General features: G+C 42.9%; 2 protein-coding genes across 2 annotated transcripts in view; one reads left to right on the top strand and one right to left on the bottom strand.

Annotated features, from left to right (window-relative positions):
* Positions 1 to 745: 745 nt before the first annotated feature.
* On the bottom strand, positions 746 to 49,310 carry slco2b1 (solute carrier organic anion transporter family, member 2B1). The gene is made up of 15 exons (XM_085798790.1): positions 49,240 to 49,310; positions 42,897 to 43,027; positions 41,384 to 41,521; positions 40,801 to 40,963; positions 39,438 to 39,662; positions 36,732 to 36,830; positions 28,943 to 29,073; positions 17,329 to 17,422; positions 16,965 to 17,129; positions 16,673 to 16,883; positions 16,088 to 16,232; positions 14,840 to 15,000; positions 11,753 to 11,817; positions 10,067 to 10,187; positions 746 to 1,636 (listed from the first exon to the last, which is right to left on the bottom strand). Exons 2-15 carry the CDS (start codon positions 42,981 to 42,983, stop codon positions 1,441 to 1,443), a joined length of 2,001 nt encoding a protein of 666 aa, XP_085654916.1. The 5' UTR covers positions 42,984 to 43,027; positions 49,240 to 49,310; the 3' UTR covers positions 746 to 1,440.
* A 10,832-nt stretch (positions 49,311 to 60,142) lies between these two features.
* The window catches only part of or70b1 (olfactory receptor, family 70, subfamily B, member 1), a 954-nt gene continuing 148 nt past the window's right edge, over positions 60,143 to 60,948 (top strand). Inside the window, exon 1 of the mRNA XM_085796933.1 lies at positions 60,143 to 60,948. This exon is cut by the window's right edge and continues 148 nt beyond it. Within this exon, the coding sequence (XP_085653059.1) occupies positions 60,155 to 60,948 (794 nt within the window). The 5' untranslated portion in view covers positions 60,143 to 60,154.

Raw genomic sequence — 60,948 nt, 5'->3', positions numbered from 1 at the left:
AACTGTCGCAGACGCGTAGTTCTTCAGAACTTCATTTCATTTTCAGTATCATTCCCTGAAATTCAGCTGTGAACTAACAGAATGTCCTAACAAAACTTTTGAGACCTGTCCCTTCCTGTAAAATGAAGTATCACTGGGACTTTCAACGTGACATTCTGAGAAAAGAACAAATCCAGGTTGTAAAGATCATCTTTGATCAGAGTTTTATTCAGACTTATAAAAAATATTTTTGTCTGAGAGACCCTCACAATTAGAAATTAAAAACACTCATCAAAACAGCAACTGGCTCAAGATACAACAGAGCTGGAAGCACAGAGGCTCCTTGCCCTTATACCACAGACTGAATACGTTACTGAGCACCTCTCAGCACACAAACAGAATATCATATATAAACTATATACACAATATGCTGTTACTGTATACTGTGTGTGTGTTTGTGTGTGTATGTATACACACACTGTATATACTCCACCCAACAGCTGTGAGAGTCAAAAAAATTAAACTTGAATATATTTAAGTGAAAAAACAAACAAAAACCCTTGTTTAAACAACCAACGTATAAAAATCATCTCTGGAAAGTGTCTTTATACAATTAAAAAATATATAATTGTGATTTTCACAGAAAAGTTTTGTTTCCAAAATTCAATCGTTAAAAAGTCTCACCACAGCAGAGAAAGTGTCACAGTTTAAGAGTCAAGTTCACAGACACTCGCACATTGTTTTTATACCTCACAGATGATTGCAGCTTAAAACCTTCAAGCAGCAGCAAGTGTAACACTGCTAACATGGCTGCTAATGTGGCTAACATGGCTGCTAAGTAGAGCTAACAAAAGTTGCTAACATCACTGCTAAATATTATTGTGGCTGCTTGCATAGCTGCTATCTGACCAACAGGGCTACTATGGCTTTTTATATGGCTAGTTAGGCTACTAATATTTTTTTTGCTGCAAAGCGGCTGCAAGTACAGTTGCTAATATTGTGTTGCTAATAAGCCTATTTACATGACTGCTAACACTGCAGCTAATGTCACTACTAACATGTTTGCCAGTAGGTTATTATTGATAACATGGCTGCTAACGTTGCTAAGAAAGAGCAGAGTAACTGAGGTCACTTCAGTACCCTGAGGATGGCGGGACATTCACAGTCAGCTCGGAGCAGCATCCAGTGGTTGTCAGAGGAATTGCAGCTTATTAAACCTCAGCAGCTTATCTAGCTGGGGACGGTTATATGGGCTCAACTTATAAAACAGTTTCTACGTCACAGGAAACGTTAACTGAGTGTGCCAAGTATCTGTATGTACAAAAATAGAATTTAAAAGCTTGTTAGCCTTGGCTGACCTGGCCTTTAGTGAGGCTCAGGATAATTGGTCCTTGCCGTTCACTTGTAGCGCAGTAGAGTCCACGAAAACATCTTCACTCCCGCGTACTCTCCTTGTCCTCTTCAGGTCTTGATGCCTTTCAGTTCTTTCTCTTTAGATGAACTATTCTCTGCTGTTTTCTGGCCGTTCACCAGCTCGTAGCCTCCTTTACTGCCTGGCTCAGGCATCTGGCACCCTGCTCTTCTACGAAGCACCACAATGGTCAGTATGAAGCAGAGCAGGCCTCCGCACACGAAGACCACCTGCAGACCCAGAAACCTGCAACAACAAAGCACACAGGGAATCAAGGACTCATCCAAGTCCACCCTCAAATCCACCAGAGAACCAGAACTCAGAGATCTACAATAATTCAGCAGGATTCTCACACACTGATCACACTCCTGCCTGATTGGCTGAGTAAGGGGTGAATTAATAAAAACATCACAATGTTGAAAACAATGCTACCATTTATTAGAATGACTGACCATGGTCTTCCCTAACTTATCTATCTAGACCATACGTAGACTGTAAAAAGAATGGACGTAGCACCCGTGACGTCACCCATTGGTTTGGGGGAATCTGTTTTGTGCCGCTACTACGGGGGTTTGAACCGCGCCATGTTGGATTCTACTTGCCATATTTGGAGCGGTGCGGCCGTTGGCCGGCCGAGGGCCCGCCCACTGGCCTCGTAGCAGCGGTCTCCGGACCTGTCACTCAACGGTTCTGCGCCCTAATTGGCCAGAACTTTAAACCTAATAACAGTAAAATGGTAGAGTTTTAAAAAAATTCACCCCCCTCAGAGTGTGTGCGGGGGTAGAAACTATCGGTTGAGACCAAAAAAATAAAATGTACCAGGCTGTAAATATGTTTTTTTAAGCTGTAAAATCGGCTATTTTAACATGGGGCTCAATTGGAGTTGCTCCCTTCTGGAGCCAGCCCCCAGCGACAGCCGAGGGGATTGCAGTTTTTTGAACGCGGAAGTGAGCTTCACTTCTCAGACCGACAACTGCCCCCTTGATCTAGACACACTCAGTGGTCTTCAACCGGGGGTCTGCGACCCCTAGTGGACCCATGGAGGTACTGCAGGGCTGGGTCTCGAAATGTTTGGTTGATTAGAACATTTTTTTTATAATTTCTTTTGGTTTCAACATTCATATTTAAAATAAAAACGTCCATTTCAATAGCATGTCTGCTGGTGATCATGCAGCTGACACATTGTTGATATTGGGCTTGGTATCAGTTAACAAGGTGTGTTTATAAATGGCAGTGGCACGGACCCCTACTCACTGTACCTGGAGATAAACGTGCGTATTGTTTGAACAGCTTAGTATTAAATGCCCAATAACATGGTTAGTTTAAACATGGTACTATACTGTATATAGCAGTTGAAGATCCCTGATAAAATGTTTTTAGGATCAGATCAGGGCCAACCAGGTGGAGGTGTAACCATTTTAGCTAAGGAAAGTTTCTCTGTGACTGTTGTTAGCGCTGTATCTGTCCAAAAGAATTTGAAAAATCTTGCCTCAAGTGTCTCCTTGGGGAACAGTGCTAACTGTGAAAAACATCGTCCTCCCTCAGCACTGTCAACTGCCATTTCTGATCAAGCTCATCTGATGTCATCTCATCTTTCCTCAGAAATAATATTACTGTGTATTGACCTAAACACAACTCTCTGCTCCAACAAAGCCTGATCCAACTAACCTTATTGGACCTCATCTTAACCAACAGCAAACATCATTTTAAATCCTCTGGGGTTCTCCCACTTGATTTAAGTGACCACTGCCCGATTGCTTGTATCAGAAATGTTTAGCAAGAAAAATCAAAACCTTATTTTATTGTTAAAAGAACTTTTAAGCAGCTTGTGGATCATGAATTTTTATACAACTTGTCTCTTAGTGATATATTTTCCATTAACTGCTATCTCTGACCCTAACATAGCTTTAAATGAATCCAAAAACATGCCTGGAGTGCTGCATGGGTATTGATTGTCTGTTTTGTCTCTACCTCTGGTGCTCTTCAGTATGAGGATCCAAATTGTAGGTGGTTTATTTTGTCAAAACTTTGTTTACTGTTACTGATAAACATGCACCCTTAAAGAAACCGAAAGCAAAGAACAAAACTAATCCTCGGTTCTCTCCTGAAATAGCTGTAATGTTGTGTAATAGGAACATTGCCTGAAACAAGATTCTCTGGACTGAGCAGTATTTGGCCGTATTTTCATCATTTCCGAAAACCCCACAGATCTGTCACAACTCTGTCTTAATAAACACTTTCTTACCGCATGTCATAACTTCTAGAGCTTAGGTCCAAGTGTCCCATCAGTAACCCCAACGTTATGTCAACAAACACTGGACTCCTTTAGGCTGGATCTCCTTGGATTTCCTTTAGGCTCTTTACTACAGTTGAGGTGTTCAATGCTCTCTGTAATTTACATCCTAGGAAGTCTGTTGGGGCTGACAGTTTGAACCCTACAACTTCTAGCACTTGCTGTTCCTGTTATATGATTGTTGATGTGCTTAATCTGACTCTTTGGATGAGTATTTCCAATTTATGCAAACAGTTTATGTAAATCCTCTACACAAAGGTGGTCCTCCATATGAACTGAATCATTATCAGCCAATTTCACAATTACCTGACATGGCAGCCATTGCTACCAATATGTAGCTAATGTGGCTGTAGTGACATTACTAAAGGCCTACAGTGGGTACTAGTTTCATTTGGACGTTTCCCTCACGTAACGCGTGATTCACGCGTTGCGTGAAATTGTAGGTCACACTGTAGCCACTAGGTGGAAGCATCGTACTGAGATGCAGCTCAAAAGATTTTGGGGTAATTCCACGTTTGACCACAACGTAGCTGCAATGGAGAGTGGCGCTGTTCATAGGCCATAGGTAGTTCATTTGCAGCTGTGGTCGAGAGAGCTAGAGAGTGGATGGAGAGAGGGACCGCTACGCCGGTCAATCAGATCAATGTTGTTGTTTTTAGGCCGGTGCATATTCTCATTTGCCCAGGTCATAGTATTTCAAAGGAGGTTAAATCGAAAGCAACTGGACTTAGTTATTGGTCTAGGAAGACGTTTCACCTCTCATCCAAGAGGCTTCATCAGTTCATGTACGCATCTGACCAGGCTGGGACTGGTCCAACTATCTGGTGTGGAGACTCACTATTTAACCTCTTGTGTGGGCGTTCACAAGGGTGATGATGTCACTGGTTCCCATTTGTGCTCCAAGTGCCAACGACAGTCGTTTAAATGACTGCCTTTGATGGAAGGTTGGTTTCGACTTCGTTAGTGCCCTATTGTGTTATAACGACAGTCGTTGGAGCCACTTGCCACTTGTGAACAGTGGTTGTTCTTTGAGGCTAGATTGTTGAATCTCCTGGGAAGGGATGAAAGGGCAGCATTGTAAATTGGAGATAGGTGGTGTCTCACAGGAGAGCAAACTCCTCAGGACTGGACTCTGCTGTCCATTTACATCTCAAGGAGAAAGCCCACTCCTTTGAGGACAGCAATGTCCAAATCCTAGACAGAGAGGACAGATGGTTTGAAAGAGGAGTCAAAGAAGCTATTTTTGTAAAAGTAGAGAAACCATCCCTCAACAGGGGAGGTGGCCTGAGACACCACCTATCTCCAATTTACAATGCTGCCCTTTCATCCCTTCCCAGGAGATTCAACAATCTAGCCTCAAAGAACAACCACTGTTCACAAGTGGCAAGTGGCTCCAACGACTGTCGTTATAACACAATAGGGCACTAACGAAGTCGAAACCAACCTTCCATCAAAGGCAGTCATTTAAACGACTGTCGTTGGCACTTGGAGCACAAATGGGAACCAGTGACATCATCACCCTTGTGAACGCCCACACAAGAGGTTAAATAGTGAGTCTCCACACCAGATAGTTGGACCAGTCCCAGCCTGGTCAGATGCGTACATGAACTGATGAAGCCTCTTGGATGAGAGGTGAAACGTCTTCCTAGACCAATAACTAAGTCCAGTTGCTTTCGATTTAACCTCCTTTGAAAGTTGTTGTTTTTATTGTTTCACAGTGGTTACAGTAGCCTACGTTCAACAGGATCAGTGGTTCTCAGCCTTTTGGGGGTCCCCTGCATATCTTTGATCTCTCCTGTAGCCTGGCTGGGTGGCTCCAAGTTTGAGGAGCGCCGGGTCGATTGATACACTTTTCATTAAACGTCTTTTTCAAAGATGATGTTATGTACACAAACATTTGTATCATGTGATCAACAACTCACATGTGTATTCTCTTAGTTACAAGTGTAATTTAACACATATTGGATGATCGCGATGATAACTTTGAACATAAGTTGACATTTGTCTCAAACGCCCCACCTATGCGGGTCGTTAGAGACACAGAGGAGGGACGGTTGAAACAGCATGTTTTAAACAGAAACTACTGACATTACTCTCGTTTTTATGCAGCATATCAGACAACATACTAGTGTACTCGTCATTGCCAAAATGTCACATAATTTCTCACAATATAAATAGGTCACATAAATATTTTTGTCCCGTGCGTAATTGGATCCGCATTTCGATTAAACTCGCCTTTCTTCTTTTGTACGAGTTGTTGGACGACTGCATTTTCATTTTCATTTTCATTTCATTTCATTTTCCCCTCACTTTGCTGAATATCTGTTGATTCATGTCATAAACACGTTTTGTTCATTAAAAATATCTGGTGTTTATTAAAAATATGTTGTTCATTCAAATCGGTTGTTGTTCATTGCAAAACAATAGGGTATTAATTCGGTGATTTATATACATATTTTGATCGCGCAGTGTGACCACAATCACTACGCACGGTGGCGTGAGGGACATTTGAAACAGCTGTATCAATCGTCCCTGCAGCGACTACTGACACTTCAACCTGCATCCAAACATTTAGCATAGGTGTATCTGTCGGGTGCTGTCTCTTATCCGGTACAAAGTGGGAGATGACAGAACTACTTTAATCGAGGGAAAGCTACATTGTTGCGAGTTGACTCCGGCCGGCGTGTGCACGTGCACTAAACCTGTGAATATTATCGTTTGTCCCGGACTCCCGGTCATAGTTATCTCAAGGAAATTTAAATCGAATGCAACTGGACTTGGTTATTTGTCTGGTTTCTGAAGCTTACGACTTACACAAATGAAACATTCGATTTCTGGGCATTTATAGCCTACCTCGGGCCGACAATAGCTTATTTTTTCTTCAATTATTGTTTTCATCAGTTATATTTATCATAATATGCCCAATTCGGGAGGGAGAGAGGGGGAGAGAGTGCCGCGGTCACGTTACATAATGTAACAGTTTCCAGAAAAATACAAAACAGGATATTTATTCATGTTACCATCTGTTTAGGTAGATAAAGGTCTCAGTCACATTTGAATAAAAATAATGCAATTAGGCTAAATATCATAGGATCTTTTTTTTTTTTTAAAGATAAGCCTATTTTATTTTTAGTTCCATAATTCAGAGATGATTTTCACTTAACGAAATGAAACGAAACAATGAAGCCTACAGTTTTGTCCTCCGGCTTATGAAAAGTGTGAGGAGAGGTAGCTACTGTAAGAACCGGTTTTTCAAAGATGACTGAACAGCTGTGTGAAGTTCTGTGGGGGGCAGGGCTGTAGCCTACTTGAGTGAAGTATCCACAAGCACACCTATTGATCAGAGATAAATGAAGGTGATAATGTGTCGCTGATGTTTCTAAGCTGGTCCTACAGACCGCTGCATATAAACCCCACTGTAGCATTTTCACCCAGCCTCGCTTTCAATAAAACACACACTAGCATTCTATAGCCTAATTGCAATCAGTGAAATATATGAAATCAATATAAAACACAATTTAAATATGAGAGTTGCTGTTGCTCTAGTTTAATAGCGCTGCAGCTGCATTTACCGTGCGCCCCTGTCTGTATGTGAACCTGTGTCTGTCTATGTGCGGGCAGAGATCAGAGATGGGGTTTTTTTTAATAACCATATATGGTCAGCACGTGCATAATTAAGTAGCCATGTGCTCTGTGCAGCGGCAACAAAGTAACAACAAAGACAACGGGCAGAATGATGCTTCGGCGGACCTGCCCTCGCTTTTGAGGTCGGTTGTGAGAAAAATGCCTACTGTCCAGACAACTGTGTTTTTTTTAAAGCACCCCTGCATTACACAAACACACACATACGGTATATATAGCCGCACATATAGGCTATAGCCTATCAGTGATCATAATAATGATGATAAGAGAAAATGCATTGTTCACTAAAACTGCACGTTGGCATCCCAGACTGAAATAAAACCTTTGCTTACAGTGATCTGCTCTACTAAGTGAACTATACCTTTCTTGCGTTACTAATGTTATTGTGTCTCGAGTGTTTCAGAGTCGGCCGGCTGTAAACCAGCTGACCCCGACTGACTTTTTTTTTGCGGTCACATCAGCACGGCTGCATCTTCGGTCGCGGCTGCTGTGGCATTAGCCCATATTGCCCTATGGCCAGTCCGTCCCTGTCACTGGTTGTTTGTGTTGTCTGTCAAAACATGGATGAATGAAACCTATATCCACACCTCTTGTAGCCTATTTCTATCGAGGGAAAGTTATTTCAGGATATCCTGTTTTATCGCCCAGCCCGAAAGTGACATAGACTATTGCCCGTTCATTCATGAGAAATCATCCAGCTACACTCTCAGTCAAACAAGGTGGGGAATGAACACTACTGTACAGTAGTTGGCTCATTTTAAAAACACACCGGCAGCATCACCCACTGAGTTAATTAACTGCTGTGTGGAAAACCACGCTGTGGTCCGTAATCGCGGTGCAGATGGGTGTGTTTGGAGCTGACAAGAGGATCGATAAAAGAGAGTGAGACGTATAGCTGCCGTCGTTACATTTTTCTCATTGAAAAACTATACTGTATTATTATTATTATTATTATATTGCATTCCCCATTCGTGTTCACTGCTCCGTGCTGCTGTCTTATAGAGGCGATCTGCTGCTCACAGATGCCACCTGGCGGTTCTTTGGGCACATTGCAGCTTCTGGTGAAAACACAATTACTCCTCCACAAAAAATCCGCGTGAGCCTCCCGTGACTCACGCGTGAATCTCGCGTGAAACCGTCCAAATGAAACTAGTACCCACTGTATGTGAAGTTTGGTCTGCTGAGAGTAGGGCTGTCAGAACGAACTTCGCTATTTGAACACAATTTGAATGTTAGTCAAAATGAGAACATTCCCAGGTGGAAACTGATGTCCGAACGTGTGCCTTCCATAACGAGGCAAATTAACGTAGTGCGTCGCGACGTTTGGAGTAGTAAACATGTTGATAAAACAAACAATTTTGTTGTTGTTGTGCACAAGGTAAAGCTGCAGCTTAAAATATACGAGCTGATTTTTTAAATTGCCCGTTCATTCGGCTGCCACGGTGCGCGTATGTGTCCCCACACTACACGCACACCTTTTTTTGGTATCGATCTGCAGACCACTTGTGTGCCGATCACTGGTCTACTGTGATCTGTTGCACCATTACTCTGGGTCGTAAACCCTGCAGCCCCCGCGAGGCGAGCCTTTTTTTTTTTTTTACCATAACATATGGTTCACGTCAAGATAACTTCTGTATTTTTGTTATTCAAACTTCCACAGTCCATAGTTCTCTTTGTTTGACACTTCAAGAGACTTTTGGTTGGCTCATGGACAGCTCCTATGCAGGATCATTCTGCTGTGTCGTCGCCGCTGCCATCACCCCCCCCCCCATTATAATGAGCTAAAAAAAAAAAACACACAAAGAATTTGAATGTTATTGGAATATTTAACATGAGAGGGATTAGAAATTCGAACGTGATTTGGGGGGAAGATTGACAGCCCTAGTTGAGTGTAGTCAAACACAACTGACTCATGTTTCCCTCTGCACTGCAAAAACTCAAATATCTTACCAAGAATATTTGTCTTATTTCTAGTCAGAAATCAGTCAGTTTTTCTTCCTTATTACAAGCGCAAAAAACTTGCTTTCACTGGCAGATTTTTCTACTTATTTCAAGTGGAAATTTGTTTGAAACAAGTGGAAATTAGTTATTTTTAGGTGATGAGTCTTATTTTAAATGGAGAGAGATTAGTTTTGACTAGAAATTAGACATTTTGACAAGAAATAAGACAAATATTCTTTTTTTTTTGTATTTTGAGTTTTTGCAGTGTGGATTTAAAGGCTAATTCAGATGTTCAGATAAATTAATTCAGCTGGTTTCACAAGAGCTTTTTTTTTTATTAAATATATTTTTTGGGCTTTTTATTGCCTGTAATTGATAGCACAGTGGCACAGTGGAGAGAGAGACAGGAAACTGGGAGGCAGAGGGGGGGGGATGACATGCAGGAAAGGGCTGCCCGATGCGGGTCTCAAACCGGGGCCACCTGCAGTGAGGACTGCAGCCTCAACATGGGGCGGCAGCTCTACCAAGTGAGCTAAACGTCGCCCTGTCACAAGAGCTTTGATGAGCACCTGCTTCGACATGTTGAGGTGCAACGTACTCCCGTCTGTCAGAGCTCAGGTGTCACTGCTGGGACGCTGGCCCTTTGACAGGCTCCATCTCTCGTTCATTTCACCAGAGGATATGTTTTCACTTGGCCTGTTTGTTCTGTGACACCACGCTTCACAAACACCCGCACTTCAGACAATCTGACATCTCATTTCTACTGATCAGCCACTTTTTTACCACACAGTCCACCTCACCTCTGTCTGAATTGGTCCAGGTTGTAGTAGAGGCAGGACGTCTTCTCACCGCACTTTCTGCCCCACAGGATGCAGGTGCTGTCAATGACGCTGCCGTACAACACCGGGCCAGGCATGAACGCTGCACACACACACACACAAACAAACAGGTGACATGGAGGACAGGGAGAGAAAGAAGAGGGTCACATTCTGCTGAGCAGGATGTTTGATGGAGACAATCATATTAATAAAATAATGTCTTGTTTCTGCTATTAGAGAGACATGCCCCGGGGTGTAAATCACAAGTTACATCACAACAGATATTATATCAATCCAATGGACAACCATTTGACATCTGTCCATATTAGAAAGACTGAAATGATATGGTTTTGATCTAATTCAGGGATCAGTGATCAATATGAGACATTAACACAAACACTTCTATTCAGATCAAACCACAAATAGCAACTAAGTATCATTTCATACGCTGTCGCGCACACTGAGTAATTTTGGGGCTTCTAGGGTGGTGGGGTAGGGTGGGGTGGGGTGGGGGGTAGGAGAGGGTGAGGGGGCAGCAACTGCAGCAGGAGAAGTAGGAGAGCAGGCATCACTCTGCAGAGTAGGACTATTTTAGTTTTTCTTTTTTTATTGTACAATGAAAAAACATGACATTTTCAGTCTTACATGTTTTTGAAGTCAAAACTAAAACAGGTAAATCACTGTTTTTCTTGAGAGACTCTCTTTCACAAAAATGCATTTTTCTCAGCTTTCTAGAAAAAAGTGGTCTTTTTGGTGCAACCAGGCTCTATTCAACTTAAGATATATCAAGAATGGAACAAGGTACAAACAAATGGTTTGTCCATAGTTAAATAGAGAGTCTCCTCTTTCCTTTGAGCTATTTGGTGTTTTCAGAGTCATAATACAAAATATTTGTTGGGTCTTGAAATATTACTCAAAATGCCCCGAAAAGCTGGCACATGGCACTGACCATTGTATAAAAGGGCTGGCACTCAATGAGTTAAGTTCCTGTTTGTTTACATCAAGGCAGAATTTTGGTGTGAACCTTTCCCTTATTCAGGATCTCAGACTAAATACTGAGAGTGAAATATGAGACTGCAGCTGTGATACTCATTACTCTTTTGGACTAGTGCTTTAATTTGTGTGGGAAAAGCTGATTACAAGTCATGACAGGTGATGAGTCGGCATCTGACCTAATCGCTAGCGTGTGAGTGTTTAATCACAGCATGCAACTTACTTGTTGATGCATCTTCTATAAAATTTTAAATAATTCACCTTTAATTTACCTCTAGTTCAATTTTAGTGGTTTAGTTTGTAGTTTATTCTTTTCTTTTTTGCTTGCATTTCGTTTGTGTGTGGAAACAGACGGGAAAAGCCAGGGGACTTTCAAAATAAAGGTGCGCCCAATGAATGACAATATGTAACAATTTGTGATTGATGTTTTCATTTTGGATCGATGCTATTGACTTGCTGGTATCGTATCGTTATGCCCCTCGACATGCCAGGATGCTCCGGTCATGAGGGTTCATCCTCTGGGGAACACGATACTCGGTCCTTTAACTTCACTCTGTCACAGCAAGACTCAACATGACTGATTGAACATTGTTGCTAATAGAGTTGCTGATAAACTTTGCAAACGTGGTTGCTACCATGTTTCTTAATTCGGTTGCTAACATGGTTGTGACTCACCAAGGACTCTGAACAGCATGTACTGAACCCCCACAGCAAAAGACTTGTCCTCTGTGGGCACCGTCCTGCAGCACAAAAAGACACACGTCATGATGATGATGACAGTGGGTTCAGTTTGCATGTCGTGCACTCAGATACTCCCGGTGTGTGTGTGCGCGCATGTGTGTGTGTTTTGTGAGATGACATGGCATGCAACACGTTGAAAAAGAACAGAGGTAAGATACACACAAGAACAACAGGTTATTACTGACCTCAATAACACGCACGCACACCTTATAATTTCTCCTACAGCAATTTAGGTCAAAGCACCTCGTCATTGAGTCACACACATTCACTTTCTTATTCACACCTGGTGTTACCTCTGACGTCATTATTCAGGAATCACAGACGTTACAAATAGGGTGAAGCTGCAGTATCCTAGCCGAGGCTGCAGTTTCAGGACCGTTCCATTTTCCTCACAGCGCCACCTACGTTTAGAAGGACTAGGGAGGATTAGATAAAAGTTTATCTTTTTCGTAAAGTCTGCTGAGTATGACACTTTTACGATAGTTTGCCGCAACTGCGTTAGCTTGTTAGCATGCTAACTTAAATGGATGCTACCAACATGGGGAAAAGTTATTGGGAAAAAAAACTTATATAGCCAGTGGGTTTATTCTATTACTTAGAGAAACATCAAAACATCACAAATGATTGGATGATGATTGACAGGCTTCTCAGTGTCTGTATAACACATTCACTGACACCAAGGAAAACGGAGCTGTGAATGGTTTTAGCGATCATTTTCAACACAGATAACATCGTAACACATTAACCTATGTCAAGATGTCAGTCCGTTATAATAAGTTAGTACCAAATACTAGTACGTCAGGTGCTCAGGTGTGTGTGACAGGAGTGGAGAAGACCGCTGAGGCCAGGCTGGGCCTGTAACTATACTCTAATTACTATTTTAGTAATTATAAAGTGTTACATTACTCAATAACTAAAAAAAAGGGCAATCAAATTACAGTAATGCATTACTAAGGCGTTACTGCCTAACACTGAAATAAGAAAGTAGTTGGGTTCAGCAAAGAATAAAAATAAACTGCCAGGAAACTGCATCCTCCGCTCAGTAGGTGGCACTGTGACGAGAATCGAACGGTCCTGAAACTGCAGCCTCCGGTGCTGCAGCTTTCCACTATTGGATGTTACACAGAACAACCATCATGTTGTCACCCATCGCCATATCAACCAAACTAAAAACATATGCATCAGTATTTTTTTTCACATAATCTGAAGGTGACTTGTTTGGAATGGAGCATCATAAAATCAGAAGCTGCAGTTCAGTTCCTTTCCTGACCACTAGAGTGAGTCCAACAGTGGGTCAGTAGTGAGAGAGAGAGAGAGTGTGTGTGTGTGTGTGTGCAGTATGGAGTGTGGGAGGGAGGGGTTTTTACTTGTAATTGTTTTTTCTGTTTCTATTTTTCTATGTGTGTAAAGCACTTTGTGTTGCATTTCCATGTATGAAAGGTGCTCTATAAATAAAGATTGACTGATTGATTGATTGAGTCTTATAGACTCCCATCTGAAACTTAACAGCAGATATAAACATGTTCACAGCCTGGTACAGAAACAGTTTATGTTCCTGCTGCCAATGTTCTGCTACCTCAGATGTTTGAACACCCCATATCTTTTAATGTCTACACTGTTAATAGATATGCAGGGCTTGGGACTGACAGTTAGTCTCTCAGAGGGACAAGTGAAACTAAAAACAAAATGAAGAAAGAGTGCTCCTACTCCAGCCAGAATAAACTTATGTAACTGTTCCACTTATGAATACCCATCCTCCAGTTTGCACTTAGTTGTAATGTTTAGCAGCTGTGAACAACAGCACATTAAAAACCACAACAGCTCACCATCTCCATGGAAACAGTCAATTGTGGCAGCTGGATTTTCTGAGAGCTGGGGCCCTCCATTAAGCTACAACATCACACAGATCGGTTGACTTCAGGTACAGATTGACACACAGAGAGCTGTGGAGCAGCTTCCTGATGACATCATCAGCATCAGGAGATTAAACCAGCTCTTGTCTTTAGTTAGTCTAACGATGGGCTTTCCTTTGTAACTCTTTGGACAGTGAAGGAGCTGCTTTCTTGCTGCACATGTTGGAATCCTCACCCCTCACTAACCATGTTTCCATCCACAATCGAATTATCTGAAGATTGACAAAAATATTAATGCAAATAAAGCCGGTTCAAGTGCGTTTCCTTCTCAGACCTTTAAATTGAATAAAAAGCCGTGTGTAATGACGTCATGTGCTGTTTTGTGATCATATCAAATTGTTTTCTTGCAATTTAAGGTGTTTCCATTCATTTTTGTACTACATCGCAAAATAGAAGAATATCAGCATCTTTAACCGATTATCCGAGGTCGGGCTGCGGACAGGCCAAGTGTGACCAGCTGCTGGAGTCATTGCCTCGAAACCACTGAGCTATATACTGTACACGTCGGCCAAGTTAAGTTGGTAAATAGGCAAGTTGCTACAGGCCTGTATGTGTGTTATTCCCCCCTCTCACACTCTCTCCCCCTCACTCTCTCTCTCCAGCCGTCCTTTCAAAATAAAAGGATAAAAAGCCCCGAGAAAAACAGACTTGTGAGCTGGTGGTGGTGAGAAATGTAGCAGTGGTGGCGGCCACCAAATTGTCTATGCAGGAAAAACCATTGTGCTTTAAGATAAATTAGATAACTGTCTCTGCAACAACATCATCAAACTTGAATGAATTATTTGAATTTAAAAATCGATTATGTGAGATAATAACTGCATCGATTCAGAGTCGTCCAATAAAGAATCTCGATGCATCTTTGAAACGATTGTTGGGCAAACTGACCATTGTGACTACTCAGACACACCTGGATTAATCAGACACACCTGGATTAATCAGTTTGTCCAATAATGTAAGACAGGAAATAAAGGAGCTGGCTAAAGTTCAGGAAGTAGTGGAGCTGTGCATAGAGCCTATTCTCCCAAGCAGGTCCAGCTGTCAGATAAATGTACTTGAATATTTCCCCCGTGAAATGTGGAGCAGCTTGAGGTGTCTCTGGGTTTTATACCTGAGGATCATCATGTAGGACGGCGTCTGGGAGAAGGAGGCCACGAAGCTGGTGAGACCCAGCAGGACCACGAAGGGGCGGAGCAGGTGGGAACATCCACTGCCACAGGTCCCGGGGGAGGCCGAGCCGCCGCCAGCCACACACCGACACTCAGTGTAGTTCTGCAGAGACAGACACCGTCAGGACACAGCTGGAGGACACAGCCCCTACTGGCTGGAGAATTTACTACAGTGACCAACAGGAGAGGGAGGGGTGGTAACAAGGCTGGGTGGCATTGTGAGGTACTGCATGCTTTTACAAAATATCTTCTCCTTTGAAATAACAAATTGTTACCTGTCCTGGATTTATTGTTATTACAGTTAATGTCCAATCTGTTGTGCACTTTATTGTTTATTTTTACTTTAGCATTTATTTGTACTTTAGTGTTAGGTACTGTCCTGTCTTGTGTATTGTATTTTATGCTGTCATCGTGGGACAGTGAGAAACGGCTTTTTCGATTCATCTGGATGTCTAGTACATGTGGTTGAATTGACAATAAAAATCTTAAATCTTGATCTTGAATTAATCATCATTGTTATGATTAATTGAATACCAGTAGAAACTGATGCAGCAGACAGATCCACTGAAAATCGATGTTGTAGGAGAACTCAGTGTGATTCAGTCTGAAGCGGAAGGAAAATGAAGAAATTATTTTCTACCAGGAAATAAATGTTCTGGAACTCACTGAACTGAAGTCTCAGTTTCTGGATGAGGATGTTTAAATAACTTTCCTTCATACGTCAGAGTTTCCAACTCAGTTCGGTTCCTTGTAACACTTACTGTGTCAGTGGGATACTTTCTCCAGCTGAGCCAACACACTATCACTTCTTTTGGATTTTGGTTTCGGAGTTTCAGTATTTAAGACAAAGCCCCCCTCGTTTCCTCAGCCAGGAAAAAAAGGAAACATCTGGACATTATCCCACGTTGTCCAGTCAACTCATAGTCCGGAGTTTACCCATATTTACATAACGACAAGTGAACAACTCCATTGATAATATAATATAATATAATATAATGATGAATATTTTGCAAATCAAGTTTTAATTCAATAAGGTTACACTTCTTCTTTTTAGGAATATTGATAGGAACCAAAAAATTGGGTGAAATGATTTCAATGATAAATTGAATATGACAATATGTCAGTGTTTGTGCTCTATGAGTCTGAATGCGTGACAACAGGATGTTTTGTTTTAAGGATTTGTAACTCACTATGACTTTGTGGTTGGATGTGTTCATCTGCGCGGCAGTGCAGCCGGCATGACAGGGCGTCTTGAACTCCACCCCGTCCGAACCGCACACAGGGTTAAAGTCCGCCTGAGGACACCGACAACTGGAGCTGCACGACAACTGTGCACTGTAAAAAACACACACATAGACACACATCATGAAACTTCAACACTTTGGAAGATCTGAGAATGGCTGAAAAAGAAGTTAAGTTACCTATTAATCATTTTCAGTGAGTAGAAAAAATTAGTTCCCTGACAACAATGGGATTAATTGAATTCCCCGATTCCTTTGTCACTGGTGAACTGATGAAATTATCCATGTTTAGTCCCCTTCAAACTGTTTGACACCTGTTTGGTGTCATATTCCACTCTGTTTCCTGTGCATTGCAGAACCTGATGTCCTCCTGACTTATACTCATTTCCTCATTTTTCTGCCTCCAGGTTTTGCTTGGTCAGATTTTACAACATTAGGTTCTTCACCAGCTTCCTGTCTGTAAACTGAACCTGTTTGCAAATGAAAACCTTTGGAACTGGCTCTGTCCTGAGCGGACTGCGTTTGATTTCTTGCCTTAAAGTTCTGTTTGTGTTGGTGGGCGGGAAGACCCCAGCAACTGTCTGGGTGGAACATCCGAGGAATAGCAGCGGCGTGGCACAGATCAGGCAGAGCAGGATGGCGACGCTGCACAACTTGCTGGCACCACTGACCGAAAGATTCAGTCTCCGCATCAGAACTCCACCCAGGACGGTGCCCAGCACGGCCATCGGGATGCAGACCCCTCCTGAGGGAAAGACGCAGAGGGGTCAGATGATTCCCACTGTTTGTGAGCTTAGTAACTGCAGCTATGGCCGCGTGGGCTCACCGATCATCATGGTGGAGAAGGAGACAGTCTGGCTGAATTGTCTCTCAATGAACTTGGCCATGAAGGTGGCGAGGCCGGCCAGCAGCGCCGCCAGGTTCACCTGCGCCAGGACCACCAGCAGGTAGATGGGGCTCTGCAGCGTCCGCAGGGCAATACGAGGGAAACCTGAGGGACAGCGGAAGACTGGTTAGGTGGCAGTTGACCGACGGAGGGCGAGAGGACGCTGTGATTGACTGGAGAGACACTACTCTGCAGAAATGGTCTGATGTAACGCTCTGGTAGGTGGGTAACTTTGGGTCAGGGTCACTGCCCTGCAGTCACCTCTGTTGATGCTTCAGACAAGTCAGCACAAGGAGACACTTACTTTTGAGGAACTGAAGGAGGGAAGGTTCCTGGACAGGGTCTGTCTGCTGCTGCTTGCCGTCCGGTCTGGACTCCACGTCATCGTCTGCACCGTCCTGGGCATATATGGAAACAGAACATCACAGACTGGACTCCATTCAAAACCCTTCCATCAGTCTGCTGGTTCCCTGCATGAGAAACAGCTCTATAATGAAGACACCATTGATAAACAGAGTCCTCTGGGTTATGAACTATTGTAGCTGCACTATCATTAGGGCCACGGGGCAATCACACTGAGCACCAGCCCCTACAGCTATGAAATAGCTGCAGAGACCAGTGCTCGGGGCGAACATGCGGTTTGATCTGGATCAGTGTGCTATGCCACATGTCACTATGTTGATTTGAGTAATTTTTTTTATTTTTTTTAAGTATATTTTTCGGCTTTTTGCCTTTATTTGATAGTGATGACAGTAGAGATAGACAGGAAAGGGGGAGGCAGAGAGAGGGGGAATGACATGCAGGAAAGGTCTGCCCGACGTGGGATTCGAACCGGGGACGCCTGCATTGAGGACTGTAGCCTCTACATGGGGCAGCCGCTCTACCCACTGCACCGCGCCACGCACCGCCCCTTGATTTGAGTAATTTAACCAAATAAATGCCCGTGCCTTTATTTGGTGTTTTATGGAAACTGTACTTGTTGGAAACAGGTGAGGTGAATTAGTGTTGTATGAATGAGAGAAAGGTCAGGTGGATGTGGTTTTGTGCTGTAATTGTAATTTTAACTTCTTTGTATTTTACCCAACCTCCCACCTTCTCACCAACATGCCAGACTTTTAAATGTAATTATAAATTCAACTCTTTTGTATTTCAAATACCTGAGACACTCAACCTCTCACTTCCTCATCAGTACTCAAACCCTTTGTATTTTAAAGTGTGTTGATTAGACCTCTTAATCACCCTCCAGGATGTCAGTACCGATGATATACTCAAACCCTTTTGTATTTTTAATTGTATTGATTAGAGCCCTTAATCACACTCCAGGATGTCGGTGCCGATACCTGTGAAAGGTGAAAAGACATCCTGAGTAGGGGGCTGACCCCACAGAAAACAAAAGATGTAAACACACCCAAGGGGTGGGCTTTTCCTCTAGCATAAATGTTCAGATCTCCTGATGATCAGGGTCTTTCTGCATTTCGAACCGCTCGCATGTTGATTGACCTTTTCTTTGCAAAGAAAATAAAACTCGGTCGACCGGCAAGAAGTCTCTATTTCATTCTTCACCAAAGCAGAAAAATTTCCACGACAGTGCACATAACCCTGGGCACTTTCATGCACGTGTTACTTGATGAGCGTGCACGCACATGTACCGCAAAATTTTTGCTCCTCTGCCCTCCTCAGCTCAAAGTTTGGCTAGAAAAAACCCTGGAGATGGTATGTCCGGCAGTAGCCCCCGTGGCCCTATCAAAATTTCCCAGAGCAAATTTTCTAGTTGATATTGCGAGACCTTGAGAGGGTTTGTTACTCATGCAACAAGGATTTATTTGGTCTATCACACTGAGCATGAAGACTTTTATCAATCCTTATGTCGAGTCTGATTAACCCCTGATAGGCATCAACAGATGGTGACAGAGCTGGATGCTGATGGTTGAGGCGAAGCTGGTAGATCAGTTGATCCGTGTTCCAACCACCCACACAGGAATTCAGACTCACAGACATGTTTTTTGGCAGCATGTTGTCTCACTCCCCTCAAACACGATGTTTCTTCATACCGTCTGTGTTAACAACCTACCACAGTGCTGTGTTGAAGTTATTTTCAAACAGCGGCTTTCTTTAACCTCCAGGATTTCCAGAGCAGTGTGATCAGACATGGGAAGTCCGGTGCTCTCTCTCTTATCACAGTGTTTAGTCGCACCAGCTGTTGAGGGAATGCTCAATACTTGTTCTACGTACATCTTACAGTGGCTGACAAGGACAAACAAGAACAAGACAGTTCTATTAAAACGAATGAGCTGATGGAGCGCCCTGGTGGTTCACCTGCCGAATTGTGTAGCACCTACACTCAGTCCAAACAGCCAAATACGATATTATAAAACAAATGAAAAAAGAAGCTGCAAATGGAAAAACTTGCTGCAGTGGGGGGAGCTCTACTTGGAACACCCATGGACTGTATAGAAGTTAACACGTTTATATTGCTCTTTGATAATACTGAGAAAACTATGACCAAACTTTAAAAAACTGAGGTCAAAGGTCATGGAGAGGTGCTTCAACAGAGACAAAAGCTGTGTCGCAATTCAAGGGCTAGATCCTGGATCCTTTGGAAGACGCAGCCTATGCGGCCTATGGAGGCAACTGCTTTGGAGGAGGCACATCCAACGGCCGCATCAACCGTTGATTGCGTCCAAACACAGTCAACGTCCCAACGTTAAAGGACAATTCCAGGCGAATTCAACTCAGGGGTGTATTTTCCTATCATTTTAGGTCTAAAAGAATGAATCTGAAGATTTTCAGTTTAATCGCTCCTGTTTTGCGGTAGTTGCGTCTGTCCGCGCATTGCCACGGCAGCAATGAATGGGAGTGGATGTAAGTTCCGCTGTTTAGGCTGTTTCCAGCCCTCAAAGCCGCAATTTTTTTCCACAGACAGCGTCAGATGGCTACTCAAACATGCACCGAGAAGTTTATTTACTTCAAGCAAGCCGACATGTTTGTAAAAGTCGATCTAATTCAAAGTCTCCCGGAGTCTTGCGCGAGCCCGAAGTTGCAGTGCTGGTGTATTCAGGCGCAGTAGGAGCTACCGCTTGTGTCATAAACACAGGAATATCAACTCTTTACTTGCTTGAAGTGTACATTTTTTTCCACAGACAGCGTCAGATGGCTACTCAAAGATGCGCCGAGAAGTTTTTTTTTACTTGAAGCAAGTAAAGAGTTGATATTCCTGTGTTTATGACACAAACGGTAGCTTTTCCCACTGCACCTGAACACACCGAGCACGGCAACTGGGTCTCGCGCGAGACTCCGGGAGACTTTGAATTAGATCTAGTTTTACAAACTTGTCGGCTTGCTTGAAGTAAATAAACTTCTCGGTGCATGTATGAGTAGCCATCTGACGCTGTCTGTGGAAAAAAATTGCGGCTTTGAGGGCTGGAAACAGCCTAAACAGCGGAACTTACATCCACTCCCATTCATTGCTGCCGTGGCGATGCGCGGACAGACGCAACTACCGCAAAACAGGAGCGATTAAACTGAAAATCTTCAGATTCATTCTTTTAGACCTAAAATGATAGGAAAATACACCCCTGAGTTGAATTCGCCTGGAATTGTCCTTTAAACATTTGAAAGGTGCTGCTTTTTTTACAATCCAACACCTCACCTCGGGCTATGCAGCCAGCCTCCAAGCCGGTCGCAGAGCGGGGCTACCATGGCTACAGCACGGAGTCGCCTCAACATTCCGATAGCTAGCATGCTAGGTGGCTAATAATAACCGAATCTTGTTAAATGGGAGGCCACGACGGATAGGTGCAGTGCGTCCTCCTATAACTTTCAAAGCAAGGCCAGATCTGGAGGAGCCTCCCAATTGGGATCGGACTTGTCGTGATGGTGTGACGTGATCGGCCTTCAAATGTCGCCTCTGAAGGATGCATCCGCTGAATTGGGACATCTAAAGTGATGTTATTTCTATAATCCGTGGTTGTTTGTTGTGGTTATTGTAACCATGACAACAAAATTGTGTTATGTTGGGGAAATATTAAATCAAATCATGAGTTTTCATTTAACCGAATCAAGCCATGCCAATCCATTACAGTAACCATGGTAGGTAGCCTATGCTGTTATCCATTCACTCCATGTGTTTCTTATTGTAATCATGACAACCATGGCCATAAGTGCAAGCCCAACCTAAGTGTTTTAATAACTGATTGGACTGATTATTGGTACTTTTATATCTGTATTAAGTCAAAGCTTCTGCAGATACCAGTGTCCTCCCCGATGCCTTTAGATAATCTGGCAGATCACACAGAGAGCAGAGCATGCTGGGGGGGCCTTGGTGCTGAGTTAAAACATGCACTGTGTCCTGAGCAGAGGACGAGTCAAGCACAAACAATAAGCCATCCCATCAGATGGTTTACGTTACTGACGGAGGAGGAATAAGCTTCGGCATGTGGAGGCGTTTTGGCACCGACACAAAAAAACGAATGTAACTGCATAACATGAGCTGCTCGGTGCCAGGAGGTTTCACAACACTGATATGATACGACTCCCTGGCTTCAAATAAAAACACGCACTGCAGCCAAAGTCCACATCTAAAATTAAGCTTTGCCTCAGCGATTTTTAAATCTCCTCACATTATTGTTTGAGTGGGTATTTTCATTACACCTTTGATGCTTAAATATATATTCCCGCTTGATATATTGCTTTACTCCTCTTTTTATTTTATGTATGCCATTTTTACTGTAGGACAGGCTAATCTTCAATTTGGAGTGACAAATAAAACCTTGAAGCAAGAAGATTTTGCCTTTTGTTTGAGAACTGACACTGATACAGTAATTCAGTAACAGTTATATATATACCTTTGAACGGTTTATTTTTTAATATTTTACCGTTCAAAAGCAAGCTCACTACTGTCTGTCCCATAGAAGAACATGACAGTGGCAGCCTAGTTTGGAACAAGTTGATTCTTCTCCATTTTTATAAAATTTCTGCTGTGCATGATGGGGAAAAATTGCACGGGAACCCCCCCCCAAAAAAAAAAAAAAAATCTAGTTGTAGTCTTGTAAATAGTGACCCTATAAGATTCACAGTCTTTGTAAAATCTAGTCTGAGACTAGTCTGGGACCAAAAACTCTAAACACCGGTCTTTAGATGTGAGCTGATTTGACTTTTCTAAATCTTCTGGTGTGTGCGTAGTGTTACACTGTTCCTTACACCCACCCATATCCGAACCTGAACAAATGAACTAATCTCTTGGATTGAATGCTCCCTGTTTTGGAACGACTGCTTCAAATCAGCCAGGTCTGAATACACCCTAAAAGAAGCACATCCCATGTCCTTCATGGTTGAAATAACCAGCCACTCCTAAAGTTGTTCTGTAGCTGTTTGTGCACGTGTACTGTGCAAAAGTTTTAGGCAGGTGTGGAAAAAAAGCTGAATGCTTTCAAAGATGGAAGTGTTAATTTTTTTTTTCATCAATTAACAAAATGCAGTGAATAAAGAGACGAAAATCCGGTGGGTTTTTCCAAATATCCTGGAGCTACTCAGATCCTTCTGTCTCTACATGTAATCCCAGACAGACTGGATGATGTTGAGCTCAGGGCTCCGTGGGGGTGGGGGTGGGTGGAGCGGCCACACCATCACTTCCAGGACTTCCAGGACTTGTTGTTCCTCTTTATGCTGATGATAGTTCTAAATGACCCTGGTTGAATGTTTGGGGTTGTTGTGAATAAATTTGGGTCCAATCAGACGCCTCACTGATGGTATTGCATGATGGATAAGCATTCTGACTTAAAGCAGAAGTAAGCGATCCGGCCGTTTTGGCTAACTTCCTGTCAGCCGATGGAGTTAGCAGTCCTCGCCCTCGTCCCTACGTCACCAGATGCACGCGCATCCCTTGGCTGCACACACAGAGAGGACCGCCCCTTTATGCCGTTCTCTCTCCTCATTGGATAAAGGTTGTAGGATACAAGGAAAGTTTTCTCCTCGGCTTACAGCAGAGCAGAGTGACTGACAGACCCGTGTTTCGGACCAAACACTCTATATGAGTGATTGCCGTTAGGGATGGGCATTTCGACTAATTTACTAATCGAGTAACCGAAGCTGGTACTAATCGGGTAATCGAGTACTGTAATAAAAAATAAAATGACGTCATGTCTGACGGACAGAGCGCAGCCGGTGCATAAATGCGCTCTGTCCGTCAGACAGTCCGCATTACTGACACACAGCGTCGTCACACACAATGTCAGGTGGATAATAAGAGTAGAGACTGGAGTTTAAGATGCACACACGAGGCAGATGTAGAGTTGCACGATACCCACGGTAGCCACGGTACCCCGCGGTGCCAAAACGTAACGGTTCCTACTATACTAGAAATTCTACACGACGGTACTACCGTGGATTACTAATACCGGTGCCAGTTTCCGCTACATAGCGGCCGCCTCTCCTCTCCTCTCCTCCCGGCTTCTCCCTGCATGCTACTCCCTTGTAAACAAAACCCACATGCACCCACTGCAACCTAACTACACAGCTGCTGAATGATTGGCTGTTTGCCTGTTACTGGTGATGTCCGGGGATATGATAGGCTGTTTCCGCACGCTGGGTCCGCCCGTCTGTTCTCTGATTGGCTGTTCGTGGTTCATGCCGACAAGAACGGACTCCATGAAGACAGCTGAGACAGCTCCGGCCGCTTCGATAGAAACTCGCTTCAAAACAAACAACGAGCTAAAGTTCTGTCTCGCCCAGACGCGCGCACGGCTTACAGTCACAAACACGAGACAACACATCACCACGGCTGAAGCACCGGGCGCGAGCGGCGGGTCTGCCGCGGCGCGTCGTCAGTGGCACTTAATTAATTTAGCTCTGTTTATTTTCTCATTGGCTAATATCAGGCTATATGCTCCGTGTACAGGCTGAGGAATAAAGAGTTAAAGGATGTCCAAGTATAAAGCACCTAGAAAATGCATAAAAATATAGTTTTCACAGGGAATCAGTTCCTGTTCATTGTATTCTGTCCTCTATGGTTTATTATGTTGGAGAAGAAGCATTATTGTCAAATAGATTTTTTTTAAAGACAGTGGATTTGTTTTTATCCTAAGTTGATTATTTATATTTGTTAAACATAAATTAATGTGCAAGAGACTGAATGGTTATTTATTTTCAACCATATAAATTCTAACTTCATGTATTTGTTTTTTATTGCTTATTTAAAAATATTTGTTTCAGTCTAATCCCTACTTCACCAGTATTATGTTTATCATGCACCAAACAACATTATAAGTAGCCTAATTAATAAGTATTTATAACTTGTACAAATACATTGCAGTTCATAAAAATAATAATAATAAAAAAAGGTTGCAGTATCGTGATATTACCCGGAACCGTGATACTTTGTCTGGTATAGTACCGTGGTTACTCATTTTGGTATCGTGACAACTCTAGGCAGATGTGCATCTTTATGCCGGGGAATAAATGCGCTGCATGCGCTCTGAGCGCTGAGTGCAGCGCTGAGTGCAGCGCATTTTTGCCGCGGCTGCCACGGAGGAGAAAACTTTTTTTTTCTTTTCTTTTTTAAATCATTAGCGGTGCTTATTTATTAGTCCACACTACACATGTTGGTGCCTTCGGTCCTCTCTGCCTCGCATCGTTTCAGGAAATAACAGGGAAGGTTTCAGAGTGTTTGTAAAGTGAAAGTATATTTTCTACCAGACTTGAGACCTGTCGTCTCCCTCCCTCGGCGTACGTCGCCGAGGGAGGGAGGGAGAATTATTGTAAAAGGTTTGAAAGTCCGAGGCTCGATCCAAAAACGCTTTTACACAGCAGAAAATCACGTTGCTTGATCCGAAACTGTTTAACACTACAAAATGCCGAACCAGGGCATGATAATGTAGTCTGATCCGACACTAGATTGCGCTCTGACGTGCCGTTTTTTTTAATCCTCGGGTACCCGAGTAATAAATTCATACCCGAGTAGCAGATTGCTACTCGAGTACTCGAGTACCCGGGTAACCGTGCACATCCCTAATTGCCGTCGGAAGATATAACTATTTAAGACTTATATAACACAAATATTCCGCTTACTTCTGCTTTAACAGCATTTTTTCTCGCCTGCCTAAAACTTTTGCACAGTACTGTATATCACAGAGACGTTACAGTGAGTCACTGGGCGCCGTCACCAAACGCCTTGTTTGTGGCCTGAAATTGCTTCCAAGAAATAGCCTCGCCTACCTGCAACCTGGACAACGACCTCACCACCTGGACCATAAGCTGGACGCACCCCCACAGCACAAAGAAAAAAACACATTGAGCCGTGCCCAAGTGTAAGTCTAACTGGTTGGTGTGACAGCAAGGAGGCGGGGCCTCAAAGCCACGTGGAATCTATCATTTCAGTCAACTTGTTCATCTGACTGTGTTCAAATCTTCACTACTCATTCACAAGTAGAGCAAGGCATTCATGGACATCGGGCTGTTTGACAGTGATTACATTACATGCTTTTCCCTGTTAAAATGGTTTTCTTGGGAGTTTTCCTCAGTTAATGTGAGGGTCTAAGGACAGAGAATATTGTAATGTTGTGTAAAGCCCTTTGAGACAAACTGTAAAAATGGGCTGTACTAATAAAATTGCCTTGCCTCACATGACGGAGTCGGTGTCGGAGTTAACATCAGTGTGGAGGAGGAATGTTTGTAATTTAGATCTAGATTTGTCTTGATCGGATGAAAAGGCAGGAACCAAGCCTCACTGCAGATGTGTGAATCACTCAGACTCTGGACTGCTGAGGTCCGACCTCAGTTTGCCACTGTTGCGTCGCTCAGGGAGTCGAGTTCACTTCTGTTGAGCAACAGTACAACAGGAACAACCGGATTGGTCTCATTGAACCGATGAATCTGTGTGCTGAGTTGAACTTTCTTTTTGTTCTGGGCACTGAGCCAAAACACACAGCAGCTTCCAAAGCCTGTTGACAACATGTGCAGTTTTCATGCTGTTTCTCTTCGTTAAAGTTCGTCTTTCAGTTTATTTTATCAACATTTGTTCAGGAAATTTAGCCTTTAGTTACTTATTACAGAAAAAACCTGCCTCTGTTTACATGGCCACATTGACCCATTATGTTGGTGGTAATTTGGTTGACTTTAAATTTAAGAATTGACTCGTAAATCCCAATACTTGAGTAAATGTTTGCACGACTCATGGTTAAAGATTAAGAAAATACGATGTGAATCCTTCACTGTTCTCCATGTTTTCATGCTCATGTTTTCTGTGCTGCCGTACAAACACGACTGATGATCCTGCAGTAAATTAAATGAAATCTTTGGTTAGTACAGCTAATTTTCCCTTCACAAAAATATTCTAAACCAGTTCATACAAAGGTCTGGAGCTCATTTCCTCCTTCATTAAATCATGTTGTTGTATTAAGCTAATCATCACCACATACAGGGTGTGTGCGTTTGGAGTGAGCAGTAAACACATACTGTAAACACAATCAGTGTAAAGCAAGTCTGCGGCCAGCACGTAGGTAGGACTGAACTATAAATACCCTGGACACACCCAACATCCTGGTGCTGCTACAGTTTACCAGAAGATGCCAGTTTGGCTCAAAATGAGTAATTCATCTAAATGACACAGTCTTTGATTCCGTGGTTACAACTAACCGCTAATTTCACAGTCGTCACGTTGTAGCAGTGTGTAATAGGCTACTGCAGTGCTTCTCAAAGTGTGGGGCGCGCCCCACTGGTGGGGAACGGAGACATGACAGGTGGGGCGCGACAAACGGGAGGAAATTTTCAATTTCATTCCTATCTTACTGTAAATGCTATTGACAATAAAGATAATTCACTCTAAACAAAACAGCCACACACAAACAAAGTAATAATGGATAGCTAAAATTATTAAAAAGCATTAGGAGACTGGGAGAAAAAATGTAACCTGGAACTAAAGTGCAAAACCAATGATTGACGTCGGGGTGTTAATTGCAGCGGGACAACAAGGTAGCAGCAGCAGCAGCAGCAGAGAATTTCTAATAGAGACTGGCTCTGGTAGCAGGCTGCTGGGTTCACACCGGACGCCGAAGCACCGCGAATAGCGCGGAACAGAGACCGCTTCCCTTCGGTGCTCAAGTACCGGTTGTGTAGTTCCTTTTCCAACCACTAGATGTCACCTCGGGGTGTAACGGTACACATAAGTCACGGTTCAGTACATACCTCGGTTTGTAAAAGAATAGCTGTTTTGATTTATTTTAAACTGACACCACTTGACTGCAAAACTGGTGGGGCTTGAATCCACATCCTCCGACACAAAAGCCCTATTCGCACGGGATTAGTATTACCTGGGGACCTCTGGTAATTTGTAATAATTGCGGAGGACGTCTGTGATCTTAATCCCGTGCGAAGGCGCCATGTCAGTAAAAAAGTAAGTAAAAATTCCTCCGCAAATTACCTACTATATTTCACCAAAGACCGACGTCCCGTGGTAAAACTAGTCCCGTGCGAATCTGCATCTCAGTAATTGAGGGGCATTTTTTGTTGTATCTGTGTTTTTAAGAGCCAAGTCACCACCACACACACCTTCACTGCTGCCGATAAAATAAAAACTGTCACTGAGTGCTGCATTTCGATTTGAATTCGTTAGTCTATCAAGTGCATTGTTTATCAATACGGCATGCGTGAGTGTCTGAGGCGTATCACGAAGCGAGCTCAGCCTACTCCCAGCCTATCCAGCTGAACCTATCCACAACACTGTCACTCCGGATCAGCGGTACCACGACGCTGGTTATCAACTCGGTAACTCAACCCCGGCTCGTCTTGCTGTGCATCTGTGAATGCGCACGTATAAAGGGCGGATTCAAGGCAGCAGAAAAATCACAACCAGAGCACCGCAGAGAGAAGCGAGCTGACCCGAGTTATTGAATGTTTACGTTTATTTAGAAGAAGAAGAAGTTTAATTGGTGCTGATTAAACTTGTAAATGATGCTGCTCTGGATACGATTCTTTCCTTATATTCTGACTCTTTTAAACAGTGGCCAAACAACAGAACAATTTTATTATATTAGACTATAGCCTATATTTTCCATCTTTGCAGAGCATAAGGTTTGTTCTAAATGAAATAAAAGCCTGTCCCACATAGACGCGTGTCTCTCATAATGTTTCATAAAGTGGATACCAACTCTGTCCGGAGCTTCGCTACTTTTATTTACGTATCCCCCCCCCCCCCCCGCTTGACTTGAAGTTATGCCCCCCCCCCCCCCTTGTCCAGATGCGTTCCGCGGTCCATGCAGCAGCGGATGTTACGACGTGCACAGACGTGACGTCATATCGGAGCCTTAATGTCAGTAAATTTGAGTAAAAATACAGACATCACTTATCCCGTGCGAATGCACCGCAAGAAACACAGACGTGGGGGGGTAATTTACAAATTACCAGACGTCCCCAGGTAATACTAATCCCGTGCGAATAGGGCAAAAGAACCAACTCCTAACTCACTGAGCTAATTGGCTAGCTAACTGAGACCTGGTGTGTGTCTTCTCAAATAGACTCAGGGAGTAACAAAATTATCAAAATGTCTGAAATTCTAAATCTAAACAAAAATCTGATAATACATAAATTGCATCTTGACAGCATGGAAATGTTGGTGATTTGTTTTTTAATGATAAGTATTTTGCTTCATAAGAGAAAATCTGATGTTTAAAAATACCACTCTTATATTGACTGCAGTTGTTCCCATGAGAGCAAAATTCAAAATGAATTTAAAAGAACAAATGCCTCAGAGTCCCTCTACTGTTGTGTTCTCTGACCCGGAGAGGAACAATGCGGAAGCCGTGGTAAGTCTGAGTTTTGATTTAATTTAATTGTATAGCGAATTTTAAAATTTAAATGATTGTCAAAAGGACTTGCGACCACAGAACAATTTAAAAATTAGTCCAGAGCCCCCCCCCCCTCCTCACCTCTTTTGGCATCTCTCTGGGGAAGAAGAGGTAAGGCAGTGCAGCCAGGAAGAGGAGGCAGGACGCCACCAGGAAGCCCAGCCACCACGCTCCCACCCAGCGCAGGTCTTTGTGGTCCAGCTTGATCTCATCTGGAAGAAGAGAAGAGCACCATGAAACACAAAGCACAAACAAACTTAAGCTAGCTCCTCCTGGTCGTATCCCTCCGCCACAAAGACTAGTTCCAGTTAAATCCTGATTATCCTGAGTCATAGAAAACACCAACCATCTGGAAACACGGTTACTGTGTGAGATCATCAGTAATGACGCAAGTGTTTTTTGAGGTCAAGGTGAGACTGCATCTGCTACCACTCCAGAAACGGCATCATAAATATGTTAAAGGTCAACTTCGTTTTTTTTTCAACCTGGGCCCTGTTTTCATATGTTTTTCTGTATATGTGAGTGATGGATAATACTTTTATTGAGGTCGCTGCAGTAATTAGCCGGGCAGGCAGCCTGCAGCCCAGCTAATCCTCTTCCATGGGGCAAGTGGCTCCCGTCAAAGTTCGCCCGGGCATTTTTTTCAAACTGACAGGCTCAGATAGTTACAATGAGTGTCCGACAACATACTAGAAAGGAGAAATGAACGATTATACCAATATAATACATCCATGGTCTCTACCTTTAGCACGTCTCTTCTTCTTCTGACTGGCAGTAGTCATCCCCGGTCAAAGTGGTCACAGCAGACCCTGTGGTCGGCACGGTGCAGTGCACCGACAGGAGTGTTAGCATCCATTTGTAGCACAGCTAACTGTTAGCCCTTACTTGTGAAAGCTCTGTGAAAGCTGCGCGAAGAGCAGCCCAACATTTTGTTGCTACAATTTGTAAATTCTCCGGTCGTCTCTCTTCACCTCAGTCAGGTAACAGTATTCCCCACCGGTGTTTTGCCGCGAGTTATCGCGAGATTTCAGAACGAGATTTCTGGTGTGGTGAGATTTGGACACAGATCACAGCAAACAGCGACCTCCAGCTAAAGGTAGAGACTATTACGTTCATTTCTCCTTTCTAGTATGTTGTCGGACACTCATTGTAACTATCGGAGCCTGTCAGTTTGGAAAAAAATGCCCGTTTATAGGGCGAACTTTGACGGGAGCCACTTGCCCCGTGGAAGAGCGTTAGCTGGGCTGCAGGCTGCCTGCCCGGCTCAATACTGCAGCGACCTCAATAAAAGTATTATCCATCACTCACATATAGAGAGCCTAAGCGGAAGCAGGAAGTAACGGTCACCACGGGACCTCAACTCTGAAAAACTCGCCATTCAAATGAACGGGACGGAAAATTTTATTTCGTGATCCGTTTGAATTGAGCCATGAGAAAAAAATATGTCCTCTACCTGTTTAAAACATCACGTTTCATCCCGAGAAATCAGCCGTTTGTTGTAAAGCTATTGTAGAATACAATTCAGAAGAATCTGTAAGCAGAAAGACTACAAGTCGCGTAGGTGACGTCACACACCAAATGCCGCCCTTTCCCGTGTCAGTTGGTGACGTATTTTTTGTGGGACACAGATTTGTAGTCCGTAGAGCGGTCTTTACACAAAATACATTCTTCTGTTGCCGTTTTATGATAAACGGCTGATTTCTCTTCATGAAACGTGATGTTTTAAACAGGTAGAGGACATATTTTTTTCTCATGGCGCAATTCAATCGGATCACGAAATAAAATTTTCAGTCTCATTCATTTGAATGGCGAGTTTTTCAGAGTTGAGGTCCCATGGCGCCGTTACTTCCTGCTTCCGCTTAGGCTCTCTATACAGAAAAACATATGAAAACAGGGCCCAGGTTGAAAAAAAACGAAGTTGCCCTTTAATCACACCACGGTGGTGGGGTTCATCCCCGGAGGACAGGAATGTGCATGAGCAACTGTTAGTGTAATGTAATGGGAACAACTTGGTCCTAAACACCAGCAAGACCAAGGAGTTGATCTTAAGACTTTGGGAGGAAGAAGTCGCACAATCAGCCCCGGCTCATTGTGTTGCTTAGTTTTATAAGATGTTGAGCTACTTTCTTGTTTTCTTCTTTCTCTCTTGTAGATAATCTAGATTAAAATGCTATCTTTGAATTTTCCCGGAGACATTCAAAAAATGCGTGACCTATCTAAATAATGAAAATGCATCACAAACTGGTTGAAAACACTGTTCTACTATAATAATATAATTATCAATCTTACACAGGTTCTGTCTCCATGTGGACAACGCTCTTTCCTGAACTACCTGGAATGAACAGCAGAGGCTGCAGAACAATCTCTGATAACATGACCGTATTGAATATATTGGAATATATTCTGATACCCAATGGCAAAAAGGAATTATTAGCACTATAGCAAGAGACACACAAAGAGCAACCTGTCTACATATCTGACATATCTATGTGTAATGGAGGTCTGTGGGTATATGCATGACATCAATACTATTTGTGCAGATTCTTAAACCATCTGCAAAATGTCCACAGCTGTCAGCAGCATCTGTACAATCCATCACCTCAACAAGAGCCAACTGTGAGACTGAGAGACAGAGAGAGAGACAGAGTGAGAGCAAGAGGAGAGCGAGGGAGAGAGAGAGAGAGAGAGTCAGGTGTCACTTTGTCTTTCTCTCAGCGTCGGCATGGTCCGCCTGGTCCGGTAAAATGAAACAAAGTCCAGTCACTTTGCCACCTTTTGGTGCGGGTCATGTAACTAATTGGATGTTTCACTCAGAGGACCGGCGGATCTTCTGTGTTTACACAAGCGTAGGTCTACGTACAGAGCGGGGTGAGATCAAAATAACGTAGAGCAGTGCACACTTTATATGTTGAGTTTCTATAAATAGGTGCGTCAGTGCCAGTGGATCATCATGGGCCAGATGTGGACCCGACTGAATAGAATAATAATAATTTTCTTATCGCACGATTAGAGTTTTGCGATAATGCAGCACGTAAATATATATTATATATTACATATTATGACATTTGTTTTCATGCAAGGCAGCAGAAGCAGCAATGAACACATACGCTGTTGGTGTTGTAATCTCAGTATTTGATACTGTAACTGACCGCCATGGGCCATCTGTCCTGTACCAGGCTCCTGGTGCTTCCCCACAAACTCTAACTATTCTGCTCCGGGAACTTAATGACTCGTGACCTTGAAATTCCATAACCTGAACCGGTGAGAACCTGGTTCTCCTCCTGTACCGTGACCAAGTCTCGGTTCAGGGGCTTTGGTGGGTACCAAAACAGCAGATGTGACAGATGCTCCTTAAATATCCAGTTACCAACGGCTACAGGTGGTTTGTGATGCGCTGAACCCACAGGGATCTGTCATCTGTCAAACGTGTCTGACTGCAGTGAGCTCAGAGTTGGCACGCAAAAAGGTAGTTACTGAAGAAACAAGAATGAGGAACTCAAACAACGGCTTCAAATCATTCATCTCAATCATACTATACACTGTCATCAGACCAAATTGATAAGCCATAATTTCAAATCAATCTTTTCAGCTGCTTCTCAGTTGATTCACTGAACCTACACATTCTGTTCTAGCAAGTTTCAACCAGTTTCTGTCACCTGACCTTTTTTGCTGTGACCTTTTTAAACCCTGGCACTGTATTATTATTTAATGGAATGTGTCTGAGAGAAACTGAGAGGAAAGTTTCCATCTGTCTCTAGAATCATTTGGCTTAAGAACAGTTCCTTTCAGTCATTTTATGGCTTTATCATATTAGGACAGAGAAGAGAGACAGGTGAGCAGGCAGACAGAGACTGGGGGAATGACATGCAGTAAAGACTGTTCTGGTCAGGAGTCCAACTGCTGGAGACTATACCAACATGGGATGGGCTCTAACCAGGATTGATTTTCTTCCCATACATTCCTGTAACATCTCAGAGCATTAAACCTGTTGAAGCTCAGCGTCCATGCATTCAATTTTTATGTGGGACAATGAGGGACACCCATAAGAAACGGTGCAAGGTAGGCAGGTTTCAGTAATAGGCCTACTACTTGTGTGTTATGATGGCACATAGGACCAGTGCAGGGTAGATTTTCTAAAAACAGAAGAAAAACGTAAAAAAAAAACCCTCGATTTTCGAAAAATGGCAAAAAGGGCGAGATAAAGATGCTGACTCAAGAGGCTCTGTGGTAAAAGTCCTCCAGCTTTCTTCCCAGCCATTGTATCAAGATTTCAGAAAAAAACAACACAAAAAGAAAACATTAGTCCTACAGTGTTGCAACTAGAGCTGATTAAAACAAAGAAAACTAGCACTAAACTAAATGTGGGACATGTCTCAACGTGTGACAAGGGATGAAAATGCTGTGGAGTCTCGCACCACAGTTTAGTTGGAACATTGCCTTAAAGGGATACTTCAACATTTTGGCAAATTGGCCCATTGCCATAATCCCTATAGTTTTAGGAGTAGCTTCGTTACCTTTAACTGTTGGTGCAAGCTATTTTTAGAACGGCGGAGCAGAGCGTGAGCTGGGGGGGGGGGTGCGGCCCCTTATAATGTTACCCCTTTGCCCCCCTTTCTCCTCATGTTCCTACACTAGAGAACTTGTTCTTCTTATCACCAAACGAGGCTGCTGGATGGAAAGCATAAGAAATGTCCAAATCTGTATGTTTCTTATGCTTTCCAATCATATTGCTGTTATTTCAAGCAAAAAAGAAAAAGATGCGATTAATTGAACTATGGTTCTAATTGACTTAATCATTTCTTTCGGTGTTTCGGTTTTCGGCCTTGGTTTCCTCACTCTTTGGTTTTCGGTTTCGGCTAAAAATTTTAGTTTAGTTTAGTTTATTTATTTATTTCATTCATTTATCCAGCATAAAAACAAAAAATAAAATAAAACATTGACAATACTGTAACTCTTGAATGAAAGGGGGCAGAAAGAAGCAAACTTAAATTGTCTACCCCTTGTTACGGCTAAAAATTTTCATTTCGGTGCATCCCTAGTAAACACACATGGAAACAGGATTTTGCCTGAACAAGTCTCTATAGGAAACTGAGCTCCACTGATCCTGAACGCGTCAAACAGCCAGAGCATGGGACAAACGCTCAAGATGAAATATGATGAGACCGGATTTGCTCTGTGACTCTGCTAAGTTTGTAAACATTCATCTTCAGCTGCTACAGAGATTTCACAATCCATCTACTGTTGATGTGGGAGACATTCAATAATAATAAAACAACCACCAAAAAGATGGCATTCAAAAGCACTGAGTCACTGTTACTGGCTTTGAGAATGTTACTATAGAGCCACAACCTTAACAGAACTGGCACCATTTATGCAATGAGTGTGTTTAAATTCACACTGATAAAACAATTATAAGAATAATACGTTACATGATTCTGTTAGTCATCAGAACTCTTTCCTCAAAACCTCAGGTCTTCTGTTCTTTTCAAAAAACTTCAGTGGTGAAGGGAAAGGTGGAAAGGTTCCATACACCAGGGCTCCAGGCTAACCTTTTTTACTAGGAGCAAAGAGGCCCCTAACTAAAAACCTCTGGAGCACAGCAGAAAATTTAGGGGTGAATAAATCGACTTGCAAAGCAAAATATTCACATTTCCTTTTCATTCATGATCCTCACACACCTTGGCCTGCCACCTGTGATGACAGGTTCCAAATTCTTTGAGTTGGCCCTTAATTATTTCACCCCCATTTAGGGGCAGATGGATCCCTGTACATTGCATGGGTTCTATAAGCATGAGGATTGGTGGATTGGATTATATGACCACTAAAATAATCTGAGAACTCTGGTTTTCTGATAGTAATTGTTTCATTAGTGCACATGTAAATGCACTCACTGTTACATTGGCAGTGGGAGTAGATTGTGTCACCACAGTTGAGGCACCGAGATCAATGTACAATGCCAACTGTGGCCATGTCCACACCCTTAAAACCATCATTAAAACCTCAAGTAAGTTGATCAAATATAGGGTGGGATGACAACCTGCTGGCAGGAATAATTGATGGAGGATTAAATGATGTTTCATTTTGTTCCATTAGGGGGCAGTGTGAGTGCAACCACATAAATCTGTCCAACTTGTGGACGTGTGAGGAAAACAAAATGCAAAAACATTCTGTCAAATGAGAGGCCTGTTGGACAGAACGGTCCAGCGCTGCTGTTGAACACTACTTTCCCACAAGAGTGAAAGGAAGTCAACAGGCTGTGAAGTAACTGCTTTCATAAAACCTGTTGAACACTCGGTGACTCAGTGCTAAACTGTAGGGTATTAAGTTGACCTTCTACCAAAACAACAGGCTCAACAATTCAGTATTTCTCGAATGCACATGGATTTTATTAATCACACACCAAGCTGAGAGAGTTGAGTTTACTTTCCACTTATTTCTGTTTTTTTATCACTGATATTTTCCCCTTTGTTTGTTTTGACATTCTAATAAGATAATTAATAATAATCACCACGCTTTTACTATAACCTATAAGCCTGACCTACCGTACATCTCAAAAAAGTTTTTTCCAAAAGCAAAGCAGTGGCTCAGCAACTCATACGGTACAATCCTTTCATCCAATAATTATTATAAACCTTATCAATCTTGTCATAGATAAGAAAAAAAAAGTCCTGACAAAGAGCTTAATGACTCCTGGACCTGTTAGTCATAGATTGGTCTTACTGACACACCCCTTCCCTGGTTTAGATCTTAGTAAACCCACACATCTCACTTTGTTCTACACATTAAGTGGTAATCACACCAGACATGCTCTAGGCGTGTTGCGGTGTGCCACAAGGAGCTGTGCTCAGTCTTGTTCTTTTCTCAATTTCCATTTCACATTAATCAGTTATTTGGGACCAAGTCTCTGCTTCTATGCAGTTTTACTTCTACACTGAGCCTGACAGCTGTCGTGAGTTGTTGAAATTGAAATCAAACAATAGATGCCATCTAACTTCCTTCTCTTTCTTGGCCCAAAGCATAGCAGAAACTAATTCTCAACTTGTTCCAGAAAACACAATCCTTGAATTAACAACAAAGAATCTTTCCATTGAGGAAATGTTGCATTCTCCACAACACCATTTCCTCACTCATTCTCAGATTCACAGTCAATTACAGACTTGGAGACAGGTAAACTTGACTCTTGCGTGGGATTTTGTATTACAACTCTGTTTATAAACATGTAAGTACAAGTACAAGTAAGTAAACCCCTCTGTGTATGTTTGAAGCCATCTGGCGTAGTCTGAAAAAAAAATGCTGTTTTGTGGGATGTAAACAGCCTAAACAGCCTAACATCTGCTCCCATTATACGATGCTGTGGCGATGCAGGGACAAACAGAACTACTGCAGAATAGAAGACATTGAAAAGAAAATCCTCAGATTCATTCTTATAGACCTAAAATATTAGGAAACTATAGCTCCAGGTTGAATTTGCCTGGAATTGTCCTTTAAGGACCAAATAATGAAAAAACAGAAACAGTAACTTTTTTGATTACTCGTAACTGAAAAAAGTAGCGCCGTTATTTCCATCACTGGTAACTGAAAACCTATGCAGATCGAGCCAACGAGCTGAAAAGTCCTCAGACCTACTGCTTGTCACGCAGCAGGATGCATACCTTTCCCCTGTGTCGGTTGTTTGTCTTGTTTTGCTGCAGCTGCTGTTTTTAACCCCTAACCATTTAACATGAAGACATATTCATCAACCTCTCACACTCTTTACTGCAGGAAATCCTCCCTTTCCTTTCAAAGTAAGTGTTGTAAATGAAGTTGACTGGACAGGAGGAGATGAAACACAGCGGTCGGGTCCAGCTGTGGCTCATCAGCGTCCCCTCACCTTTGGGCAGCTTGTCAAAGTCGACGTAGAAGCGCAGCATGAGGGAGCCTGTGATGAAGCCGAATGCCGGGCCGATGGAGGTCACGGCAAGGAGGATGCCTGGAAAACATGACGAGAACAAACCTCAGAAAGATCAAAAGTTCACAATCTTTCCCCTTTTTTACTTGTTTTAAGGAGAAATCTACTCATCACCTCCAGATCTGATTGATCACCGTTAAAGCTCTCTGCTCATCATATCCTGTTTATTTTCACTCACCAACACCAACCCCACACTGGCCTCGCTGCTGCTTTGTGTGTGTGTCATGCTCAGTAGATATAAACTACATAACTTACATTTCTGACCTACTTATGGGTCTATGTCAGTTCTGGTTTCTTTTTCCACTCTATGTTTAAAAGTCTTGGACTGAACTCTCAGAATAAACAACAGTTTTATTGAAGCATAATTAATTACCTAATAATCCCAAAAGAATGTGTGGGTGCGTCCTCAATTGTCTTTAACTACTGGAATCTCAATGGGAGCGATGACAGAGAAGGAACTGCCGAGAACCAGCTGAACTGTTTAAATGTGACTGTGTAGAATGAGCAGCTTTTTTGTGTTGAAACAAAATTAGACAGGAGGAAGAATGAAAAATCACGACGTGTGACAAGGTGTTGAAAAGCATAAAAACGCCGTCACAGTAAACGTCAAGCAGAGATCACCATGCACACTGACTTCCTGTGTGTGGCTCTGGGTCGGCTGTGGACAGCTTCCAGGAACCAGTAAGAACTGGTTCCTTGTGTGAGAAGCTTCAGATTCCACAGGCTGGTGTGATTGCAACTTTTATCACATCAGAGAAGAAGAGCCAAGGTCTCTGTGTACTGATGTCTGCTGCCCACTCGTAACTCTTAACTTAACAACTGGAACTATGAAAACAAGCAACTTTTCTGATTGTGGTAAAAAAAAAAAAAAAGGGTTACACTTTGCACACACATACAGTGGTGGAAAAAAAGTTTTCGGACACCCTTAAAGGTACATTGTGTAGGAATTACTCCCATCTAGCGTTGTGGTTGTGTATCGCAAGCAACTAAATCGTATTTTTCATGCTGCATTCACATGAAATTGGGCAGACGGCAGACGGACGACAGCCGCTGCACGTAACGGCATAAACAAGCCTCTATGTAAACAAGTGGTCCGTCAGCATGAGGCAAAACAATACACGTGACAATATGTTGTCATGGCGATGTGGTATTGTTTACCTGACCCACGTTTTACCGGCTTTCTCTGGACTTCTGTGACTAAAATGACATCTGGTTTGTTACCGACGGCCGTCTGCCCGACTGCAGGTGAATGCAGCATCAGTGTAATGCTCTATTCCTCCTCACTGCGTTACCGCAGTGACTTTTCACAGACGCCACCTCGACCTGAGCCGACGGCTCCGATGTCTCCGCTGAGTTTCCGTGGTTTCCTACCGTCACGCTGCCACTCAACGTAAAAACATGACGACACCACATGGCAGCCAGCACCGAGCTTACCCGCTCCATGTAGATATGAATGATATGAACGGCAAGAGCTTACCGGAACACTTCAGTTTGTTGACGGGGGGGATTACTGATTAATGAAAAACAGACTTTTAAACGAAATAATCGATTTTGGGAATAAATAACAGGAGAAGTTACACAATGTCCCTTTAAAATTTTACACAATTTGCTGCACATGTGGATCAGGATGCGTCATGTCTTGCTGAAGAAACCCTTGGACAGCCAAATCTTGGTTTGTCTTCCAAGCGGGATTTCATGGATTTCGTGGATACAGCTGCTGAAGGACTGTGTCTGCTCTTCCTGGCTGAGAATCTGGACCTTCAGGCCTGTTTCCTGCGTTAGGTTCCTTGTTCTAGACATTTTTGTAACTGAAGAACTTTCAAATGTCCTGGCTTTAGCGAATCACGGCAACAAAGATTGTGTCTTTTAATAAAAAGCACAACCTTCACTAGTGAATCACTGGAGCCAAAAATGACCCAATACTCAACATTTCTTGTGTATTTTATGGAACAAATCAATTTTTTAGAATTTGTTTAGTATTTTGGCTGTGACTTAAAAGAAATTGCACTTGAAGACCTAGAGTGATTCTTAATGCAATATTTCACAAATGGATAGGGTGTCCGAAAACTTTTTTCCACCACTGTAAATATCACCTTGAATCCACAAATTTGTTATTGGTTTTTATGTGCTCATCTTCTTATTTGTGTTTTGGTAAAAAAAAAAAAGAAGGAAAAAATAAAATAGAATAAGAAATAAAAAGTAAGTAAGTAAAGTAAAAACTCCAATATTTGCTTCAACTGCTGAACTGACCCAGCTTTTCTCAGGCGCCAGGCGTTTAATCTGCACCTTTTAAACTTCTTGTAAATAGATGTGTGCTTCCGTCCACAGACTGTATATCGGCTTCCGGCTCTTAGGCCAGTCTGAGTTCTCAACTAGTGCTGGTTCTCTTACACCCGAATCTTAACGGGCCGGACCAAACATGACTGGACGTGCTAGGTTCAGGTGGAAAACAGCCCAAAAACCTGCAACGGCTGCCAATATTTATAAGAGACTTCACAGAAAAACAAGCCCAAAGTCGCTTATAATAAGCAGACTTGACAACTGTGGCTGGAACTCTGAGGTTGAACTGATCACATGACCTGGCATACGATGGGCCGTCCCACCCTGAACCCCACCGGCCCAACGTACCGAGGTAAAGCGGCGAGTTCCTCTTGCTGGCGTAGTCGTCGATGTAGGAGATGCCGAATGGCTGGATGGGGACGGCGCCGATGCCCAGGAGCAGCTGACCCATCAGCAGGACAGGGTACACCCCCTGCTGGGAGGGGCTGTCCTGCTTGCTGCAGCTCTGATTGGAAGGCGCAGTGGTGATGGTTCTCCCTGACTGGCAGAGGCCCGAGCTGTTATCACTGGGGGCTGATGGGAAACAGGAGGGAAGGTCAGTTTGCATTATATCAGTTCGTATATGACCTCTAACCCTTTTCCCCCCTTTTTCATACTTGATTGCAGGACTGCACAAATTATTGGTTCACATTCAATTACACATATTACATTTTAGATATTAGAGCAATCCCACAAAAATTTTGTATTTTGTAATGAAGTACAACAGAAAAAGGAAAATGTTCATAATAACGGAAAAAAAGAGATGGAAAGAAAAAAAGAGGATAAAAACAGTAAAATAGAGAAAAAACACAAAAACAATATACGTATATGTATGAATATGTTCTTCTTATCTCTTCAAAAGTCTACAGACAACTCCTCTGAAGCTGCAATCTTCAGTATTATTTAATTGTTCTCCATATATTCAATCCACCCATCCCATCTTTTCAGACATTCTGGTTCTTGATTTCTGATTTGTTATGTTATTCTTTCCATTTCTAAAATATCATTTACAGTTAGTTTCCAGTTATTAAAATAAGGTAAAATGGGTTTTAGCCAGTCCCTTCATTGCTTACTTCAAAAGTATCCTGAATAAGTATCTGTCTTACTCTTTTTCTGTTGTGAGCTCAGCTGGTGTTATTCCTAAAATAATACATTGTGATTCCACTGTCTTTCTAAACTGGAACATCAAAAAAATAGACTGTGATTTTTTTCAGAATGGCTTTAGTGATGGGCAGAAATAGAAAATGTGTGAGTGGTTTGCATGGTCTGAGCTGATGGATGATGAAGTTTGGACTGTCTGGTGTATTGAAAAAATGTGTGTATACTTTGCATGAAAATTCCCTCCAATATCCAGAATTTGTTGTTTTATGTATTTCATTATATGCATTTTACCAGACCTTTAACCTTCAGCTCAGAAGAAACAGATAGGACCAAGTCTTCCTTTAAATTATGAATTCATTCAGAAAAAAAATAATGAAGGACAAAGAACCGGAGCTTCAACTAGAGGTGATTGCAATGTACTGAGGCGTGACTGTGAAACTGTGACTGTTTACACTGATGCTTAACGCATCAATGTTGATGAATGTGCACTGTCCCAACTCCCAACTCAATAAATAAATGAAAATTAAATGAAAACTGTATATTCAGTGTATGTGTGTGTGTGTGGTCTCACAGCTAGTGCGGTCAGTGTACTCGTACGGTCCATTTAGAAAGTGTGGCAGCGCCATCAACAGCGAGGCAAGGCAGGCCAGCAGAGCCCCGCCCCCGATCAACCGCGGCCGGTGGACTCGACTGCCGAGGAAACTGACGAAGACGATGAGGATGGTGTTCCCCACCTGATCACACACACACACAGACACAGACAAACGCTGTGAGGAACAGGGTGAAAAGGGAAAAAGCAGAGACAATGTCTGGACCCTGCTAAGGAAATGTGCGCCATAGAAAAACAGACTCTTCCCCTCGGAGCTGGAGCCTCCAACAAATATGACGGAAACCCTCCCTCCTCTTGTCCTGTTGTATCAGAAATCTGTTTTCTTTCACATGACTGCCTGAAAATAACATGGATGCGTCCCGACTACACTTGGAGTTCATGAACACTATTACATTTAATCCTGGCCCTACAGATAAATGAGGTGTAGCTGACAAGAATGAGGTGTAATTATAGATTCAATCATGAAAAAGTCGACTGAAAATATAAACTTTTGTTACAGTGTTGTGAGTAATGATTTTGTTTTATAACTTTAAGTTGAACAGACCTCATTGAACGCTGCCAGCAGGCCAGACTTCTGACTGGACAGGCCGTAACGTCGCTCGATGGTGGAGATGGAGCTCTTCATGTAGCCTGACACCAGCAGCTGAGACAACTGCAGCAAACTGTGGCAGAACACAAAGAACTGCAGAGAAGAAGAGAGGAGATGAGGACAAGGAAGATAAAGGAGGTGATGAGAGAGGAGGATGAGGAAGAGAAGGAGCGATAAAGAGGGAGAAGAGAGAGGAATATCTGTCAGATAAATCAGGTTCAAAGGATCAAATCAGAACAAACCAACTCCTCATATAGAACAAAGGAGTTGTGGCCAAAGAACAACAAAGGTGAAGGTTTCAAAAGTGAAAGTCAAGGAGGGGGGAGGAGAGAGGGGAGAGGAAACCTCTCCATGTCATGACCTCAGAGAACAAAACCAGGATGGACACGAGGAATGTGAAACCGTAAAGTTTTGTTTTGATGGATCTGAGTGGAGATCCAGATAAATACTTTTTTCCCCTCAAAGTCTGAGTTAAAGTTTCCTCAAATTGAAACTGTTGCACAAAACACCTTAGTGACTAAAGTAAGGAAAAAGTCCAAAGGTTCCTCTGACTGTGTCTTTGCTGCAATATGACAGTGAGGAAAATGAACCTGGAAGAGTTTCTGTGTCTCACCTTCACTAGCCCATGGTCTAACACACCGTGCCACCGAGTAAGACCCCAGTTATATATAAAAATCCCAGTTATGTTGTTTTTGTATTTTGTGTCACATTGTTTTATTGTAGTGGCACACTCATTGACAAGAACATTTCAAACCGGCACTCCATGTCACAAAGGTTGCCAACCCCTGCACTATAGCAATACAATACAATAAAACTTTATTGTCCACCATTGTGGAAAATTGCCCGTACACTGCTGTCTATTCCTCCACCAGCCAACCGCCATCAAAAAAGCCACTCATAGCCACAAAAAATGCTCAGAACAGCACCAAACTTCATCAACAGTACAAACAGGGTCCCAGCCCATAATACGAGGCATCAAACACCTGCTAGCTTTGCCTGGTTTTCTATTGAAAAGAGACCAAAACACAACTCACCCACTCTCCTCCAGCTGCTGGCTAGTTGTGGGGAAGCCCTGACGAGTTGATTACAGAGTGCATCAGTGTTCCTGTCTGTTTCTGGAAATAACTATCAAGTGTTGACAGGGAACAGAGTTAAGTTGTTTAAACTATTGACATTTTTGGAACTAAACATCACTTTGTTTGGTGCTGTTCTGAGCATTTTTTGTGGCTATGAGTGGCTTTTTTGATGGCGGTCGGCTGGTGGAGGAATAGACAGCAGTGTATTGCCATCGTGCGGTCTTTGCTGAAGTTTCTACAACTAGAGAAGTTAGCGGTTGGCAAACCTGATCTCTCGAGGGGGGGTCTTACTGGGTTAAACTTACGCCGGAATATCCCTTTAATGTGTTCAGCGTAGTTCTTTCTCTGTCGATCATCTAACATCAGACTCTGGATGTGACGATGAGACAAACCTTGATGTTGTTGAAGGGACTCTGACTGCGAGCAGAGGGTCGAGACCCGGCGGGGTCAGGGGACACGGTGAGGTCGGTGGCTGCCATGATTTAACCTCCACAGTAGGGAAACTGGAAGAGTAGAACACAGCCTGTAAAACACACAGTGTTACATAAACATGGCTGCAGCTCTCTAGAATCACTCAGAACATAAAGGATGTGTGTGCGTGTGTGTGTGGTCTATGTGTGTGCTCTAACAAAGGGTTGAGAAGTGAAAGCTTTTGGCAGCGGACTGAGGTCGGGACTGAAGCCAACAGGAAAAATCACTGCAGCAGAAAACAAGATAAGAAGAGAGAGGGAGAGAGAAAGTTAGAGAGAGAGATGGAGACGGACAGAAAACACAAACACTGACAGAAAAAATGAAATTTAGAGAATGAAATAACAACAAAATTACAAATTGTGATAGAAGATTTAAAAGGATAGTTCAACATTTTGGCAAATTGGCCCATTGCCATAATCCCTATAGTCATAGCAGTTGGTTCGTTACCTTTATTTGTCGGTGCAAGCTGTTTTTAGAACGGTGGAGCAGAGCCGTGAGTTGCTCAGAGCTACGCTACGGAGGCTCATGGGATTTCTTGGTTTCCCTCATCAAACTCATCAAATACACAATCCAACAACTCCACAACGCTCTGGTGGACAAGTTGTGACCTTCACATTCACCACGCTATGAGATAATAACAGAACGTTAGCAGACAGAGTTGTTTTACAGGTAAATACAGAGACTGCTTGCTGAAAAACTGCCCCCGACGGGAACACGTTGTTTTGCATGAATTTACCTCGAAAACAACTCGTAACGTTCTGTTATTATCTCATAGTGTGGTGAATGTGCAGCTCACAACTTGTCCACCAGAGCGTTGTGGAGGTGTTGGATTGTGTATTTGATTAGTTTAGAGTTGCACCATCATAAGTTTTAAGATGTACTTTTTCTCAGGTTTCACTGATGAAGAGAAACTTCATCCCTTTCACCTTCACCATCATCATCATCATCATCATCATTATACTGAGGATTGTGAATAAACTGAGTTTATTCCTTTGTCAGACAGACAAACAGCAGATGATTGAATAATCCTAAAGAATGTTGTTGTTGTTTTTTCGCCGTTATTTACCAGTCTGGTTGTCTTGTTGTTTGCCCTTCTGACATGCAATGCTGGTAAATGGAGCTGAGAGAAGCAGGAAGTAATCAACTTCTTATCAGATTCAGCACAGGGAGATCACCAGCATCATGGGAGAAGCCGACTATCTGTCTGCTCAGAGTCCAAACATGATGGGACTAAGCACTAACCACTGACCCTGCACCAACACCACCAGAGCCCCAGCTGCAGTTGAAACCTTCACACCAACACACCCGGCTTCTATTACTCCATCCACTGAAGCCTGGCTACATCTCCACCTCGATTATTCAACAACTGTCTAACACTTTTCTAACAAGAAACTGACATCTCAGTAATCTGTTAGTGCTTGATTGGAATCAACAGGTGTGGTTTTGGTGCTCTCACCTGTGAAATGATTCACCTGTAGCCCTTTGATTTCATATTGTTACTTTGAAATGTTATTCATTAACGTAACAACTTGAGACTACTTATGAGACCATTTTGGTCACTCTACTTCTACTATAGTAATATTCTGTTACACAAAATATTACCCTGTAAATGAATGAATGGATGCCTGCCTCTGTCTCACAAAAATATCCTCCATTTAGTAGCTACAAACAGAAAGGCTACTGAGGCATATGCTATACATAAATATTTCTAATAGGGTTATACCTTTAATTTTTCCCTGGCAGCGTGCTCCTCAAATTAGTTTTTCTCCAGCTCTCACCGCCAGTCTGCAGTCTCAGCAACTTTCACCAAGTCAGCGATAGTTAAGGCTTCGTGCTGCTGCGACCGGCTGCTAGCTAGTTTAGCTTAGCATTGGCGCCGGCGCCACCAGTGTGGACGACGTGACGACGTCTGCCGTTTCAGCGTATGCGTAGCCAGAGAACTTCTAATTAGGGCCACGGGCCATCGCACCGGGCACTGGCCCCTACAGCTATGAGTCTGACTTGGCTACATCCATGCCAACTGCTCAGTAAGTGAGTCGCTAAATGACGTCATCACATAATTTGCATAATGTAATGGACGCTGTAATAGGAAAAAGTAACGTTGTGGGAGAGACAAAAATGCAGTTCATTCTTGGTTTGTTTGTTTTTTAATTTTAAAGCCCCAGTATGTAACTTATTTGGCTTTTTAGTAGCAAAAATCAAATATTGCTTTCATAAATTTCACTGAAGTCGAGTCACACCCACATACAAAAGCTTTCTTGTAGGCCTACTTAGAATGAGTTGTTACAAGTCGTTAATAAGTAGGCGAAGCACGGAACCAAGGCTGCCATGTTGCATCACCATTTTTTACATTAAGTGTCAGCATGACCGTAGATAACCACAGAAACTCACCGGAGCTGTCGGCTCAGGGAGAACGTTTTCCAGGTAGCGCCTGTTAAAACTGTCACCACTGTGTACGTAGTGTGAGGAAGGACGGAGGCAATGATGCCGTGGGTCAGGTAAACAATACGACATCACCATGACAACATATCACTTATTTAGTGATACCACTTATTTACATAGACGCTTGTTTATCCTGTTACATGCAGCGTCTGTTGTCTGTCTGATGTCTGCCCGATTTCACGTGAATGCAACATCAAGAATACGGTCCGATATGCAACTGCACCACTAGATGGGGGTAATTCCTACACATTATACCTTTAAGGGACATTAGGAATTACTCCAATCTAGCGTTGCGGTTGTATATCGCAAGCAACTCAATCGTATCTTTCATGATGCATTCACGTGAAATTGGGCAGACAGCAGACGGACAACAGCCGCTGCATGTAACGGCATATGTAAACAAGTGTTTTATTTATTTGTTTTATTTGTTAGGATCCCCATTAGCTGCGCTCTAGAACGCCGCTAGTCAAGTGGTCTGTCAGCACGAAGCAAAACAATATGTGACAATATGTTGTCATGGCGATGTCGTATTGTTTACCTGACCCACGTTTTACTGGCTTTCTCTCGAATTCTGTGACTAAAATGACATCTGGTTTGTTACCGACGGCCATCTGCCCGACTGCACGTGAATGCAGCATCAGTGTAATGCTCCATTCCTCCTCACTGCACCGTGGTGACTTTTCACAGACGCAACCTCGACCTGAGCTCCAGTGAGTTTCCGTGGTTTCCTACCGTCACGCTGCCACTTAACGTAAAAACATGACGACACGACATGGCAGCCAGCACCGAGCTTACCCGCTCCATGAATGATATGAACGGCAAATTCGGAGCTCACCGGAACACTTCAGTTTGTTGATGGGGGCGATATACTGATTAATAAAAAAAATAATAAAAATAATCGATTTTCGTGAATAGATACCAGGAGAAGTTACACAATGTCCCTTTAAAATAGAATAGGCCATCACTTCTCAAAATAACCTCATGACTAATGCTTTTAGACCGACATGACTTGACAGTCCAGTGTGTCATTGGCCAGGTTTATTGGCAAAATCTGAATAGGGTTAATTCAGGTAGGAATTGGGACAATTTACTTCCTGCTTCCACTTAGGCTGTCTGAGTCTGTGAGAATGACCGCCTTTGAGTGCTTTAAGGACGGGGGAGGGGTGCACGTCAATACAGCGATATGCTTTCACAGTCCCCAAAACACCAGAACAGTCTCCAAAAACACTGCAAGTCGCTGGATCTGCGAGTCGCTTTTGACAAAAGAAGTTGCAGAGGATTTGGAAAGTCGCAAATTTAGCAAGAAAGTCGCCAAGTTGGCAACACTGCTCACACGAACCTTAGCTTTTCCAGTCGAGGTCGTCAGTTCTGCAGGTTACTACCACTACAGTAGATGTCGCCTAGTAACAAAACTTGACCGAGGATAACTTGGTTAAAGGGATAGTTCACCCTAGAATGATATTTCGCTCATTATCTACTCACCCTCATGTTGACTAAGGGCTGGAAGAAGTTTCAGATTCCTCCGTGGCTTCTCTGAGTTACAGGGGGTCTCGGCATAGCAGTGCATGTCCATATAACGGTTGCAAAGGGACACCGGAGCTCTTCGTAAAAAAACACACACAAAAAAACATCCAAATACCTCCATGATGCTCGTATGTAATGTCCGTCTTGTGCTGAAGCCCCAAATTGCGTAATTGTCCCGAAAAAAATTAAATAAGTCTATATTTTAAGCTTGTTTGTAGCGGAAGCTTCTCGAAGCTCCTCTTCCTGGTCCGTCCAAATCTCGCGTGATTCGCAGTAACCGCACTGACGCATGCTGACGCCGGCGCAAATCACGCGAGATTTGGACGGACCAGGAAGAGGAGCTTCGAGAAGCTTCCGCTACAAACAAGCTTAAAATATAGACTTATTTAATTTTTTTCGGGACAATTACGCAATTTGGGGCTTCAGCACAAGACGGACATTACATACGAGCATCATGGAGGTATTTGGATGTTTTTTTGTGTGTGTTTTTTTACGAAGAGCTCCGGTGTCCCTTTGCAACCATTATATGGACATGCACTGCTATGCCGAGACCCCCTGTAACTCAGAGAAGCCACGGAGGAATCTGAAACTTCTTCCAGCCCTTAGTCAACATGAGGGTGAGTAGATAATGAGCGAAATATCATTCTAGGGTGAACTATCCCTTTAAGTTTTGTTACTAGGCGGCATCTAGTGGTCGTAGTTACGTTGCATTCAATCACTGCTCGAAAAAAGATTTTTCAAGTTCTCAGTTGGCTCCATCATCTGGATGTTCTGGAATTCCAACTCAGAAAACCAGATCTCAGTAACCCCATGCGTCATCCTTGAGCACTGTAGCCTACATCACTCCACTAAGTCTTGTTCTTTTTTTGTGTGTCAATAAATTAGTTGCAGCAAAAGTATTGTGGGATTTTGGCTTGTAGTTGCTAGCAATGCTAACAACAACAGATGCTAGCTGTACCTGTAAACTAAATAATAATTATCCTCTTACATGAGGTCAAGCAACAGCAATAAAACCAACACTCATAACTGTATAATCAAAATTAAAATTAAAACAAATTAAAGTGACCACGAGGAGTTTTGGAAAGTGAAGTGTTTTCACACTACATTTCCCATGAGCCACTGTGCGCACGGTGAAATTCTTTGACCGGCGCAGTACAGACGAAAGCAAAAACATCTTCCAAGAATGTTTTCATTAATCAAGAATGAAAGTGCAACCATGAAATGCAACCATAAACGGCGATTCTGCGTCGTTATTCCCATGATCCGCCGGGCAGCATCTGCGAAACCGAAAGTAGGAAATGCTGGGCGAGCTGACCACTAAATAATAATAACAAAAACAACTATAAAGACAAAACGACAGTAGCCTATATTTATCGAAAATTGACCCATTAACAAGTGTGGGTATATTTATCGAAAATGGACCCATTAACAAGCGTGGGTAACCTAGATTCATCCACATAGACTCTTTTATTACCAAAATCAAACTCCTCGGGGTCTCTTTAAAGCTTCTAAGAAAGTTTTAGGTTTGTTGATAGATTCAGCAGACCTTATCTCGGCAGGTAGGCCTAAATTGCAAATGCCCAACGCCGACAACTTAAAACCAAGATGCTGAAAATGCTAACTGTGTAACATCAACATGTTAGCATTTTCACTCTGAGTATGAGAGTAAAGAAGTTCAGTTACACTACAAACTCTTTTGACTCTTCTAAATGTTTGTTGTAGAACTGAAGGAAGAAGAACTGTATCAGCAAAAGCAATGGCCAAACAGACAGAACAGAAATAGTCTCTGCAGCTCTTGTGCAACAGGGCATCACAGAGGTGCAATAAATTGGACCTGAGTTAGATATGATTAGCTAGTTTAACAGAGATTTTGCAGTAGCATAGTCCACTGGAGGAACTGCAGAAAATGAGGCTAACATATGCATCACAACTTGATGTTTTTTATGATGTGATTTTGTTTCAATGCTGCAGTAGTTTTGTGCACAAAGGAGCATTAAATGGAAGTATTTCACTAAAGCACATGCACTTTGTATTTCAACCAATTACAATGTGTCCAACCTGCAAACATCCACACTGCAGCAGCAGTCAGCTGTCAACAGGCAGCATTACAGTAATGAATCATATTTTATCCTTTAAATTTTTCCTCAAAATTGGTCTTTTGTCATGGAGTTTGTAAAGTAATACTTACTGCTGTCTGTAACACACTAGCTTTGATGAATCAGAGACTTCTCATTAGACTGGGCTAAAGCCTGAAACATCCTGAGGGAAGAGACAGAGACGTGATCCAGTCAGACTCACCCCGATAGCAGCAGCTCAGGTCAGCTTTCTCTGCTTACTCCTTTCGCTTTGCTGCAGCTTAGATCTTCTCCTCCTCCTACAGCCTGAGCAGCTCAGGAGGGAGGGACCAGGAATTTGACCCTAGTGGAGAAGAAGGAAGTGAATTTTCAGACCCACGTGTCTCAATTTACAACCTGAGAATAAACAGGTTTGTCTTTCAGACACTTAAGGAATCTGCTTCAACAAGGCTGAGTATACACTTTATATACTATGTTATATACTTTTTTGCTGATGATCAGTGAACTCTTGCTATAGGCTTTATGCACAGCTCCACTACTTCCTGAACTTAAACAAGCTCCTTTATTTCCTGTCTTACATTATTGGACAAACTAATCCAGGTGTGTCTGACTCTGACCTCAGTAGTCACAACAATGGTCAGACACACCTGGATTAATCAGTCACTTTGTCCAATAATGTAAGACAGGGAATAAAGGAGCAGCATTAAGTTCAGGAAGTGGAGCTGTGCATAAAGCCTATTAAATAAAAGATACAAAATTCATATTTCATCAGTAAAACACAGTGGTTTAGACCATACAATGAAATTCTTACTTTAATTCTCTGTTTACACAAAACAATAGAACAAATTTGAATAAAAATTTGACTAAAGTTAAGATGCAGGAGAAATAACACTAATAACAATGACAAGAAGAAGAGGATGGAGGTAAATGATGATGGTGAGCTTCCTGTGTTGCTGAGTGTGGACAACTGAAGACATTCAAACATTCAGATGGACTGTCCACATCACTGCTGCTGTCTACATGATCACTCAAATCAGCACCTATCAAGACGTTTTGATTAGTAATTAATCATGTGACCACCAGATGGTGCCAGAGTCAATATAACAAATGCACTCAACTCTGAACTCTGGCCCAACATGGGCTTCTTTGGAAGATGTGACGTCAGCTCTGTGATCTCATCATTAACTGTGGTGAAGAACCCACCATGGATCAGCTCTTGCAGTCTGACCTTGGTGTCCCGCACTTTGTGTTTTCCACGGATTTCTCTGACTCCACAGCTCCATTCCCTCTGCCCCAACTGCCCCTGCATCACCTCCTGTGTTCCTAAACCAGTCTGCCCACCAGAAACTGCCTCCATCAGCTCTTCCTTGACTGAACAATCCCCATTTATCGGATATTCCATGTTGTAAACTGGTTTTTGGTCTTTACACATCATCTGTTGCTTCTCTACCTGTCCTGGGTGAGGGATCCCTCCTCTGTTGCTCACCCTGAAGTTTCTCCTGTTTTTTTCTTGGGAGTTTTTCCACAGTTGATGTCAGGGTCTAAGGGCAGAGGATGTTATTATAATGCTGCATACAGCCCTTTGAGGCAAACTGTTTGTGTCCTTGGTGTCTCCGAAGAAGGCAAGAGAAGGCAGTTTTATTTGTATAGCCCATTTTTGCAGAGTGATGACAGTGTCAGTACTTCTATCCACAGCCACTGAATCATGAGGCTGTGTGGAATTTCTGCTGTTCACAACATTTTCCACATCTGCCCGGAGTTTCCCCTCATAGGAACACAACCTGGAGTTTGCTGAACACAGTGACCACATCTGCTGAGACATCAGGACCAATGATGATGATGACACAATGCTTTAGGAAGAACAGAAGCAGGCCAGCAAAGTGAGGATCAAGAGAAGTAACACAGTGACACCTACTGGCCAGCGCTCATACATTACAAATAAAATAGAGAAGCCATGACAATATGTTTTATTCAAAACAGAAAATGAACATATTTTTATACATGCGTTGATATCAGTCAAGTTGGGCTCCATTTCTATGAGTAAAGACTGATTAGTCAAAGAACATATGCAGGTATTTATATACATCAAAATCTGCATCTGAAGAATCACAATCTTTTATTGTCAAAGAACAACAAATGTTTTTTTTCATGACTCTCAGTACAAACATAGAAACAGACACTTAGAAACTAAGGAAAGAAAGAAATTGAACAGAAGAGAGAACGATACAAAAAATAGACAAGATTTGATTTGATTTGATTTCCTGATATGAATGAATCCTTTTAGAAATTAATGAAATTTGTTAATGAGAATGACCATGGGTATGAACTGCTAGGGGAATTTCCATTTTTTACAATCTGGACCTTCTTTCTAGCATAAAATGCAACCATTTACTTACCCAGATAATTTACGAGTCCTGCTGATAATCTGCAGGCCAGCGGAATGCAGCTTCTAAATAGCACATGATCTGCAGCGCCTGTTATCAACATCTGGGGTCTAGTTGACCTACTAACCTCTGACCTGGATGATGTCATCTCCGACCGCTGCGCGGCTCATTCTGATAATAATCATTCCGCTTCGGCATTCGGGTCCATTTTTAGTGCAACTAGCCGGGCTTTAGTGAGTCCAGGTTTGCGGAGAGGAAGCCTGTGGAAGCTGAACTTCATCCAGCTGCTCATTTTGTTCTGACAAGTCAGAAACACGCAGAAACGAACCATAGCATTAGCAGTAGCAACTTTCACATAAACAAGCCACGCCATGCGGGGCTCAGATATGATATCATCCAGGTCAGAATTTAATCGGTCAACCCATAGACCCCGGATGTTGATAATAGGTAACTCCGGACTCAGAGGGGAATAGCACTAGCGTATCATAAAGTATTGGTGAAATGAACGAGTTTCACAGCAGATAATGTGTTATTTAGAGGCTGCATTCTGCTGCCCTGTATACTCGCATACGGCGCTTGCTGGATCTAATTTCGTCGGAAGGACTCGTAATGACACCAAACTTATGTGGGTGAGATCGTCTTTTATGCTAGAAATCAGGTCCAGATTGTAAAAAACGGAAATTCCCCTTAAGTGTAGACTTAATAGAAAATGACAAAAGATCGATTTTGTTTGTACAACTATAACTACAAGTAATTACACTGGTGTTTTATCTATGTGGTGGTGCCAAGAACATTTTTAAGTAGGCCTTGGTGTTTCACAGACTGTAGACATAACACACACACAATGTTAAAATTTACTTGTGAAACTATGTGACTTCATCTTCATTCAGTCTGTGTGGACCCTGAAGGGTTCCACTTTGTTTGTTTATGGTAACAAACTTAGTTTGATTCAGATGTTGCATTCTCACAGCTCAGGGGACTGCGCTGCCTCCTTATGGTCCACCAGTTTCATCACTTCCAGTTGCAAAAACAGGCGGTAATGAGTGGTAATAATTGAGAAACAAAGGTGGTCATTAATGAGGTCCACTGTGAGCCTACTGACAAAAACACAACAGTTTCTGATGGTAATTAGCCCTGTGGGGGCAGAGAGGGGCCCAGTGATCAGAGCTCAGAGGAGGCAGTAATGGAATCTCCTGGGACCCACAGGGGCTCACTTAACAGACATTGAACCATAAACCTGTGGCTGCAGAGAATCTGGCCTGCACTGCATTGACAGAGTGGGAAACGGATCACCCTGAAAAAAACAAACAATCAAAAACACCAAAAACAGGTGTTTACTGATCTAACAGATCTAACAACTTCAGAGAGCCTGGCTTTGCTTAGCTAACACTTTGCTGCTGCTAGTCTTTCTGCTAAGCTAGGCTAAACAGTTTCTGGACACACTTTGATGTTAGGCACATAGGGTCAAAGGAAAGTGTGTCTGCAGGCTGGATTCTTTCCAGAGGGACTGAGTGGCTCCCTCTCCACTGTCCCTCGAACACCTCATTGCAGCTGTTAATTCAATTAGCCCGTTGGTCACTGAGACACTTGGGAGCTCTGAGGCCTCCAGGACACTCATTGCAGTCCAGGTACAACACAGGTGTGCAACAACCACAACATACACACAGAAGAAAGAGGCCGCTGTTTAAAAATATGTCAGACCAATTGTTTGTATCTACAGGGATCACTAATGTGGCAGAGTACCTGGGGGCCTACTGACCCCCATCTTTTCTGCACTCCCTGTAAGGCAGTAGGGATTAGGGGCTGCTTGACTTCAGATTTTTTAAAGTCGACTCTAATGTTATGAAAGTCGAGTCGACGTCAACTACGTAGTCGCTGATGACATAATTCATATTTTCCCCATCATAACTAAAATCACAGGAGGAGGGAATGCTTTGCAACAATCTGTACACTGGCAGACAGCTCATGCACAGAAATTAGTCCACAGAACAGCTGTGGCTATATAAACAACAAGCTGTAAATCTGTTTTTTTGTAACATATATAAATGCAAAAGAAAATACTGTAGCCTACTGTCCATTAAACAATTAGGGAGGAAAACGACACACAGGCCTAGTGCCCTAGTCACCATCACAGTCCAGCTCAGTCACAGTTTTTGTATTTCGATCCTGGTTGGTTGGTTGGTTGTTGCTGTTTTTTTAGACGGACAAGCAAACTTAATCATCATTTAATTTATTTTATTTTGAAAATCGACCGGATTCTCTCGCCTTTTCTGTGCCCGACTTCCTGTCTGGTACAATCTCGTTCTATCCAGCTTCACAAATGGCACTCGTATTTTTTTCATTCAGCACACTCAGCTGTTGTTTCAAGCAGCTCTGTCACATGATCAGCGACTAGTCGACGTCAAGTTCAAAACGTCATTGTGGAGCAGTAAAGTCGACTAGTCGACTAGTCTGTGCAACCTCTAGTAGGGATAAGTACCTAATTCTGTGCTTTCATTGGTACCAACCGAATTCCCACAGAAATCCCAATTATCTTCGCATTAGATCAAATGGTACCATATTTTGGTACCTGAACGCACCCATGTGACTGTGAGATAGTGGAGGAATTCTGGCTGACATGCAGTACATTGCCCCTCCTTACCTTGCTCTATATGCCCAACTGGACGTGTGTACAAATGACTTGGGTCGGGTTGGACCTCGGGTTTCCTCTCTTTTTGGGCCAAGAATTAATGCCAGTGAGTTGGTATGTGTTGGGTCCAGACTTCAGCACCAGTGGGTGGAGTCTTAAATTTTGGGCCTGTTTAGAACTCTACTGTCTGTGAACAGCCCCCCTTTTTCCAAACAAAATAACTTCAATTACCACACATGCACACAAAAAAAGAACCGAAAACAGGTACCGTTGCATACCAGTACTGGTTTCCAGGAACCGGGTAACAGAACTTTATTGGTTCTGTTATTGTTGTGCAAGGTTCCCATCTCTAGGTCACCTCTACGTTCCCATTAACTATAATGAAGACAGAAAACTGTACATGGCCCCTTATTTGATATTCTACTTTGCAAATTCAAATTCATGATAAATTTGCAGTTAAACAAATTGTTAAAAATCAACTCACTTCTGACCCCAGGGGCAGTTGCCCTCTTTGCCCGCTCGTAATCTAGTCTCGTCTGGATGCCTAATGGTGCAAAACACCTACAGTAGGGTAACAACCAAAGAGAATCCATCCAGATTTTCTGTACCTTTGTCTTCACTCTCTGGGTCAAAGTTTGTGCTAGTCTAAAAAGTTAACGAAAAGAAAAACTTGACTTAAATGTGAAATTAAAAAAGTTTTAGGAGATTCATGATGCAAAAGTTGTTTGATCATTAGAGGCCTGATGTTGTTTGAATTCCTAAAACCCTCTGGGGTGACCAAACCTGTACAAACTGTTGTTGGCTGATGCTGCATGGAGGTTGGGTCAGCTGAGGCTTTGCTGCAGAACTTCTTCTGCCTCTAGGTACTAATTAACAACGCATCACTGTAACAACAGCAAACAACAAAAACATTGGTGATACAGTGAGGTCATGTTTTCATGATATTACTCAGCAGCGGGGGGGTGATTCATGAGTGAAGCTATCATTATACCAACTTATGTCCTGTTATCCCAAAGTTGTTGTTTTTTTCCTGTTTCCCTGTTGTGAACACACAACAGTGATTTTCAACTATGTGAGTCATTTCATCACCTTCTGTTACAGACCTTTATGATAAACACAGTAACCTTGAGGTCCTTTCTTACAGGCTTCTGGCTTACTCAGACAAATGATTTACCTTTCACCCATCCCCATACAATAAAACTGCAGCACCTGCACCACTAAAGGATTACAAAATTTTTAAATGTGCACCAAAAACTCCATCCCTTTGCTGCCATTGGTTGGGCCCAAAAAACAAACAAAGATAGGTCTGGGAACATGAATGAGGTTTAATAAAGTGAAAGAGTCAACCATGTTCAAGCAGAAGTAAGCGGAATGTTTGTGTTAATATAAGTCTTAAATAGTTATATCTTCCGACGGCAATCACTTACATAGAGTGTTTGGTCTGAAACACGGGTCTGTCAGTCACTCTGCTCTGCTGTAAGCCGAGGAGAAAACTTTCCTTGTATCCTACAACCTTTATCCAATGAGGAGAGAGAATGGCATAAAGGGGCGGTCCTCTCTGTGTGTGCAGCCAAGGGATGCGCGTGAATGTGGTGATGTAGGGACGAGGGCGGGGACTGTACCAGCCGCAGCCTCTCTATACCAGCCGCAGCCTGCATCCCCCCCCCCCCCCACCCTTTCCCCTGCTGCTAGACCGGCCTCCCCTCCCTTCCCATGGACCAGTCTACCACTCAGTCCTCCCATCGAGCTCCCCCCCCCCCCCTCACCAGAGGCTGCCTTCATCAACTCCTGCTAACATTTCCATATTTCGCACATTCTGTGACATAAACTGTAACCTGTTTTCTTGTCTGTAACAACATCTATTGTACGTCTGTCCGTCCTGGGTGAGGGATCCCTCCTCTGTTGCTCACCCTGAGGTTTCTCCGATTTTTCCCTGTTAGAAGGGTTTCCATGAAGTTTTTCCTCAGTCGATGTGAGGGTCTAAGGACAGAGGATGTTGTTACGATGCCATGTAAAGCCCTTTGAGACAAACTGTTTGTAAAAACGGGCTATACAAATAAAATTGCCTTGCCTTGCCTCCTCTGGCAGACAGGAGCACGCAGGATGTAAAGAGTGGTCATGCAAGAAGAAAGACATAAGAGACATATTCAAGACAGTCAGGTGTGACAGGCCATGATGTCAGAGAAAATACTGTGGACAGGCCCAGGAATAGATCTGATACAGTCAGTGATACAGATGTTGCTAGCAGAGCAACAGGTGGTCACTATTCAAGGTACTGACCTGACCATTAGGGGCAATTTGGGGATCCGTGTCTTGCTGAAGGACACTTTACCACTTGGCCAGGTGGAGGTGGGGACTTAACTGTCAAACCTACAATTTATGATCAGTGACAACAGTAATTGTTTGCTATCTTGCCACATTTTGGTGGCGGGGGTTTTGTACTGTAACAACTTTGGGCACTAATCAATCATCATACCAGGGTTTCAGTGCTTTCCTGTTAGGGCAGCCGCCTTAACAAGAAAGAGCTGCCGCCTAAACTATCGTCTCAAAAAAACAAATGTAGCGATTTTCGCCACCGCCCCGGCTGCCACAGTTGCTGCATGCGTCAGCCAAAGAAGATGGTTCGTGTGCTTTTTATGACAAAGACGATTAGCTCTCTAGGCTTTTTTTTAATCATCAATCTGAGCAGTAGACTCAACAAATACTTTTTTTTAATCCATAATCTTGCTTTCTCATACTCACGCTCTACTGACCTCCCGCTCACACACTCTGACCTCTCGCTCGGCAGTGGGCGGGGCCCTTGGCAAGTTGGCAACCAAGGGCTTGGTTGCCATGGGCCCTTGGTTGCCATGGGCCCTTGGTTGCCATGGGCCCCTGGGCACGTGCCCAGTGTGCCCCAATTATAATCCGGCCTTGACTTCTGACTCATTTCACCAGAGCAAGTCACAAATAAAAATAAAAACTAATGAAAATTTCGAAGCTATAATAACCTTGGTTCCAGTAGACACCATTAGATCAACACAGTCTCACCCCTTTGCGTCAAACGGTTGACGCTTGGTCAAGGCCCCTTACGTCAATATACTGACGTGGAGGGGGTACCCTCGAGGTCGTTTCTCGACGAATAGGGCCACTCATAGACTTGAATGCAAATCCCTCATCGTCGGATTTTGACGAAGGGGGGCGGGACCGTTTCTCCCTCACTCCCAGTGCGTCAACAGCCTGACGAACGGTCACTGTCCCTCCTCGTCACATGCCTGACTCATTAGGTGCCCGTTTTTCGTCAGGTTTTGACGTGCTCGGCTTTCAGTTGATTCCAATGCAGTTCCCTTCGCGGCGATATGTTGTCTATTTCGGCTTTTCTGACTAAGAGGGTCTCTCAAGCTTTAAGTCTGACAGACTCTGAGTCTGAAAAGCCGAAATAGACAAAACACATTTCCAAAAGTCGTACAGTTCTGATTTCGTAATATATGGTTCGGGGGCCCAAGACGAACGCGTAGATGTGTGTTTGGTCCTGATCGAGCCATTACTTTTCGAGAGGCGGGGCTTCAAACAGTCGCATTCCTCTGTATCCTTGAGGCCGCCGTTTCCATAGAAACCGACCAAATCACTTGAAACTTGGCCTGTGGACTCATGGTGAGGCCCTTATCCATCACCCCGAGACCCAACTCTGTGGGAGCATGGGAAAGCCAAGTGGCCCCCCCGGGCCCCCTGGGGCCCCTAGAGCAACGGGACCAAAATATTCTGATAGAGGACTCTCTGATATACAACCTATTAATATTTCATGATGATAACTTAAAGCGTGTATGTTTTATTGAGAAAAAGCAGGAATGGCTGGATTCACTTTGATGTTTGACCCCTGTGACCTTTGACACTTACCAATTGGCTTTATGCACAGCTCCCCTACTTCCTGATCGTACACCAGCTCCTTTAGCTAAAAATTCAGCCTGATAGGCCAAAGCATCTGGAAGCTATTAAAGAATTGCATTTCTCCTTTAATATGAGGTCAGAGAAAGGAGCATTGCTTTTTGGCTATTTGTGACCCTTCTGAATGTCACAGAGCTCTGAATCTTTGCACACACAATCTACTAGACATTCTGGACAACCTATCAAAATCTCAGCTTCCCGCATCAAAGTCTTGGTGTTTTATTCAAGGAAACGGGGTCAAAAAGGTCACAAATCAGTGACCTTTGACACTTGTGAAGGTCGCACAGGTTTGAAATTGCACATGGTGGATGGCCTTAGGCCCCCGGACAAATGCATGAAACTTTCAGCCTTATAACCCCAAGGATGTAGACGTTATTAGACAAAAGGCTTCTAAATCTAGGCTTTGAAGGCCGAGAAACGAGCCTGGACGGTCAGCTGTGACCCTTCTGGACGTCCGACAGGTCTGAAATTCTACAGAAACTTTGTCCCTAGTGCTCTGAACAAAATCAAATCAAAATCTCAGCTTCCCGCATCAAAGTCTTAGTGATTTATTCAAGGAAACAGGGTCAAAAAGGTTAAATTTAACACTAATCAGTGACCTCTGACCCTTGAATTCATAATAATGTTTTTCAGATAAAAAATAAAATGTCACTCATTGAATTAAAAATTACAATAAATATGATGTGATGTGGACCAGAAAGATGCTGGTGAAAATTATGAAAAAAAAGAAAAAAAGAAAGAAGTCAAGCCAACTTTTATGCACTTTATTGTTGAATTTTAACAATATAGCACCCTTTTTTTATTCAATGTTGAAAACAAAAAAGATGTTAAGACCTTTTAGTTACTAAGAAAATAATATAAGCTCAATTTGTTTTATTTTTTCATTTGCTGGTAACAGCAAGCTCAACCAATCAGACACGTCGCTGATAAATATGAGGATTATGGGTAATGTAGTGCTTCTCCGTGATATGACATCGGAAACAAAGCGTGTTTTCTTAAAATAAAGTTGATATTACAAAGGGCTTATGGACTCAGCAGAAGCACATAATATTGTTACGCAGTCTTCCTTGGATGGTTACAGCGTTATGGCTAATAATCAGATCTTTCTTCAGAATATTGATTAAACAGAGCAGCTTTTTGAACGCGGAAGTGGTCTTCACCTGTAGAATCCACAACCCCCCCCCCTCCTGGTCTGACGCAGCTTCCGACAAGGACGTAATTTATTTATTTATTTATTGATTGATTATTCTGCACCAAACACCATGATCACTAAATAAATAAATAAATAAATAAATAAATAAATAAATAAATAACTAACCGAAAGGACGTCCTTGCCGAAAGCTACGTCAGACACAGCAGCATCAGGTTCAATAAAGATTTAAGGAAAAGTTAAAAAAAAAAAAAAAAAAAAGTTATTCTCTGCTCACAGCGTCCGTCAGTGCCGCAGCCGGGTCGGCTGGATCACTTGCTCTGAGCGTCACATATCGCCGCGAAGGGAACTGCATTGGAATCAACTGAAAGCCGAGCGCGTCAAAACCTGACGAAAAACGGGCACCTAATGAGTCAGGCATGTGACGAGGAGGGACAGTGACCGTTCGTCAGGCTGTTGACGCACTGGGAGTGAGGGAGAAACGGTCCCGCCCCCCTTCGTCAAAATCCGACGATGAGGGATTTGCATTCAAGTCTATGAGTGGCCCTATTCGTCGAGAAACGACCTCGAGGGTACCCCCTCCACGTCAGTATATTGACGTAAGGGGCCTTGACCAAGCATCAACCGTTTGACGCAAAGGGGTGAGACTGTGTTGATTAGATCCTATAGGGCAGTACCCTCCCTTATCTGGGCAGCTGGAAGTTTGGAACTTTATCATTTGGACAAACTGATCAGCCGATCAATGTGATCACAGCCAACCTTCATTAGTCAGCTAAGCCGCATTGCCAAACTCTGTCTCTATGCGTTGCCAGACTCTTGCCTCCATGGCAACCTACTTGATGTCTTCATGTCTTTGCATCATGTGTCACCTCCCAAGAGACTAGATCTGTTCACAAAAGCTGTGGCATGTCGTGGTCTTCTGGAAGACGCTCACTGATCACTGATCTGTCAGCCAGGTAATGGTTTTGGACATAATTCTCATTCTCATTGAATTATGCATAGGCCTATGACAAATTGGCATTAAACCTGTTATCTCTTTTGTTTCAGATTGATGGAAAACTACACACTCAATAGTTTAACCCTTCAGCTGGAGGGGCTGAAAGTCACACAGGTTTCTGTGTATCCTGTCTTTCTCTTTTTCTTTTTGTCTTACCTACTTATTATATTAATCAATGTTGGCATTGTTGTCCTGGTTTTCATTGACAAGAGCCTTCACCAGCCAATGTATCTCCTGTTTTGCAACCTGCCAGTAAATGACATTGTAGGGAATTCGATCATGGTTCCCCGGCTGCTGTCAGATATCTTGCTGCCTCCCTCTGAACGTCTCATCAGTTACTATGAGTGTGTGGTCCAGGCTTTTACCACACACATGTTCGGCACAACTTCACACACTGTGCTCATGATTATGGCTTTTGATAGATATGTAGCCATCTGTAATCCGCTGCGTTATACCTCCATAATGACCAACAAGATGGTGATCAAGCTGACAGTTTCTGCCTGGGGAGTGGCCTTTGTTCTGGTCGGGATTCTGCTGGGTCTGACCATAAGACTGAACCGATGCAGGACCATGATCACAAACCCCTTCTGTGACAATGCCTCCCTGTTCAAACTGTCCTGTGAGAGTGTGTTCATTAATAATGTCTATGGCCTCACTTTCACTGTGGTCCTGTTCACAGCCTCTATAGGCAGCATGGTTCTCACTTATACTAAGATAAGTGTGGTCTGTCTGACCAGCAAGAGTAAGTCTCTGAACAGTAAAGCCTTAAAGACTTGCAGCACTCATCTCTTTGTATATCTAATCATGTTCTTGTGTGGAATGCTCATTATTATTCTGCATCGCTTCCC

This window comes from Trachurus japonicus, chromosome 14 (assembly GCF_045865225.1).
Source record: "Trachurus japonicus isolate A0001 chromosome 14, Traja_1.0".
NCBI classification, from domain to species: Eukaryota; Metazoa; Chordata; class Actinopteri; order Carangiformes; family Carangidae; genus Trachurus; species Trachurus japonicus.
The sequence above is the reverse complement of the archived record's forward strand: the minus strand, read 5'-3'. Positions and strand labels throughout refer to the sequence as shown.

What these genes read in the sequence shown, in the direction of transcription:
- slco2b1 (XM_085798790.1), bottom strand. Translation starts at nt 42,983, where the DNA reads ATGGCAGCCACCGACCTCACCGTGTCCCCTGACCCCGCCGGGTCTCGA. An exon ending in CTTCTCCACCATGATGATCG is followed by an intron (nt 16,884 to 16,964) that starts GTGAGCCCACGC and finishes TCTTTCCCTCAG; the next exon opens with GAGGGGTCTGCATCCCGATG. An exon ending in AACACAAACAGAACTTTAAG is followed by an intron (nt 16,233 to 16,672) that starts GCAAGAAATCAA and finishes TGTTTTTTACAG; the next exon opens with TGCACAGTTGTCGTGCAGCT.